We start from the raw sequence: 72,089 nt of genomic DNA, 5'->3' as shown, positions 1-72,089 counted from the left end.
TGCAACTAGGTGATCTAGAAGATTTTCTACAAAAGGCAAATTGTAAACCACTGAGCCCTGGAAGAACCTAGCCAGGATTACCCAACACCAGAAGTCAATCATCAGAACTGCCCCCAGGCAGACTAAAGCAGCTGTTACTCCTGTGGGTTAAGAGCAGACCAAAAGGCTTTTAAAAATGAGCAAAAATTCAAAAAGAACTCTCACCATAGACAGCTTTTGTGGAGAGAGAGAACAGACTTCAAATCCTGAAGTTTCTAAAGTAAATCAACTCAGATGAAGCCCCAAAGAGAGATAGGACCTGGTCCCCATTTCACAAGATTTTCTTAGAAGATTTCATAAACGATTTTAAAAGAGAGTTAGAAATAAAATGGGGAAAGGAAATAAGATCTTTGCAAGAAGGGATGGGAAAAGCATATAACTCCCTACAAAATAAATTTGATGAAATGGAAAAAGCATATAACTCTTTACAAAATAGATGTGACTCTTTAACATATTTAACATATATGGGACTACCTGCCATCTAGAGGAGGGAGTGAAGGGAAGGAGGGGAAAAGTTGGAACAGAAGTTTTTGCAAGATCAATGTTGAAAAATTACCCATGCATATGTTTTGTCAATAAAAAGCTATAATAAAAAATAGATATGAAAAGATACCTATTTGTTGAAAAAAAGAATTTGAGAAATGGAAAAACACTTCAACTGGTAAAATACAAAAGGAGCTTTAAAAAAAGGGTAACTAAAGAAAATAATACACTAGAACATTCAAATTGAACAAATGGAAGTGAAAGACTCGGTAAGATTTCAAGAAACAATCAAACAAAACCTTTTTTTTTTTAAATAGACGAAAATATTAAATACATTCCAGGAAAAACAACTGACCTGGAAAAATAGATCTAGGAAAAACAATCTAAGGATTATTGGACTTCTCGAAAACCATGATGAGAAAAAGAACCTAGACATTATCTTATAGGAAATCATAAAATAAAACTGCTCTGATGTCTTAGAATCAGAAGTTAAATAGCCAGTGAAAGAATTTACAGATCATCTCCTGAAAAAAAAAAATTAAAATTCCAAGGAATATCATGGCTAAATTTCAGAACTATCACACTAAGGAAAAGATATTGCAAGCAGTCAGAAAGAAATAATTTAAATACTGGGGAGCCACAACAGGATTACACCCAGAATCTAGCAGTTCCCACCTTAAAGGATCAAAGGGCATTGAATCTGATACTCTGAAATGCAAAGGAACTTGGATTATAGCCAAGAATAAACTATCCAACTAAAATGAGTATTACCTTTCAGGGAAGAAGATGGACATTCAATGATATGGGTGGGTTTCATCTATTTCTGATGAAAAGGCCAGAACTAAACAAAAAAATTGATCTCCAAACACAGAACTCAAAAAAATCATAAAAAGGTTAAAAGGGAAAAACTCTTCTGTTATGGATATACTTAGAGAATACAGGTATAATTTGATTTTATTATAATATGAAAAAGAAACTAGAGGTGGAGAGGGGATTGTACTGGGAAAAGAGGAAAAAGGAGGTAAAATAAAAGAAATAATATTCATCTACTCAGCGTGATGAAGAATCATTGCATCAGACATGTAATTAAGTCTAAAGCTCCCACTTGCCAAAATGATAGGTGTGTTTTATCACAAATGATAAATTTTAAAATTCATCCACTGGGGTTAAGCCAGGATGGTGGAGAACAGACACGACTCTCTGTGACCTCCTCTGATCTTCTGTCAAAACAACAGTAGATTAAGCCTCTGTCTAAACTAAGTTTTGGAGTCAAAGAACCAACAAATGTTGGGAATATAGCACATTCTCAGAAGAAAATACCTTGGAGGAACTTCAGAACAGGTCTGCTTCAAACAGTCAGGGGGATAACATATATTTTAACATATTTAACATGTATTGGTCTACCTGCCATCTGGGGAGGGGGTGGGAAAGAGGGGAAAATTGTAATAAAAGGTTTTGCAACTGTCAATGCTGAAAAATTACCCCATGCATATATCTTGTAAATAAAAAGCTATAATTAAAAAAAAAAGAATCATTGCATCAAACCAAATAATGAATATTCCAATGATCTCCAAATACTGGACTGGGGAGACACACCAAATAAGATGAAATTTAATGTGGCCAGAGTAAAAAGTCTTATACCTGAGTTCAAACATGAGCTTCCAAAATAAAGGATGGGAAAAATCTGGTTAGACAGCAATTCATCCAAAGAAGACTGATACCGTAGTTGCCAGTAAGTTCAACATGAGCCAATAATGCAATGTGGAAGCCATAAAAGGTAGTGTGAATTCAGGCTGCATTAGAAGAGATTTATGGTCCAGACCAAGGAAGACAATCAATAGTCGTGCTGTATTCTGCCCTGGTCAGATCACCCAAGGAATACCAGGTACAATTCTGGTTTTCATTTCCTAGAGAGATTGATATATGGGTAAGGTCATCAATGTCAAGGACAGCACAGACAGCAAAGGGCCTGAAGACCATGACTTTCTTTAAGGAAGAATCTGGGCTTAACTTTCCTAGGGAAAAAAAAGACTTGTGGATGCATGATAATTGTCTTCTAAAGTCTGGAGGATTATCATACAGAAACAAACTGAGACTGAAACCACATGGCTTCTAAAGGCAAAAGGAGGAGTAAAAGGTAGAGTCTGAAGAGAGGCAGATTGGTACCTAGTTAGCCAGAAAACCTGCTCAATCCCAACATGCAAGAGGCTGCCCTTGGTTGGTAGCAATGGGCTACCCTTCTCTACAAGTCTTCGGCAAAAGATTGAATGGGTGAGCACATGTTGGGACTGTTGCAGCTGAGATAATTATTTAGATGTGAGTTAGACTAAATGACCCCTCAGGTTTTTTCCAACACTAAGAGTCTATAATTATGTGATCTCTTCACACTCAGATACAGCTATGAGTGAGGTAGATAAAACACTAGATCTGTAGTCAAGAACTTACCTGAGTTAAGTTCCAAGTCAGGAACTAATTAGACTGTGAACTTTAGCATTTCACTTAATTTCCCTCTGCCTCAGTTTCTTCAACTGTAAAACAGGAATAAAAATAGCCTCTTCATCCCAAGAAGCAGAATTTTTAAAGCACTTAGCAAATTACCTGGCACAAGGTAAGCACTTAAGAAATGCTTGTTATCTTTCTTCTTTCCATTTCATTTCTAAATTTTATTACCCTATCACCCAAGAATGAATGATGAAACAGTTTAGGGAGGAAAATCCTGGAAATGCATATGATCTCAGCATAATAACTGCCTCAGTTTGTTACCAACAATAACAGGACTTAAATCCACTGGCATTTTTTACTCCACTATTAGCTATTCTCACTTTTAGTCAGTAGAAGCACGCTGTCAAAATTTTTTCTCCTCTTAATGCTTCTTCAATATCATGCAAGTTTCACATGAAAACAAAGTAGAAGGAGGAATATTGATCACACCCATAACTTTTGCCAGTCATCCACACTTGGGAGTCGGGCAAGTTTGCCAAAGTGAGTCCCCCTTCCTTAATTAAAATCTTTTATTAACTGCCAAGCTAATACCTTCCCCAAAGACAGACTTGAAAATTAGCCTATATCCATCAGCCCTAACAGCACACCAATTCAATATTACTCCAGATCATCGATCTTGTTAGATAGATAGCCTATGAGGGGGGCAACATGAATGTGCTCCTAGTGTGCAAATCACATCCTTGTCAATCCAATCATATTCTCAGTGCATTAGAGGATCGTGCTTTTTAAAGGAGCTCTGCCCACAGGAAAACCTGCTGTGAAGTTCTAATCTATCACTCATGCTCAGAGTCTTTATAATTGACCTCATCAACTGGAGAAAGGTGGACTTCCCTGCAGCAGCTTTGCCTATAATGAGATGCACTCACAGCCATGACACTGAATTTGTTCTAGATGGAAAGCACCTCAGAGGGCATTCCCTTGTAGTAAGTGGGCCCTTTAAGCCCAGAGAAGTTGAGTGATTGTTCAAGTTTACAAGGGGAGTAAGTGCAGAGCCAGAATTTCCTAGCAGCTCCTCTGACTCCAAATTCAGACCATGCTACTTCCACTCACAAAGAAAGAAAGACTTAAGTAGAAGTGATTTGTTTGAATATTCCTTCAAAATGGCTATTTCATAATGTGCCTATGGGAAGTACTGATAGCTGTCACTGCTAAATAAACAATGTGATTGTCCCACACCCTGCACAGTCAACAGTATCCCTTGACCAGGAAAAAGTTGAAAACAAACCAGATTAGCCATATATATCCTCCCTGGTGTTTTATCGCTATCATTGGACAATGCATGATTCCAGTGGATGACAGACTTTTGGTCACTCTCCTCCTTCCTTCTCTGTTCTCAAAAGGCATGACCTCAGATTTCCTGGGTACATGTTTCTTTTGTAATTTCCTTCTCCCATTTTATAAACATAATTGTAAGGATTTTCATTTATCACACTTTGTAAAATTGTAAAAATCCTTTCCTACTGACAACCCTGGGAGATAGAAAAGAAGTGCTAATGTGATAATACCCATTTTAAAATGGAGGGAAATGATGAACATGATCATTAAGATTTATATGTTTGAAGGTTTGGGAAGTATATTACAAATATGTTCTCATTTTCATCTTAGAAGCAGGTGATGATCCCTATTGCACAGATGAAGATAAAGTGGACATAGGTGAAATAGACATGTCCAGAATCAAACAGCTAATAAATATCTTTCTCTTGGACCAGTGCTCTATCCATTGTGCCACCAAGATGCTGTTTTAATGCTCAAATTGTGTTAAATGACACAGTAAAAAATACAGACTTAGTAAGCATCGTCACCAGAATTCAAATTGAATCCAGGTAACTCCAGAGCCAGAGCTGTCTTCTATGGCACACTGCCTCTCCATTTTCCATCCCTGTTTTCCATATGCATAATTTCCCAAACCTCAGATCATTATTTAATAAAATCATAGTTGGGTTAAAGTGAGTATGATATGATTCTAAAAAGCAAAACCAGGCAGGAAAAGGTGAAAAGAGTAATTATGTTATATGAGTGAGGTGCAAGAGCAAGAACTGACTCAGAGGAATTGGAAGAAGGAAGAGGAATGGTAATTTTGGAATTTTACTTACATTGAGAATGGATTAAAAAAGGAAGTACATATGTAGATGCCTATAAAAGTCTTCTAAATTTAGAAAAAAATAAGAGGGAAAGTAAATAGGATAAGGGTGTGTGGAAGGGCTCGTAGATTAATGGAAAGGGGACAAATTGTGTAGAATAATGGAAATAGAATAAAGAGGGAGGAATGGGGGGTAAGTTAAATAACAGCAAGACAAAGTAGTGGGTAGAAGTAAAGCAGAGGAGTCAGTAGAGATAAGAAATAATAGATACACACAAGCATAATAATGATGATGATGATTGGGAGAGAAATCAGAAAAAGGATAGTAATTCTTGATCTTAAAGTTAAAATTAAAATAGATTTAATCAAAAGAGAAAAATATGGAAACTACAATGAACATGTCATTCATATTAATCAATATTGTTTTAGGCTATTTAAAATAACCAAATAATACAAGGTTGAAATATTGTGTAGGAAATGATGAGTTGGTGAATTTAGAAAAATATGAACTTATGAAGATTGATGTTATCCAACTTCAGAGAAATAGGACAGACAAGCATTTGTTAAACAGGCCTTACAAAGGTGTACGTGAAAGTATATGTGAATGTATATATATATATACACATATACACAATATGATTGTAGACATCTATATATTTTATATATGTGTGTGTATAAGTATATATGTGTGAATATATAAATATATCTACATTTAGTTCTAGCCTTCTTGAAGGAAAGAGGGAAAGGGGAGTGAAGGAAGGGGGAGTGAAGGGAGGGGAAAAAATACATCAAAAAAAGTGCACAGCAGACAATAATAGAAAACCTACAAGGAAGCAAAAAAAAATATTAACAGTTGTGAATACAATGTGTAATATTTATCATATAGACCTTCTTGAAATGGAAATTTATTGTTTCATATTTTGAATCTTCTCTTACATTCTGCTGTTTGCATAGCAATGTTTCTTTTTTCCTTTTTCTGCATTTTTTCTTTTTTTCTATTTTGTTTCTTTTTTCTTTTTTCTATTTTGTATTTATGTTTTAAGGAAAAGAAATCATAGGCTAATATACTAGAAAAAGAACTGGGAGATCTACGTTAAGCTCTGTAAAAAATTAATTGTGCAATCTCAGACAAATCCCTTCCCCTGTCTAGCAACTCTTCTGTATCATAAAAGGATTTGACTAGATCATCTCCAAGGCCCTTAGCAGCCCTGAAATTCTATGGCTTTTTACTTAATTTCTGAAACAACTGCAATCATTTCCTATGAGTATTTATAATAATAAATAACAGCCATGATCTACAGCTAGAAAATCCTTACTTCACAATAACCATAAGAAGCTCAATTAAGTTAAATGCCACATGATGCTAGGATGGGAATCAGCCTTGAGTAATGGATGGCCTTGGCCATACCCAAAACATCTGGAAAGACAGTGGTTTAATCTGTATCTGAATACTTCCACAAAGTCCAAAGAACTTGATTTTAGAGCAGAAGGGAACTTCACAAAGTCACCTGGTTTAGTCTCTTGATATCCATAATCAGTTATATCTTATAAGAATATTTTATTAAAGAGCTCATTCTATAGAAATTCAGTAAAGACATTAAGCTTACACTGCAAATAGATTATGTGACCTCCAGTGGCTTGACCTCTCAGTTCTTTCCCAGGTCCTCAACACTGAACCTAGCTACATTCTCCTCCTTTCCCCTCTCTTAACTCCTTGGAAAACTAATGAACCTCTCTACTCTCCTCTTCCTTTGAGTCCCTTACCCCCTTATCCTACTGCTGATTTCACCTGTGAAGTCTCAACCTTGGATCTTTCCCACCATCCATGGTCTTCACTCCCATGTACTTGCTGCTAAACACGGCAAACCATATTGACTGAGTTCATTGCATATTTATGTTAAATGACCTCAACTGGACCCTCACTCCTGCAAGGCAATTCTTTTATGTCTCACCAATTAATTCACGATCCTACTCCCCACAGCAGCTCTTCACATCCTTCCTCAAATATTTCAGGGCTCTCTTCCTCCCCCTGCCTTCTCAGTTCAGAACCTTAATTCATATTTTATTGAAAAAATGAGGTCATTCACTCTTCTCCCCTCTCCTCTTCTGACATTACCCAGAAGCCATCTTCCACTATCCCCTTCTTCATCCCAGTCCCACATGAAAAAGGAAAGGAGGGTAGAGAAGGGAATAAGTATTTACATAGTACCTATCATGTTCCAGTCACTGTGCTATATACTCTTTGCAAATGTTTACTCATTTGATCTTTACAACAACTCTACAAAATAGCTGCTGTTGTTATCCCTATTTTTAGTTGAAACTGAGACAAACATGGGTCATACAGCTATTCAATGTCAAAAAACAGATATGACCTCAAATCTTCTTGACCCCAGGTCTAGTGCTCTATCCACTGAACTACCTAGTGACCTCAGATAGCTAGCTATTTGAAGAAGCAGCCTTTCTTCTTGCCAAAGCAAATCCTCTATATGTATCAGTCATCATGCTTCATCCTATCTTCTCCAGCAGATTGTTTCCTTTGTTGTCCTGGCTCCCTCATTTATCTTCAGTCTTTCCTTGTCCATTGACTGTGTACAATCAACTGCCTACAAACATTCCCATATCTCCACATACCCAAATAATCTCCAGTTCAGCCATCCATCCTCACTAGCTTTTTTTGATAACATTCTCTCCCTTTCTGGTTAAATCCCTTAAAATGCTTCCACTTCAATGGTGTAAATTATCTGCCATAAAAAGAGGCAAGAAAAAGCTTTTACAGGGAGGGGAAGAGGGGGAGGAGAGTGTGAGTAAGTGAACCTTACTATCATCAGAACGAATCAAAGAGAAAATAACATACACATTCAATGTGGGTATAGAAATCTATCTTACCCTTCAGGAAAAAAGGTGAGAATGGGATACAGGAAGGGAGAGGGTGATGAAAGAGAGATCATATTGGGGGAGGGAGGAGTCAGTAGCAAAATACTTTTGAGTATGGGCAGGGTAAATGGAGAGAGAGAACAGAATAAATGGGGGGGATACAGTTAGCAATCGTAATTACAAAAAGGATTTTGAAGCAAGTTTTTTTTAATAAGGCCTTTTTTCTCAAACTTAGTCAAATTTATTAAAATAAATAAGAGCCATGCCCCAATTAATAATTGATGAAAAGATACAATCTATGCTCCAAGAGCTATAAATTCATGCATATCCACTGACCTAACAATACCAGTATTAGGCATGAATACCAAAGTCATGTTGTGAAAGAAAACATAGATCGCCCACCCTATTAATAAAACCCTCAAGAAAAATAAAGAGGGACAGACAGAAAGAGAAAAACAGAGACAAAGAGAGGGTGTTTCAATCTCTATTCAAACACAATCAGTTTTACCTTTGGGTATGGACAGAATATTTCATCAGAAGTCTTTCAGAATGGTCATGGATCATTGTACTGCTAAGAATAGCAAAGTCATTTATAGCTGCTCATCCCAGAAGTACGTTTTACATTGCTTGAGTTCATGGAGGAATCTCTTGGTAAGAGAGCATCATGTTCATCATTCCCTATAGAACAATGATATTCCATGACAATTACATGCCATAACTTATTCATCTATTCCCCAATTGACGAATTTTCTCTATTCCCAATTAGTATTGCTACCTGTATTTCCTCATGCCTGGGCTATTGAAATAGCCTACTGGTTGGTCTCCCTAACACAAGACTTTTCCCTAATGCATTCTATCTACTATCTATCTGAGAAAGTGAACTTCAAAAGCATAGGTCTGTTACCCCTATTTTATAAATGCCAGTGACTTCTTGAATAAGATATCCTTATTCCAAGATCCCAAGATCTTTATTCCAAGAACTTTTACTTTCTGTGCATTATGTCTGGAATGCTCTCTCTCCTAATCTCCACTTCCTGGCTTCCCTAGCTTCTTCTGAGTCCCAGATAATATTCTACCTTGTACAGAAAGCCTTTCTAGATTCTCCTTTAATTCTAATGACTTCCTTATGTTGGTTATTTCAAATTTATTTTTTATATAACCTGTTTGTATATAATGTTTTATATTATCTTTTACTTTTCTTTGTGTCTTCAGTACTTAGCATAGTACTAGCACATATGAATGCTTAATAAATGTTTAGCAAATAGATGACTAATCTTCTTGTTCAAAGCCTTTCAATGGCTTCCTACTATCTTGAAAATAATATATACAAAGACCTACACCTAAGATTTAAAAATGCTACATTCTGGGATTCACCCTATCTTTCCAACCTTATTTCATATTACACACCTTTGAAAACTATATTTTCCAAAAAAAGCTGTTCCCTCAACTATTAAGTCTGCATCTCTATCTCTATATTTTGGACAAGTCCTAAATGAACCTTAGAATTCTTTCCCTCCAAATCTTCGCAACTCAGAATCTCTTTCTTTATTCAAAGTTTAACTGAGGCATTTCTTCTACTGTAAGGCTTTCCTTGAGATTACCTTCACCTTAGTTGTGAGTGCTCACTCCCTCCTTAAGTTTCTTTAAATTTAATCATTTGTCTTATATATTGTATCTCCCAGTAAAACATGAGTTCATTCGATTCAATATGTTCCAGTCACTGTGCTAGGTGCCAGGGTTAAGAACAGGACCTGTGATTTCATAGGGAACTCCTAAGTGAGCCAACTCCCTCAACCAATACAGGCAAGCACATTCTCTACACCTGGAGCATTGAGTGTAACTATGGTATAGATGGGATTTAGTCACAGATCTTCCTGTCTTCGATATACTCTCTATCCACCATGTCACACTGTCTCTTTGGGAATAGAGATACAAAAACTAAATAATGATAGTTAGGCATAATTGGCAAAACAAAATCATCTCTGCTCTCAGAAAAGCTTATATTCTAATGGGAGGATGGAAATGGAGAACAATATATATGCAGTAAGCTATATCTTTTCTTGTCTACCTAGCACCATGCAAATAAATAACAGGTATTCGATATTAGTTGAATTATATTCTGTATGAGAAAGTAGGGGTACTATAAAAATAGTTTTGATAGTGGCTCTGCCACTACCAGGGAGACCTTGGACAAGAATATTAATCAACAAGCATTTATTAAGCACTTTATGTTCAAAGCACTATGCTCTACTCTTGGAATAAAAATATAAAATAAAGCCGTCCAAGTTTTAGGGACTTACATTCTATTTTTATGAAGATACATACATATAATATGTACAAAATATATCCAAAATAACTTCAGAGGTGTGCACTAGCATCTGGGGAATCAGAAAAGGCCTTGTGTTGGAGGTGGGATTAAACTAACCTTTGAAGGAAGCTAAAGATTTTAACCTCAGTTTCCTGATCTGTATAATGAAGTGACTAAGATGTTAAAATGCCCATTAAAAGCAAAGTGTCAGCATAAGAAAGTTCACCAATAAATATTTATTAACAGTCCACAAGGACAGAGACCATTTCACTTTTGTCTTTGAGTAAGCTTAGTAAATTGGTGTTGACTCATTGTTTGCTTGTTTGTTTGATTGGTTGGTTGACTGACTGACCTTTAGGGTCCCCTGCGATTCTAAAAGCACTGGGTTCCATGGCAGAGGCTTTCAGTTAGAATCTAGACTATGTTACTTATTGATTTTTGACCTTGGGAAAACCATTCCATCTCTCTGTACCTCAGTTTCCTCATAGGTAACTTAAGTGGACTAGATTTTTAGGATTCCTTACAGTTCTACATTTATAATATTTATTTATATATATTATAATATTTATGTACAATATTTGAACTGAGGTAAAGGACAGGAGTGAGGCAAATCAAAGAGATAGTCATAGATCCAATGCAACTATTTCCCCTGAGGAGCTAACAGTTTGGGAGTAAAACTAGTAGAACAGAGCCTGGATACCTGTTTGCACAGTATTCTGGATCTGCCTTTGCTTCTCTCTGTTAGCTGGGGAAGATAGTTAATCAGCAACAGAAATGTGATTGTGCAACAAATTCGAAATTTACCTCTTCAAAACACACACACACACACACACACACACACACACACACACACACGCACTCACCCCAAACTTTACAGATTGTAGAAAGAGTTTAGGTGTCAGGAGCCTTGGGTTATAGTCTCACTTTTGGCTCCAATCAGTCGTGAGTCCTCTAGAACCTCAGTTTCCAAACATGAAGAATCAAGAATTTGGCCCAGATAGCCTCTCAAGTCCCCTCCAGTTTTAAAAAGGTACGGGAGACAATGAATCCCAATAGCAGGCTAGCAACGGAAAAGCCACAGAAATGCTTCCAAGGGGGAAATGAATGAGAGGACACAAGCTTCTTTGCCACCAGGGGCAGGCGAGGAGGACAGGGAGCCGGGACATTGAGGGGTCTAGCTTCTACCTTGAGCTGCCCAGACAGCAGAAAGAATCCTAAAACAATGTGGAAAGAAGGGGAGGCAGAAGGGGGAGCCTCAGCCGCCTCCCCCGGCTGCTCCCAGCCCGCTGGCCCGGAGCAGAAAAGAGCGGGGCGGGCGGGGAGCTCTCCCTGGTCCTGAAACGGGCTCCTCGCTTTGAGCGCGCAGGCCCAGGCAGGGGTTTCGATCGGCGGCACTTTCTCGCCACCTAGCGTAAGTCAGGGCGAGGGCGCCTCGGCTGCTGGCGTCCGTTAGTGCGGTGTACGGCTCCCTCTGGTGGAAGTCGAGCGTCACTGCTGCCACCGGTTCGTATTTGTTTAACTCGGGCGGGCCTTCCCCCGTTACCTAAATTTGTATTCCACCTTTCTCTTGGATTCTGGGATTCCGTGTTCTTGGAACTTTTTTAGTGACGTGTTAATGCCCCAGTGGTTACCAAATGAAGGCCTTGTTCTTTGTTCCTTATTGAAAATGATCATAAAAGTGATTCATTCCTCTCGGTACAAAAGTCTGCAGAGCGGGGTCTCTCATCCCGTCTCCTGGCTGACATCACCCCTCACTCACCTCCAGCTGAGGCAAAAAGACGCGAGAACCGGCTGGCGTTCCTGGCGCAGACAACAGCCAGATGGCCCAGGAGGTCGAGTGTCAGTGCAACGTGGCAACAAACAGTGTGGGGTGCAGAGTGGGTCTAGGGGAGGCCGGCACCTCTGGGGTGAGGTTTGTCCAGCCCTCTTCAGGGCAGCTTTCCCGCTTCGGGGTTCGCAGCAGAGGAGCTAACCCAGGCTGAGGGTATCCAAAGGGTCTCAAATCCATTAGGGAGTTGGGGGGTCTACCACAAGTGGGACCCACCCCACATACTTGGGTAGGGGTAGGACTCCCCCTAAAGACATACTGATATAGGAGCCCTTAGAGCTTGCTTAGACACTGAAGAGGTCAAGATCATCCTGCATCTTGGGCCATCACCAGTCACCTTGACTCTGTCCTGTCACTGCACAACGATGACTCTGGAAGAGAATAAAGCTGAGGATTTCATGCAGCTCTCTCTGGCTTAAATCCAATTTGAGTACAAATCAAAAGATATCCCCATAATGTTTTATCAATTCTCCCGATCTCAAATTCCTGTGACAATGAGCAAGGGATGAAGTAGTAGGTGCTGTTGTGTGTGAGCTGTCGTCACAACCCTGCCCACAGGCAGCCATGGTCAGTCATCTTCTCACTGGAAACATCAGTGGGATTCAGCAACCCCTGGATGGCTGAGCACCCTGTTAAGGATCTTACTTTTCACCTCTTGGTATAAGGAAGGGGCTAGAAAAGGTGCCCTAAAAATTGTCTGCTTACCCAACCTTGCCTGATTACTGCATCAGGCAGGGATCTCATCTTGTGGTCAAAGCACACACACACACGCGCACACACACACACACACACACACACACACACACACACACACTGTAAGGTGATTCCACTCACCATTGGCACATGAAATGTTTGCACACCATAGACAACATAAAATCCAACAGACCTGAAAGGTAAATAGCAGAGAAACAAAGCTGGCAAATGAAGGCTAGCTTATGAAGTCGGAGCTGGATACATATTTTTCTGGAGTGGTCACAGCAAAAAGGAGTGCCATGAAGCTGGTGTGGGTTTTGCAAGAAAAATGAATCAAGTCAAGAAGTTCATATGTTTACAAAAAAGAGCAAATGACAGGCTCGTGACAATGTGATTGCCGCTTGCAGGAAAATGTCACTCCACTATCATCAGTGGATATGATCCCACTGCAATGAACCTTCAAGAGGTCAAAGGAAAGTGGTATGAAGACCTGGAGACCCTTATTATCAATGAGCCAAGAGACAACAAGCTTATAATTCTGGGTGACTTTCATGCTAGCACAGGCTCAGACGACCAGAGATGGCAAGGAGTCGTTGAGAAGAATGGAGTTGGAAACAGCAGTAGCAATAGTCTACTGAAGACTTATGCATCTTATGACCTTAACACCAAAAGTGTCTTCTTTTTACCTAAACAAAATAAAACTTTATGGATGCAAACATTGGTATTTAATAGATGATGTGATTATAAGAAGAAACAGACAATGTATGATACAGAATGCTAAATGGATCATGGACATCCTCTCCAAGCTAAATATTCACATCCATCAAAAGTGGGAGCCCACAAAACAAAAAGGTTACCAGAAGAATTAATATGAGCAGATTAGAGTGTGCTTCTCTGAGAAAGAACAGTTTGGGTTAACTTAGAGGGAAAGTTGAACCAACACAGTTGGCAACAATGGAGCAGAAAAGGAGTAGACAGTTTTCAGAGATTTGGTGGACAGCACTGCATTTGCTCATCTGGACCAGACCACTCACAGACATCAAGATTGGGTTGATGAAATTCAGAAGCTGCTAAATAAAAAACAAGAACTCCACAGGGTGTCCCAGCATGATAGTTTATCCATCTCTAAGAAGGAAACATTTAATTGCATTAAAAGTAAAGTACAAATGAAGTTTAGAGAGATGCAGGTTTCTTGGCTCAGTAAGAAGGCAGATGAAATTCAATTTTATGCTGGAAGTAACAATCCAAATTCTCTTAAGATCCTTAGAAGATTATCTATGGGCAAAAGACCTATGGGGCATCTCACTTACTTAGTGTTGATAGTCACATTGATTAATGATAAGTGCATGATGCTAGAGAACATTTCCATAGTTTTCTCAACAGACCGCCATCAATCAATACTGAAACAACTGAGCATTTTACCATGGGCTGAAGTCAATCTCTCCCTAACTGAAGTCCCAACTGAAGAAGAGGTTTTAAATACCATTAGGTTCCTTTCATGGGGCAAAATTCTGGCGCTGATTTTATTCTAGCGGAGATTTACAAGATAGGGGACCCATTGCTCATAGAAAAACTGACTAAAATTCCCCACGTTATATGATAAAAACAGGCTATCCCCTAGGAATTCAAGGACATCTCCATTGTTCATCTCTATAAAAGCAAAGGGAACGGATTGTCCGGAGACAAACTCAGTGGAGTCTTAGTCACTGCTGGCAACATCTTGCTAGAATCTTCACCTAGAAGATGGGAGAATCAGTATGGCTTCAGAAGGGGCCGAGGAACAGTCTGTATATTGTTGGCTGCCCAACAATTCCAGGAAAAATGCCATGAGTAGAACAGATGTTTGTACATATGCTCAAGGCCATTGATACTGAGTCAGGAAGGTTTATGCAAAATTATGTCAAGATTCCGTTACCTGGAAAAGTTCATCAATATTGTGCATCAATTTTCTGACAGCATGTTTGCCTGAGATTTGGAAAATGGACAATGATCTGTCCTTTCCCAGTCACCAATGGGGGACTCACTCCCGTGCTTTTCAGCATGTGTGCCTAAGATTTGGAAAATGGACAATGATTTTATTTTTTAAGGGCAGCTACCACATTAATGGTAAATCCTTCATCTTGAAAAGGCAACAGGTCAAGAGTGCAGTGGAGGAGCTGGTGGTGCGGGATTCTTTGTTTGCAGATAATTGTGCACTTGATTCAGCTTCTGAAACTGAGATGCAACAAAGTATGGATCATTTCTCCGCAGCTTGTGCTAACTTTGGTTTAATAACTAACATAAAGAAAACACAGGAGCTCCATCAGCCAGCACCACACTATCCAGATGTAGAACCATCAATGACAGCAAATGCAGAAGTTTTGAATATTGTGGTTCAGTATATTTTGCAGGGATGCCCACATTGATAATAAAGTTGATGCACACATTGCCAGAGTAGCTCAGTGTTGGGGAGGCTCCGAAAGAAAGTGGAAGAGAGAAGAGGTCCTGGACTTATTGCCAAACTGAAGTTCTACAGAGCAATTGGTTGATAACATTGTTGTATGCCCATGAAACGTGAACAGTTTATCAGTGCCATGACAGGAAATGGAATCATTTCCTTTTGAATTGTGGCAAGAAGATTCTGAAGATCACCTGGCAAGATAAGATACCAGACACTGAGGTCCTTTTTTGAACTATATCACAATTCCTTCCACAGAGGCCACTGTCATTTATTAGCTGGGTGACCTTGAGGTTATGTGACAACCTCAATTAAGTGACTTTGTCCAAGAACTCATTTTCTTCACCTGTAAAATGAGGATGACCTGATAATCTTGATCTATGAGCCAAAGGAGATCATCAACTTTTCAGCAAGTTATATAGTCTTTTCCTGGGATGGAAAATGCTCTCTGCATCCAGAGAGAGAACTATGGAGATTGAATATGAGTCAAAGCACAGGATTTTCACCTTTTTTAAATTTTATTTTTTGTTTTTTCTTTCTTATGGCTTTTTTCCCATTTGGTCTGATTTTTCTTGCACAACATGACAAATGTGGAACTATGTTTTAAAGTATTACAGATGCTTAACATATCAGATTGCTTGCTGTTTGGGGAAGGGAGAGGTAAGGGAGGGAGAGAGAAAAAAATTGAAACATAAAATCTTACAAAAATGAAGGTTGGAAACTATCTTTACATGTATGAGGGAAATAAAATACTATTGGGGAAAAAAAGTTCTAGTCTTTGAAAGTATTCTGGCAGCACTGAGATCCAGTTACTTACCCATGGCTAGTACGTATTCCAGGTGGGGTTTGAAGCCAGACCAACCCTCTGTCCACCATGCCATGCTGCCACTTAAAATTATCTATGATCTGTTTGATATTACACTTCCCTTATTGATTTCCTGTAAGCAATTTTGAATCAACTCCCTGACTATGTTTTTTACAAGACTGGGACAGGAAGGACGTGACAACTCTCCTGAAAAGGAAGGGCTCTTCATTTAGCACTGAGGGCACCAGCTCCTTAGGCTGGCTTTTGAGGTTTTCCACAGTCTGGTTCAAACCTTTCTGTCCAACCTCAATTTATACAATTTCTCCTCAAACCCTACTTCTGGCCTCCATTTTCTGCCTACAATATTCTACAAAGATTCTCCTGGTATCATTTTTCTGCTATCTCCCAATTCCAGGTATTCACACGGGCCAGGCCGTGCTCCACACCCAGAATGGAGTCCTTCCTCTCCAGTCCTCAGAATTCATCTTTCAAGGCCCAGCTTGAGTTCCTCCAAGAAGCTGCCTTGAGCCCTTGGGCATAAATATGCTCTTCCTCCTCCCATCAGCCTGAGACTTTATTTAAATTTTCCTCTTTCCCACCTGTATGTCCTACTCTTCTCCTCCCCACGCCCTTGGTTGTAGGCTTCCTGAGGAAAAGGACTATTTGATTTTTCACCTCTGTAGAGCCAGGCTTAGATGCCTCCTCTGCTTGCTTGAAGGCCTGGCCAGACTATGTACTTAATGATTATCGATCTGATCAGCCAGGATTACTGAGTCCACATGACAAAGAATGCTGCCTACAACCTGGCTGAGAGATGATGGACTAATAGGCACAATGTTGGTTTTCAGTGGTGTCTGACTCTCGGTTTGGGCTTTTCTTGGCAAAGATACTAATGGGAATGACCATTTCCTTCTCCAACTCATCTGACAGATGAGGAAACTGAGGCAAAGAGGGCTAAGTGACTAACCCACGGTCACATAGCTAGGAAGTATCTGAGTCCAGATTTGAACTCAGAAAGATGAGTCCTCCTGACTCCAGGCCTGGCACTCTACCCACTGTGCCCTAAGGCAGAATGAGGCACACATTTTCTGGACACGTTCCCTGAGAGAATGTATTTTGCTTGACTATACACATTTATTATAAGAAATAAGAGAAAATGTATTTTTGTCCATCAAAAACATTACATTAATAAATTTGCTTTGTTGAACTTTTTGCTCCAGGTTTGGGCTCTTCCAGACCATCCCAGGGTACAAATGTTTTAGATGTGGGCATGGTGATGGATGGGCTGTCATCTGTCACTCAAGATCCCAACAAAGAGATGGATCACAGGGCAGTAAATGCTTTGGGCTACAGCAATTCTCAAAAACCAGGTCTGGGGGGACTCTAGGAGATGGCAGAATAGATCAGAAAATTCCAAGCTCTCCAGATTTCCCCCACAAATAAGATAAAACTGTGCCTCGGGGCAAATGTAGAACCATTAAAAACAAATAAAAACTTAGGTGTAATGGTGGTCCTCCTAGGACAAATGGAGAAGATCTGAAGAAAGAAACCTCCAGGCTAGTTCTGCAAGAAATAGCAAAACAGCAAGTCCTGAGGCTATATGGATTGGGAAATAACCTCAAATGGGCCCTAACCACCAGAAAGTACCAAGAAGCAGGGTCTGAGTCAAGGGACACTGAGGAAACCTCTGGAATACCAGGTCCAGCTGAGCTGCTGAGATTCAGTCCTGAAGGAATCAGCCTACAGAAGCAGTGGGGCAAGGATGCTGCTGGCAGTGGGCTTCTACAGGGCTCCAGGCCACAGGGGAGAAATGAAGGAGGAACTGAGGCCAGAGGGACCAAACCCCAGGACTACAAGTGATTACACTAATAAACTTCCCCCAATTTAAATATATATGTATAAGGAAGCAAAGGAGAAAGAACCCAACTCTAGAAAGTTACTATTGCAAAAGGGAAGATTGGGGTTCATCTTCAGAAGAAGATATGGAAGTGAGAAAAAATGTTTTCTACTCCAAACGCTAACCTGACCAAAAAGAATTCATAGAAAAACTCAAAAATCAAATGAAAAAGATTGAGGAAAAACTGGGTAAAGGGGAACAATCTAAGAAAAACAAAAAATCATGAAAAAAAAGTTGACCAACTAGAAAAGAAGATCCAGAATCTTGAAGAAGAAAACAACTACTTAAAAACTAGAATTGGGCAAGGGGAAGCCAGCAAAGTTATGAGATTAAAAAATAATAAAACAAAATATAAAGAATGAAAAAATAGAAGAGAATGTGAGACATCTAAGAAAAACAGCAAATCTAGAGGACAGATCAAGAGGAGAGAATATAAGAATAACTGGACTACCTAAAAGATATAATTAAAAACAGAATATTGATACAAAAATACAAGAATAATTTAACAAAAGCCTCCTGAAGTGTTAAAAACAAGAGGAGAAAGCAGAAAAAGTTCACCAATGACCTGAAAAATATCCTAAGAGGAAAACCTACAGGAACATCACTAACAAATTCTGAAACCCCCAGATACTACAAGCAACAAGGAAAAAAATCAATTCAAATAGGTTGAAGCCACAATTAGAATTACACAGGCCTCAGCAGCAGCTATATTAAAAGACTTCAAGTCCTGGAACACTATTTATCAAAGAACAAAAGAAGTAGGATTCTGCTTGAAAATACCATACCCAGAAAAGTTCAGCAAAATCCTGAATGAAAAGAAGTGGACATTGAACGAATTGCCAAACTTTCAGAGTTTTGCTGCAAAAAGACTTGAATTTTTTTTTTATTTCAGTAGTGCTTTTTTTTTCTAAATACATATAAAGATAGTTTTCAACATTTATTTCTGTAAGATTTTGAGTTCATATAGGCTCCCTTGAAATAGAAATTTCTTGTTTCATATTTTTAATCCTGTCCTATGTTCTTCTGTGCATATGGCATTTTTTTAAAGTTTTAAATAACCAATTTTTAAAGCCATCTTTGTAGTTATAAGCAATATACTATTGGCCTTATCTACAATAGATCTACAATTATATCTACAGTGGTAGAGAGAATGCTATTACTGATAAATCCCAGATCCTTGGAAAAAGCATCCTTCAAATGGAGTCCAGGGCCTGACACCTGGTGCTTATCAAGGAATTCAATTGTGAATTGAAAGGGTGCATTAACTACCTACTAGAGCAATTGAAAAGCCAAGTGGATGGAGGGAAGGATGCAGGACTTTGCAGATCTGCATTTGATTCTGACACATAATGGCTGTATGTCACTTAAAATCTCTAAGTGACTTTAAAGTCACTTAGCAAGTAAGTTGGAGAGAAGGCATCTCCCCAAACTCACTTGGGAGTTCCCAAATCAAAGAAATCAGAGCCAGTCCCAATCCCTATCCTACTGTGTGCTAGACGTTGCTGTTTTTGTCCCTCTTCTCAGAGGACCAGGACCTCAGGGAGGGGATACCAGGACATGCAAGTGAATCAGGTTGAAGTGAGGGAGGCTTGCAAGGTCACCTGCCTCACTTTCCCCTCCAGAGCCATCTGACTCCAGTGGCCAGAGATCAGGACGACTGGAGACGGCCCGGATGAATCAGACACTGTTAGAAGTGCTGAGGATACAAAGACCAAGATAAAAAAGGCCTTGTCCTCGAGGAACTTACATTCTGTTGGAAGGATACAGGATGTCCCCACATTGGCAAATATAAAGTATGTGCAAAGTAAATGCAACGTCATTTCAGAAATGCCCATAAGAGGGGGGGGGAGGAAGGAAAAGGATTGGAGGGGGAAGGAGCCATCCTGGAGGAAGGGACACACACTGAGCTTTGAAAAGGGCTGCAAGAGGCTGAGGGAAAGGAGAGGACGCCAGCCTGGGGGGCAAGTTCACCAAGGCCTGGAGCGGGAGATGAAGCAGCCTGTGTCTGTGCCTCAGAGCTGAGAGGTAATGGGAAAGCATTCGGTGAGAGGCTTGAAATGCCAAATGGAGTGACTAAAGTGTTCTTGGAGAGGCCAGAGGGAGGCCCTGAGCCCTGAGCAGGAGAGAGACCCGGTCAGAACGGCGCGTTAGGAATCTCATTTGGCAGCAACAAGGATGGAGTCGAGAACGAGGGGAATGGCAGCAGGGAGATTAATAGAGGCCGCCACAGTAGTCTCAGCAAGAAGTGGAAGGGGATGAATGAGGGGAGAGAAGAAAATGGAATCCTGTGGAGACAGAAGAGATACCACCCTATAGGAGGGATGAAGGGGAAAGCACAAGGGTCACTGCTAGGAGGAAACCCTGGCAAGCCAAAAAGGAGGAGAGTACATTTGAAAGTGATGGAGGAGGAGCATTTGGAGAAGGAAGGATAATAAGCACAAAGAAGCACAGCGATAGAAAGCAGGATTTGGAGTCAGGAAAGCTTGAAATCCTATTTCAGACCCCACTGATATTGGCAAGTCACTTACCCTCTCTTTGCCTCAGTTTCCTTATCTGTAAAATGGGATTTTAATAGGAAATTACTCATAGAGTTGTTGTGAGGATCAAATGAGATAATTGCAAAGAGTCTAGCAAAACTTAGAGTTCTAACTAGTCTTCTGTTATTTTATTTGAAAAACAGAATAAAAGAAAAACAGAAAAAGAATACGGAACAAAATAAAGCAAAACAAATAGAACACTGTCATGTGTCCAGCAGAACATCAGGGAAGATTCAAAATACATAACAACAAATTACCAGATCAAGAAAGTATATGTATGAGTAGAAGAAATTATATTCATGAATGCCCATTCTCATTTTACTTCCTTGTGGATTGTTCTTTTGTTTTGTGCTGATGCACACATTATTTACTTTATTCTTTCCTCCCTTTAATCCCCCCCACCACTTCCAAGCAAGTTGCAGTTTATGTATACATATGTAAATATACACATATCTATACCCCCACACATACACACACATCTTTCATATCCCTGCTGACTTTCATTAAATTTTGCTCCATAACTTGGCTTACTATTACTTACCCTCCTCCCACCTAGAATCTCTCCCTTGTCTTCTTCCCTCACCCTTTGTTTCCCCATTTGCTCAGCCTTTCCCCCCTTTTCTTTATAGATTTTGGAGAGTGTTATACCCTTCCTGGTATATATGTAGTGTTATCTATTAGACCCATTCTGATATGAGTAGATTTTCAAAACCAGAAGCCCTCCTCCTCCCTTTAAAGCCTCTATGTCTATTCTTCCCCTGCACCTCATTTGAATAACATGATTACTATTTTTGCCTTAATTCTGCCAATCTTTCTTTTGGGCTATTCTTTTGTTGATATAAATCTTAAACGTAGAGTACATACTTTCCATGTAAAAAAAATAAACAATTTGTACATATTTAAAAATTTTGTCCATGTTGAGTTCCTTGAAATTGATCTTTGATATTGAGTTTATTGATATTGATTGTTGATAATATGTTCTTGATAATTGATATTATATGTTAAATTTTCTGTTAAGTTTGGGTTTGGTTGAAAGTCCTGAAAATCTGCAAGTTCATTGAATGTCCACTTTTTCTTATTCAAAATTATAGCTAATTTTCCTGGATACAATATTTTTGACCACTGGCCTAATTCTTTTGGTTGTCGGTAACTATGCTTCCAGGACCTGTGGTCTCTTATTGTAGCTGCTGATAAGTCTTGTACAATTCTAATTATAGTTCAAGCATATTTGAATTGTTTTTTTTTCTTGTTTCTTGCACAATTTTCTCGTTGATCTGAAGGTTTCAAAATTTGGCAGTAATATGCCTGTGTGTTTTTTACAAAGGATCTCTTTGAAATGATAATCAGTGGATTTTTTTTTATTTCTACTTTCCCCTCATGCTCTATCACTATATCCTGTATTCTTGTGTCAAGATTCTCTTTTTGGTCATAACTTTCAGACAGTCCAATGATTCTTTTATTTTCTCTTCTTGATCTGTTCTCCAGATGTCATTTTTCTTATGTTTCACTTTCTGTTCTTTTTTCTCATTCTTTATAATGTTTTGTTATGTCTTGGTCTCTAATGATTTCACTGGCTTTCCCTTGTTCAATTCTAATTTTCAAAGAGTTATTTTCCTCTTTAAAATTCTGTATCTTCTTTTCCAATTGATTAACTTTTTTCAGAATTTTCTTGTTTTTCTTGGATTATTTTTAGTTTTTCCTCATTGTCTCTCATTTGATTTTTAAATTATTTTTTGAGTTTTATAAATTCTCTTTGGGCAGGAAACCATTTCATGTTACTCTTTTGAGTAGAAGCTTCTTTTTACTAAAAAGTGTTCTCCTCTGAAGATGAACCCCAGTCTTTGTTGTTCTCATAGCATGTTGCTATGGTGGAGTTTTTTCTTTCTTGGCTGGTTCATTTTTTTTTAATATGAGGTGTTAGTGCAAGCACCTCTAATCATGGAGGGGGGAGAAGATGGTGCCTCGAGCTTCCCTTCAGCTCTCCACTCTAATGAGAAACCCCAAACCAAGAGCTGCTCCCTCCTATAAGAGCCAGCAGCCAACAGCAACCCTGCCCTACTGTCTCTGTACTCCCAGTGTGCTGGTTCCTTCTCAGCAGCATAGCTGGGCCCGGCATTCCCAATCAGCCAAGATTCCCTCAGTCTTCCCGGACTCAGACCCGACTCCACGAACACTCCTGGAGGTGAAAGTTTCTGTGGTTCCGCTGAGGCCCCAACCATACCCAGATAGCCCAAGGGATCACTTACTTGGTGTTTCTGCAGAGCTACCCCAGAGGTGTTTGCACTTCACATGGGTTAATCCCCCGCCTGGAGTTTTTCTTTGGATCTTCTTGAGTTGTACCTGGAGAGCCTGTTCTGTCCCAAATCTTCTTGATTTCTCACCAGTCTATAGTCTCCCTGAAGTGCAAATTTGTTCTGTTTGTAGGGGGGAAATCGGGAGCTTGAAAGTTACCAACCTACTCAGCTATCTTCCCAGAATCCTCCCCCATGATAAATATTTTTTATTATTTTTCCTATTTTGGACATGCTGAGTTTGAGATAATTAAGGGATATCCAGTTGGAGAGATTCAGCAAACAATAAGAGATAAGGTCCAGTGTTCTGGGAATCATTTGTATAAAGATGTCAACTGGAATCAAGGAAGCAGGAGAGGAAGGAAGTATTTGCTTCTGGGGTATACCTATTTGTGGGGAAGAAGGCAAAGAGACTTAAGTGACCACAAAGTGTGTGTGTGCAGTCCTGGATCTCGCATTTGGATGTCCCGCCTTCCCACCAGTCCAGGTCTGTCTTACACTTGTTCATATTCCCTGAACTGTACGCTGGTATTTCCCAATGCTCCAGCAGGATACTCATGATTAACAGTCCTCGCCTCTCAAAAACAGTCTGCTTCCTCCTGCATCCATTCCACTCCTTCCTCCTTTTCTCCTTCCATTCCTCCTCCCTTCTCTTTGCTCTCCTTTCTCCTCCACTACGTCCTCCTCTTCCCTAAAGTCCCCCAAGCTCGGGCTCCCTCCTTATCCATAGATCCCAGCAGGCCCACTGGAGTGACAGGGGCCCAGCATTCAGATATTGGGCAGGTTTTGCTGCCTAGTGTGAACTGGGGAACACCAGGCGGATAGGGGAAGGCTCTGGCACTCCCTTCTAGCTTCTGTCAGTGACTCTGGTTCCTAGCACCTTGGACAGCGCCCTGGAAGCCAGGCTTAGCTGGAGATTGATCCTCCTCCCAAAATAAAGTGGTGAACTACTCACAGCAAAAAGCAAAAGCAGAGACAGCAAAGCTGAAAGGGAATCCTACACCTGGAGCCTGGAGACCTGACACCGCCTGGGTGACCCTTCCCCTCTCTGAGCTTCCCTTCCTCACCAACAATACAGGGAATGCCAGCAGGCAAAGGCTGCTAAGGGTTGTTGTGGGCAAAGGCAGCACCCAAGAAGTGGGCAAAGGACTAGACATGGGAGAGGAGCAGGGGGAGGGGACTCAGAACAATCCAGATTCGAATCCCACTTCCGACATCTACTGTGTGTTCATGAGCGAAGCACTTGGCCTAGGTCTCAGTTTCCCCCTTGGTAAAATAGCAATAACCTTCATTGCCTAGATCAAGGCTTCTTCAACTTTTTCCACTCCCAACTCCTTTTCACCTGAGCGATATCCACACGGCCTTTACATTTTGGCAATAAATCATAATTTCACAATCTCCACATTGTTATGAGACCCCATATGGGGTGGACCCACAGTTTAAGGAGCTCTGACCCAGATGCAAGGTGGGATGAGCTCATCAACCAATTAATAATCATTTATTAAGCACCAACTAAGGATCAGGCATTGAGGTATGACGAAAAATCAAACTATCCGTGCCTTCCAAGTGCCCGCATTTAACACGTATGATGGGTGTGAAGTGCTTTGTGAACTTTCAAATGTAAACCTCAGGGTTGCCGGAAGAAAAGCACTTTGTAAACCTGAAGTCCAATAGAAATCCGAGCTCTCTTATTGCCAAGAATCACCCCCCAACTCAGCCTGTGCAGGAAGGGAGGATTTCGCCGGGACTTGGGATTAAAGGTAAATCAGTTCAGTTTGCCTCCTCTTCTACCCTCTTTACCTGCACATAGGTATCCAGCATTCTCAACGGCCTTGAACTTCTTTCTGTTATGGGGGAGGGGAAGATTGGATCAATTAATCCACTGATAGAAAACAAGCCTTTGGCAAAAGAACGAAGTGTACATCATGACATACACGATTTTATACTAGTGAAATGTAGTATAATGGCTAGAGGGATGTGTGACCATGGATACATCACTTAACTACACAGTTAAGTGCCTCAGTTTCTTCATCTGTAAAAGGGGAACACATCCACTGTTGTGAGTTCAAATGTGGGGTTCTTGTTCTTCTATAAAATATTATAAAAGTTCTCTCTGGGTGCCTTCCCTGGAATCAGGATTTTGTCGGTCCCTGTTCGGCCTATCTCTCTGCTTGGTTCCAAGAGCTCTCTCCAAATGTCTTTAAATCCAAAGGTCTGGTCCTTCAGCCTCTGCCTCTGCTTTCTTCAGCCTCCAGCCAGCTCCAGTCTTCATGTCATTCCGGTGAAATCTCGACTTGTAGCGTCTTCCTCTGAAGAACTTCCTTGACTGGCCCACTGAAGCTCTATTTATGCTCCCAAAGAGCTTCAAAGGAGGTGTGAACTCATTGAACTCCAATGAGTAAAGGTGTGAACACAAGCCTTGTATTAATTAGTTCTGCTTAGTACCTTGTTTCAGGTTCTGCCCAAAACATCTTCTTGTAAGATTAGATCAACTCTAATTAGTTAGCAGTTACTAAGGATTCCAACATCTCCCCCTTTCTTTTGTTTTAAAACATAGGGGGTTTCTGAGGGGGTACACATAAATCCATCAATATGGGCCAGAACTTTGTAACAGATATACATGGTATACATAAATCCATCAATATGGGAGGCATTATACATAATTTACATAAGCACATAGCAATATAACACAGGCTAGTAGTAATGTAACAACATAAATCAACCTGAAAATTTACACATGTCCATAAGTCCTAAAAATAGTCCATAAGCAATCCATTGTCCATTAGTTCATGTGCCAGGAATCTAATAATTCCTGTAAGCTCTGAAGTACTGCAAAAAGTCTCATCAACAATTTTTCATCTCAGGGAACCCAATGATTCTTGCTGGTTTTTCAAGAACTAAAGCAGTTTCATCTTGTTTTAGGAAATCCAATGATTCCTGAAGATTTTAAAAGTCTTTTTAACAGTCTCCTTGTCAGCCATTTGATTCTTTCTCCATCTGTGGAAATATAAGCAGATCCTCTTCCCCAAGCAGTTAATCTAATTCCCTTCTATTTACCAAATTTGGGATTTCTCCTCATCATCTGGTAATTACATTGGAGTTGTTTGCATTGGATATTGTCTTGTTGTCTTAAAAGGCCTGTATTCTTCCCAACTGTAATCCTGATTGCTTTTCTGTTGGTTGATGACATCAGAGTTCTGAATTTCTAAAGTCTCTCTGGGTGTAACCTCAGCTGCTATCATGCCCCACCTGTCCTTTGATTGATACTTTGGAGCTGGGCCTTGCCTCTCCTTCCTCTGGGTCAACATACATTTAGAGGCCCAGTGAAAGCCTCGATTACATTTTGGACGTGGGGTTTTGGGTTTTCTCTCACCCTGTCTTCTCACTCTATCTCCATTTCTACATCGAGCTCTCAAATGTCCAATTTTTCCACATTGAAAACATCGACGAGTTTCTCTATAATTCCTTTGCCAAGAAGGACCTTGTCTTTCCATGTTCATCATAGTTAAGGATTCCAACAATCCACGATCAATATAACTACAGGGTTATTTTAAGTATCAAATGAGCTAAAAGGGCAAAGAAAGGGTTTTGCAAAGCTGAATTTCAACTGTTATCAACTATATCGGGTCTTCCTTTCAAAATATGTTTTACACATTGAATATTCATCGAGGTATATCCTTAACACAGCCCCAACTGATGAGCTTACAATGCTCTTGCTAACATAACTATGCCATGTGGCTTCATCTAACCTCTTCAGAGGGGAGAGAGGACAGGGAAAAAAGAATGAGGAAAAGGGACAAGAAAGATGGGGAAAGGAGGAGAGAGGGGGATGGGGAAAAGGGAAAAAGGAATGGGCAGAAGGGACAAGAAAGAGGGAGAAAGGAAGAGAGAGAGAGGTATGAAGAGAGGGAAGAAAGAAATGAGAAGGGACAAGAAAGAAGGAGAAAGGAGGAAAAAGGAGGAAGGGAGAGGGGACAGAGAAGAAAGGAGTGAGAAAGGACAAGAGAGACAGGGAAAGGAGGGAAGAGATGAAGGGGAGAAGGGAGAAGGGATGAGAAGGGGGAAGGAGGGGAGAGGGACACCCTGGGATGTCAGTGCAGTAGTCCGCCACACAGAGGCAGCCTCCACCCAAAGATGCCATGCTGGAATTGTCAGCAGCGCCTGCTGGTCCTGCCTCGGGGTTGTCCCCACTGGGTCCCCCCTCTTCTAAGGCCCTAATTCTCTGACCCAGTGCCGCACAAGTGCCACCCACTGAAATCGTCCAGGAACAACTGGGTTTCATCTTGAGCCCCCAGGTTAAAATTCAAGATGTCCCCATAAGGAAGAAGGGAAACAGCCACCTGGAGCACACAGCACTGCCCAGGTAGGAGCCCAGGCCTGTGCACCTGAACCAGTGCCGAGGACCCGCCATCTGCTTTTTGGCCAGCCAGAGTCAAGGGGAGCCAGCCTGCGGCAGCAGTGCAACAAAACGAAAATTTGAAGGATATTCTTGTCATACCATGCTTTTTTTTTGTTTTCTGCTTTGTTTTGTTTCGGTTTTTTGTTTTGGTTTTGGTTTCAAAACCCAGAGTCACACAGCTAAGACTGGATTTGAACTCAGGTCCTCCTGACTTCAGGGCTGGTGCTCTATCCACTCATGCCATGCTTTAAAAACAACAACAACAAAAAACTGGATTTCTTAAAAATAGGGCGGCGGGTTGGAATGAGTGGTTTCTAGGTCCCCTCGGCCTCTCGATGCCTTGATCATAGGTAAAATGACTTCCAGCTAATGGTGGAGCTGGAGCCCAAGTCCCTGGGGCAGAGAACCTTTCTCCTGTCACCCACACCATATATGAATGGGAGGGGGATTCCACTTCTTATTCCAAAGAAAGCCTGGCCTGAGCAGTTCTGATCGAGATCACCTCTCCCAAGAATCTTGAGTGAGTCTTGCCTTTCTGCGCTTCGGATGCCCCTGGATTAATTCCTTAATGTTCCTAACAAGCGTTGCACCTTCCAGGACTGCGGTATTATAAGTACGGGAGAGGGGGGGCAGTCCCCTAAGCGCTCTAATATCTCTATTGAAATCCATAGTTTCCAAGTTGAACAATCACTCTTCATACGTGGCACTTATCTATGAAATGACATGTTTCGTTGAATTGAATAATTCCTTCAATTTACTAGATGCATCAAAAAGCTATTTCAACACACATGCATTCGCAGAAATAAACACTTGAAATCTGGGCAGAGAAAACCAATTTATCCACACAGCAGAATCAAGTCATTTCTATTTGGAAATCAAATGGTTTGTGCCGAATTTTGATAACAAGAACCGGTTATCAAATTTAAGGAAACTGATTTTAATTAAAAAATTAAAACAGGAATTAGATTTCATATTTAAATGGTGGCTTAATTAAGCTTTTCAACTCTAATTTGACCATAGGGATAGTACTTTTTGGATAATCTTCTCTAATGAGGTAGGTAACGATTAAGAGAGATAAGTGCCTGGAATAGATTGTAATTCACTTTTAGAGATTAATTAAAACTTGTTTTCATGATGAAGACATGGTTTTCTTTAACAAGGAGCCTCATTAAAACTAGATTTTCTAATTACAAAAACACACCTAATACCTTAAAAATTTATGTCAATTCCAATGCCACTTGGATAGAACAAGCGGCCAATTGGGGGAGTGGCCGACGTGTGAGAGCTCTTTTTGTTCTTCCTTCTTTGGCAAACCCATCCTGGAGGTGGATGTGCCCCCAAACGGCTTCCCTGGCTGGGGAGCACTGACTAAGGCCGGCTGGGATCAGGAGAGAGGGAAAGCACTCAAGAAGATGGACTTGAAGCTCAAACACAAGGCCCAACGAGTCTCTCAAACCTGGCCACTGATTCGGTTCCTAACTGCACGGGTCGCCCAGCTACGGTCTGCCAAGCTTTTAGACCTGGACGTCAAGACTCCAACAGACCAACAAGTCACAAGATAGGGTGGAACCCTGAACTCCTGAGTTTTAGCCGAAGCTTTGTCATCTGTACTTATTATATACTCTTTCCTCTTCCACTAAATCCTCTTAAATTGAGATGTTGGGGCAGGGCCAGAAATTGGGGTCCAGAGCACCAAGTTCGGGGGCTCTGCCTCCTGCCAACCTCCACAGGGGCTTAAGCTTCTGGAAATGGATGATAAAATGTAATGAAAGAGCCCTGCCCCCAACTCAGAACACACACAGGTACTGCGTGACTGCATTTTCTGACCCGTTATCTGGGGACAAGTAAAGCCCTTTAAGTGGCTGCCAAGCCAGAACAGACACGAGGCTCATTCCCTTTCCTCTCGGTTGAACACGAAGCCCATGAGCACACGGCCTCCTTGGAACAGCTGTCTGGGACTGGGCCTGCCTCCTCCTCCCGGTGTGGGGCCTGGTGAAACCTTCAAAGCTTGGAAGAGACCCTGGAGGTCCGACGGCCAAGCTCAGGAAGGCGCTGCCCCTAAACCTGCTTGGTCCTGCTCAGCAATGGGCGGACCAAGCGGCTGAGACTCCGTGTCCCACCAATAAGGGAGCTCGTTCCATCAGCCATCAGCTAATGGCTGCAGCGAACAAGCCAGTAGTAAGTCCGCCTTTCTAAAAGCTAACAGGTTTAATTGCTTATGGATGATACTGAGAAGATCCAGGTTGGTAAGTGATTCTGCTGGCTGGCCAATGGCATTGAGGGCCTGGTGACCGACACTGGGGGATGCAGCAGAACTTGGCCCCACTCAGGCCCCTCAGCAGCCAGGGCTCCCCGTTCGCTCCCAGGAGCAGCCTCCAACGGCCGACGGCCACTCTTGCCCTGAAAATGCCCCTTAGTTAACAGGATTACAGACCTAGGAGGGGATGGGCACAAGGACTCTAACAAGGAGCCAGAGCAGAAGTCAGAGCCCAGCCAGAGCTGGGGTGACCTGGACACCCCAGCAACTGCTCAGCAGCCTCTGCTCCAAGACCCCCAACACAAGGCCCCCTCCCAATAAAGCCCATCTACTTTAGAGCCTTCCGGACAAAATGTGAACCTCGTGAAAAGTCTGAGAAAGGGTGACTAATCCCGGCACAGTCCGAGTCCAGGGCGATGAGAAGGTCTGAACAGTTAAACCCGGGAGGTGTCCAAGGAAGTTAAATAGGTCATGAGGCCAAAAGTAAGTTACATTGGAAAGGAAAAAGGCTGCTGGCCGTGCAACAAGTTCGGGAAGCTTCCAAGTCTCATTGTTGTGAGTACCCAGAGGTCCTCTCCATTTTATTTCTGGGCAATCAGGGGTAAGTGCCGTGTCCAGTCACGCAGTGGTGGAGCCACATTTGAACTCAGGCCCTCTTGACCCCTGAGCTAGGGCTCTACCTACCGTGCAGCTGCCGAGCTCCTTCCGAATGGAGTCATTTTAGGCGATTAATGTGATCTGGAATCTGGAAGGAGGGAGCGGCCATTTCTCTGGCAGCTCCTGGGCAGGCCGGGTGCCCTTATCCTCCCATTTGTTCCCGACCTTTTCACACTTCAAACACTCCCAGTTCCTAAGGCAGAATCCCAGACTACAAACCACAAAAGCCCCTCGGGAACTGGAAGCTGGAGGCCTCAGCCGGAAGCACAGGCCCTCCCAGGCGCTTGTGGGGTAGCTGGGACTCCTCCCAGGAGACCAGGCGGCAGACAGGACCAGGGAGATCTCCTTTCCAGCTCGGAGATGGCCATTTTTCTATTTCCTCTGCCCTCTAACAAAGCCCATTACCCCCAAGCCGGACTGTAAGGTCCATGCTGGCTGCTGTGCCCGCAAATAAACACTATCCAATCTCGTCAGAGATTATTAGGGATCAGAAATTAGAGACCATCAGGTCTCCTCTCTCCATCCCAGGTCCGGAACCTTCTCATCTGAGGTTCTCCCTCTGCAAGAAGATACCGACCATGTGTAAAGCCAGGATTAGAAGCAGCCTAAGAAAGAAAAACACTTCTCCTTCAGGGATGTTTATGAAGCCCCTGCATTTCCCGGCATTTCCTGGCAGGCCGGAGGCGAGGGACAGGCCCTTGGGGGCCGCCCAGTCTGTAGCCTCATTGTCACCAATGTCACAATTGTGTACGAGGGGAGCCACAGTCTGATGTGCCCCCTGCTGGTGAGACTGCACTGACAGCACCAGAGGGAGCCCTGGAAGCCACAGGCTGGGAACGCGGAGAAGCTGGAGCGCATCCAAGAGAGGGCCAAGGTCTCGGGGGCGCAGCAGGAATTAGAGACAGACTTTCCAGGAACTGGCAAGGAGTCACTGCAGGTTTCCTGTTAAGCTCCATTTGGAGCAGTACGGGCGGTTCTGGTCACCGGTCTGGGGAGATGCGGTCAGCAGGATCCCATCTGAAGGAGCCGCGGTGAGAGGCAAGCTCGTGCCCCCGAGGAGCGGCCCAAGGCCCGGGGAACGCGGAAGAGGGTGTGTCCTGCTGGGGCCCAGAGGGCAGGACTAGGAGCCAGAGGCGGGGATGCTGCCCGTGAGAAAAGGCCAGGCAGGAAGGGCAGGATGGCAGTGACCACCCAAAGGGCCGCCATGGCCAAAAACCCAGAGAAGTCAATTCCCGAAGCAGTGGGTGCAGGAACCGAGAGGAACTCAAACCCAGCAGCCGACTCCCAGACGCCGACTCCCAGACTCCGACCACCAGACTCCGACCCCCAGAGCAAAGATTCACGAGCCAAGAAAAGCTGCCGGCGAGCCTGCAGAGGCGGCGACAACGGGGTTAGACTGGAATCTCGCCTCACATCCCACAGTAAGCTTCCAGGGGACACAGGGCTGGGATAGGAAAGATCCCGTCACAAACGAATCCCAAGATCCCTTTCACAACCACAGAGAAAGGAAGGGCAATTCTCATGCACAGGTAAATCTCAAAGGAAAAGAAGTTATCAACAGTCATGTGAGTACACACCTGTCAGATTGGCTAGAATGACAGGGAAAAATAATGCAGAACGCTGGAGGGGATGTGGGAAAACAGGGACACTGATACATTGTTGGTGGAATTGTGAACACATCCAGCCATTCTGGAGAGCAGATTGGAACTATGCCCAAAAAGTTATCAAACTGTGCATATCCTTTGATCCAGCAGTGTTTCTACTGGGCTTATACCCCAAAGAGATACTAAAGAAGGGAAAGGGACCTGTATGGGCCAAAATGTTTGTGGCAGCCCTGTTTATACTGGCGAGAAACTGGAAACTGAGTGGATGCCCATCCATTGGAGAATGGCTGGGTAAATTGTGGTATATGAATGTTATGGAATATTATTGTTCTGTAAGAAATGACCAGCAGGATGATTGCAGAGAGGCCTGGAGAGACTGACAGGAACTGATGCTGAGGAAAATGGGCAGGGCCAGGAGATCATTATATACCTCAACAACAAGACTATATGATGATCAGTTCTGATGGACCTGGCCATCTTCAGTAATGAAATGAACTGAATCAGTTCCAGTGGAGCAGGAATGAACTGAACCAGCTACACCCAGCGAAAGAACTCTGGGAGGTGACTAGGAACCATTCCGTAGAATTCCCAATCCCTCTATTTTTGTCCGCCTGCATTTTTGATTTCCTTCACAGGTTAACTGTACCTTGTGATTTTTCTTATGCAGCAAAATAACTGTTTGGCCATGTATACTTATATTGTATTTAAAATACACTTTAACATATTTAACATGTATTGGTCAACCTGACATCTGGGGGAAGCAATCGAGGGAAGGAGGGGAAAAATTGGAACAAAAGGTTTGGCAATTGTCAATGCTGTAAAATTACCAATGCATATAACCTGTAAATAAAAAGCTATTAAAAAAAAATCAAACACTCCAAAGCACAACTTTATGGTTCTGCTTCCCACCAATCGCATTAACAAAGATGGACAAAAATGGGAAACAACAATGTTTGAGGGTCTTTGAGAAAGATGAGGACGTTAATGTCCTGCTGAGGGAATGGTGGATTGGTCCGGTCATCCTGAGAAAGTAACGCAGAACTCTGCCCGCAGTGCCCCAACTGCATGTGACCCCAAAGCCAGTGACGGCACTACAAGGCACATCCCACCAAAGAAAGCAAAACAGCAGAGACAGCACAGGTGCATTGGAGCACCCTGGCCCTCAGTTTCTTCCTTTGGGAACTGAAGGGATTGGATTGGATAGATTCTAGATCTAAATCCATAATCCTGCTACCCACACATACCAAAACACTCATAGCAGCACCTTGTTTTCTCCAAAGAACAGAATATTAAAGGGGGACTGGAGGATGCTGACTGAATAAGTAACGGTACAGGGTATTCCCCCCATACCTTCCCTTCTACTGTAGAGGGTATCCCTAACCTCTCATCAGGCTCACACCACAGGAGTCATCCTGGGACTCGTCTCATCCCCCCACTCTCCACGCCAATTTTACCCCTGCAACGCCTCCCAAATTATCCCCCTACTCTCCTCATCACTTCATACCTGGCCTATTGCAGTGGCGCAGGTGGGTCCGCCGTTCTCAGGTCGCTGCCCGCTCCAGACCATCTGCCACTCAACCACCAAGTGACTTTCCGACAGCGCAGCTCTCACCATGTTGTCACTTCTCTCAATAACTGCAGGGCTCCCTCTCACCTCCAGGATCCCACACAAAATGCTGCTTGGCTCAAAGCCCTCTGTCACCTGGCCCCGTCCCTTCCACACTCCCACCTTCCTCCTCCAAACATCCTCTTCACTCCAACGACCCTCGCCTCCGTGCTGCTCCATGAACACTCCCTCTCTCATTTCCCCGTATTTTCTCTGGCTGTCCTCCATACCTGAAAGAGTCTTTCCTTGCTGACCTCTCTGGCTTCAAGTTCCCACTAAATCCCACTTCCTCCAGGAAGCCTTTCCCAACCCCTCTCAATTCCCTTAATTCTCTATCTTGTGTATAGTTGAGGTTTTTTTGTCTGTGCTTGTTTCCTTTTTTCCGCCTGGCTAAATTGCAGCCAGACTCTTTTCTCTTCTTGTATCCCCAGCACTTAACACAGTGCCCGACACACAGAAGGCACTTACGCATCTCACAGCACCATAGAAACGATGAAAGGAATGGATTTAAATAAATATGAGAAAACTCCTATGATCTGAAACAGAATAAAGCAAGTAGGACCAAGAGAATAACTTAATGGATGAGGCCGTAGAGAAACAACTCAGAAGGCTTTAGGGTTATCAATAGAATGACCCACCAGAGAAAGGACGAGAGGCGCAGAATCAGATCTTCTTGGACACGATGTTTGAATTTGCTTTGCTTGATTATACTTGTTAAAAAGGGAATGTTTCCTTTTTTAAACAATAATTATTAAACATTGATTTTAAATAATAAACATATAATAAATAATTTTTAAAAATAGGACTAGTGAAGGGCAAAGACAGGAGGGTCAAGGGCAGAAATGTCAAAAAAGATTGTTTTTAAAATAAAGTTGAGGGGAAGAGAGACAAGTGGGGTGGCTTAGAAATTAAATATGTATTTCTGCTCTCTCTGTATGTAAACTATATATACATATATGTATATATTTATATATACACAAATAATAATAATAGCAGCTAGCACCTATTATGTGCTAATATATTGTATTATATACACTATATACTCTGCTAAGCACTCTGCTAAGCACTTGACAAGACTGTCCTCCACCTTTTTCCTGTTTTTTCTATATAAAAATGTTCACATTTCTTATCAAGTTCAGAAAAAATATCTTTAAAAAACTGACAATTGCACTAAGTGCAAGTTTTACAGATTATACTTCTTTCTGTGCCTATTTATTTTATAGCAGAAACCAGAAAGTGGAATATTTACAGTAACCAGAATGTTGAGCCCGTGGCACCCGGGCAACTTCATGGTTGAGCTGTTCAAACCTCCCACCAATCAGGACCCATCTAATAGCAGGGCTCCGCTCTCTGAGCAGGGTCCTTCCGACCATGGCTAAGCTTGCCTAGCCCCATGATCCTCTCCGAATCCATGATCTCGGCTATAAAACGAGCCCGGTTAGTCTTTCTACTACCTACCTACTGCCCAGGCTCACTAAAATCGGCCTATCTCAAGTGAAGGCTTCCCTCCTGGTCCCCAGCGATGTCACCCACCCTTGTATTCTCCCACCCACTGCAGACTAACAGATAAGAGGCCCCAGCTCCCCACGGGCCCTTTCCAGTGGCAATGACATGGTTGTCTCGCGTGGGGCAGCGTTCTGGGAGCCACTGAGAGGACGATGAAGGAGGTCAAAGACAAGACGTTCTCCTCGAGTTCTCTCCATGGCTTTTCCGTGAACACGTGTAGGTCTGAGAGCCACAACCTCCATGTGCCCTTCTAGGGGAGTAACATATCCTGCCGATTTCCATCAATGGAAAACCTTTCCTCCCCTGGGAGAGCCTCCATCAGTGAAATCATAGGACAAATCTCCATTCCCCACTGTGGGCCAATCAATAGTACAGCGAGTACTTCCTCTGGGTCTCTCTCCCGAGAGTCTCCATTACATACTGCCTCGGTTGTTTCCTTCATACCCACCACCCCATTACGTGGCAAATACAGGGGCAGCTGGAGGGCGCACTGGATAGAGCACGAGCCCCCAAATCAGGAGGACCTGAGTTCAAAACTGGTCTCAAGACACTTAACACTTCCTGGCTGTGTGACCCTGGGCGAGTCACTTAATCCCAATTGCTCAGCCAAAAAAAAAAAAAAAAAAGGCAAATACAAGGTCACTCCCCACCCTGTGCCTCATACGTTAGGTGACCAACGAATGTTTGTTTAATTTAACTGCTTTAACTGTCACGTCATTTAAAAAATCAGTTTAAATAAGGCACATGGAGGTTCCTCGATCCCATCACAACATCAGAGACTTTCTGCCAGAAAATGACAATTCGCCAGAAAATCCCTTCCCTTTGATTCGGGGAGAAGCCTTTGATTTCTGGAACTTCTGTTATGACTTAAAATCCTTCAAGAGTCCTTTTCAGAATCCTCTCTTCACTGACATTCAGAAACTGGAAGAGGGCTCAGTGTGGCCAACACTAATCTATTTGAATAAATAATCCCGAAGCAGAAAGGCCAAGGTAATAATTCTGAGTCCTCGCGAGCGGCCTCATCCCACCATCCTGGAGGTGGGATCTCCGGGGAGCCGGCCCCTCACTCCTTGCACAGCGGAAATCAAATAGAGCAGGTGCCCATTTCTGATTTGCTTTCTGGGCCAGCCCGAGTCTACTTTACATTTGAATCGCTTCCTTCCTCTTGCTCTATTTTCTCCTATTTTTTAACAGCACGCTAAGCTTGGGGGATTAAAAGAAGAGGCCAAAAGCCCCCCTTCCACGAGCTCCAGCTCCGGGAGGCAGACAAGGAGGGGGTTCGGGAGGGCACCGAGGGGGCGGGAGCCTCCTGGCAAGGCCTCCTACAGGGCAGGTTTGAGCTGGGTCTTGAAGGTGGTCAGACAAATAGCTGGGGATGGCTCTCCCACTCGAGACCTCGGAACAGCCAGCACAAATACAGCACTTGAGACGACCGGACCGCAGGGAAAGGGAAAGACTGAACACGCGAATGCCAGCCGACACCTTAGACCCAGGAGCAACAGTGAGCCAGTGGTGCTTAGGGAGGGCAGAGGTGAGGAGGATCGGGGAAATGAGCTAGAAAGCTTCCGAAGGAGCCGAGAGGTGATGACAGGCTGACTCAGAGAGGGGATCTGTGGGGAGAAGGGGATTGTGGGAGGGGCACAAGTGGGCAAGCAAGGCTGACCCTTACACTGAGAATCTAAGTGACTCTTGAGGGCGTGAAGAAAGGAGAGGGCTGGGAAAAGGAGGAATTGTTTGGGATTTCTGCTGATGCACAGACCAGGGCTCAGGGGGCTGCCGCTGCATGGTGGGAACTGACCGCAGGAAGATCCAGGACAGGGCCTGAGGGTCACGGATGGCTAGTGGGTGGGACCTGGGGAGTCAAAGAGAGGAAGCAGGAGAGAGCAGTGTCCCCTAACCCAGAGAGGAAGGATAGCCGAGAGAAGGCGATGAGCACAACCAAACGCAGGCAATCAGTCTAAAGGATCCGGCCTGAGAAGGGATGGTCCAACTTGGAAATTCAGAGATCACTGCTCGCCCAGTGCACAAGTCAAAGAACCAACAATTCTCAGAAAGAACTGCAAACTGAACAAAAGTAGGAAATTCCGCTCACAAAACGACTATGACAAGCCCAAACGGCCCTCGCACCTTACCTAAAAACCGCCAAAGACAGGATCCACGTCTGGGGTGGAGAGAGGCGCCCAGGTGCAATGGTGCTTTGGCTGGGAATCGATGGGAAAAGCAGACTGCAATTAGGCAAATCAAGGGACTCAAAGGCTCCTTGGACCAGAGATCACAAGCAGGCTTAAACCCCGAGAAGGCCCCAAGGCTCCATACACTCCAAAACACGCACAGCGGCGCTTCTGGTGACAGCAAAGCACCTGGGACCAAACAGAGCCCACCTGCTCCCCAGTGGCTAAGCAAGGGGGCACACGGAGACGAAGGAAACACCGGAGAAACAGGAGCAGCGGGGCAGAGCCAAGAGACGCAGAGACCACAATCAAGAGACAAACCAAGGCGACTGCAAGGGAATGTGACCCAAATCCCCGGGAAGACGCCCCACACGGCCCGGCCTGGGGGGTGGGCGCTGAGGAGGGAGGATTTCTGGACTTTTTAGATCAATGGATCAGTTACACTTACCTTCTCTTTTCTTTATGGGATAACTTTCAGGGAAAGCGCCAGAAGAAAATGAGATGTTCAGAAAGACAATAAAACTTAATTTTTTTTCAAAAGGTCATTGGTTGGTAACTTTGGAAAGTAGTTTCAGTTGAAAGCCTGAAAACCAGAGGAGAGAAAGCTGGGGAGCTGAAGTGGAGGCACCAAGTGCAGACCGCTTTCTGGGGGACAGAAGCCCAAGGAGAAGTGCTAGCAGGGGTGTTGTGACCGAGTGACGGGCTTCTGAAGGACGGAGAAACTCAAGAAAGGAGTGGGCTTCAGGGAAGGAGCCGGCAGATAGCGCCGACCAGAGGTTAGAGGTTAGAGTCGAGAGGAAGTGGGACCGGGGGGGCCCCAGAAACCAGGGGGAAGGAGGGTGCGTGGGGGAGAGCAGAGCGCGCTCTCACTGAACAGTCTCCACTTTTTAGGGAGGTAGGAGATTTTCACTGAGGGGAAGGGACATTTAGAACAGTCATTGTGGAGAGCATTTTAGAGGGAGAATCAATTAGAGGGAGAAAATGTCTGCCTCTCAGCAGTGAGGGTGCAGCTGAGTGACGCACGTCAGCGCCCTGACGCCATAAAAGCCCAGTCACCCAATGCTTCTCTAAATCCGAGTCAGCCAGGGCAGCTCTGAGCTTGCGGGCTCCATCCTAACCTACCCGAGACCAAGCTCTTCTTCTAAGACTGGGAATAAGGCCCTTCCTCCCACCCGCTCTCAGGGCTGGGCCCTCAAGGGTGACAGAAGCACTGCTACAGCTGCCATCTCCCAGTGATGAAGGCCCCACCTGGGTCTCATCGACATCACCTCAAGACCTGAGCTAGGATCCAAAGAAAGCTGGGGAAATTCTCACAGCTCAGAAGACTTTAACGCGCATTTGCAAAGCTGGAGTTGGGTCTTTTAATCTGAAAACACTGTAATACTTGTCGAATCCATCCCCTAGGATTTTTCCTGGTATCCCAAACCCGGGCAGTGCTTCTGCCACTGCTGGAAAGAGCTGTCTCTGCCATCCCGCCTGTCCCAAGTACACACATTTCCACAATTTTCCCAGCACTGTGAAGAGATCCAACAGCCAGTGAGGGGAGCCATTGGCTTGGTGTATGAATCATGGAGACTAACGTCAAGTGGATTACGCTGCCTACCTAATTATATAGCTACTAATGATTATATGCTACACTTTCTAATTGGTATGAGCCATCCATATAGAATGTCAAGAGGGCCTTAATTGGCTTAATTACAATGAGTTATGCATATAGCATCGGCTTTAAGGAAAAAAAAGAGAGAAAACTTTTTTAATGCATTCGTTTTTAATTGAATTTTGAGATGTTGCGAGCATCCTATGGTAGGGGACAATGGGAACGTGTACATTGAGCGTGACCTTGGGCAGGAAGGACAGACGCAGGTGACTGACAGGGGAAGAAGCCCTTGGCTCCTCCTCACTCCCCAGGACTGACTCATGACTTGTTCCACGCTCGGGAAATGCTTTGGGCAGCACTTTGCAGGCCTGCAGCACCTTAAGTTTCTCCTCTCAGGATAGGCAACAATTCGCCATTTTCTTTCAGTTCCTGTAAAGACAAAAGTAAAAAAATAAAAACCCTCTAAGTGAGGAGCTTCGTTTCCATTTACACACCAAAGACCTGCAAGAAAGGGCCAAAGGCCTAGAAAGTGAATTTGAGCAGTCGCTTTCATTTAAACACACAAGCACCCGAGAAGGACGAGCCAAAATGGGAAAATTAAAAGGAGAAATGATTCAAGAGCAATTTACTGGATTATTTAGAATTAATCAATAGAGCAATTCTATCAAACGAGAGTCTATGCACAACCCCTCCTCTAAGGAGTGACTGGACAGAGGCAGAAGCCAAAGCGGCCCAGGAGAAGGAGCGATCGCTTCCCATCGTGAGCCAGCTCATCCTCAGGCACCTGCGGCCGCGCCGGTCCCTCTCACTGGTGGACGGCCAGGAACAACACGTGGGGGATGATCCTGCTGAGCCAAATGACTCGACTACCAAACAGTGACTGGGTACATGCTCCCCAGGGGGAGGGGCTTCTCCCTGATCACCACAGCCACGTCAGGGGAGTAAGGACTCCTCTCAGGGAGGTTTTATGACAGGACCAGGACGCACAGCAGAAGAAGGTCTGAGGCAGAACCTGAGCTCCAACTGTATGCAAAGGGCAGCGAGGGGACATCACACAGCACTGGGCCTAAAGTCAGAACACCTGAGTTCAAATCCAGCCTCAGACACATGGCTGTACGATCGTGGGCAAGTCCTTTCCTCCCGTTTGCTTCAGATCCCTCCTCTGTAAAATCAGCCAGAGAAGGAAATGTCCGGCCCCTCCAGGATCTTTGCCAAGAAAACCCCAGATGGGGTCACAAAGAGTCGGACACAAGTGAAAACAACAACAATGCAGAGAAAAGCAGATTGTTGGAGGGACCATTTGCTTCTACACAAGTGGGTCCCTAAGAACGGTCCTGCCCCATCAGGCAAGTGACAGAGCGCCAAGAGAGATGCCCACTCCCCCTTCTGGGCTCTGCCTTCAAAGGGCCGCCCTGCATTTCCTGCCCCTCAAACCTCGCCAGGCCGGCCTGCCGGGCCAGGCTAGAGATCCTATGGAAGGGCGCCCTTTTGGAGCGGTAATTGGGAGTGTCCCCTCCCACAGGTGGTCACCCCAGAGGCCCTGGGGACGGGGCACAGACTGCGCCACTGCTTGGTTTTGCTGAATCTTCCTTTGCTTTCACCTTGTAAAAAGTGGGAATGGACATCCCAGGGTAGCCTGATTTCACATCAAGGTGAATCAAGCGGCCTTGGTCTACACAGTCAAAAGCCCTGCAGCACTTCTTTGGCCAAAATTTCCATTTTGCCTACAACGAGCACCAGGGAACCTTGGGCCTGACATACAGAACACCAAAAGGGTACTCACTCATCTTAGAGGGAAGAGGAGTGTGGGCCTTTATAAGCCAGCACCCACTACAAAAGGGTCTGGATTAATGAGAGGCCAACTAGCCAAGGACCCCGGGGGTGACAGCTGCCAAAAAGTCCGGCTCTCCCCTTTGCCAGATCCTAAGCAAGCTATTCTCCTCATGGCCTGAGAGACCACATACACCCATTCCTTTTCTTAAAACGGACAACAGGTTCCTTTGACGAATTAAAACACAACCTCCCCCCAACTTAAAAAAAAAAATCAATCACATTAGGCTTGCTGAAAATAGGAAAATGCATTCATTGCCAGAAATGAACCCAAATGTCAGGATATGAATTATTGCACCCCCACCAAACCAAGTGAAAATGTTAACAGAAAATCCAGCAAATCTTTTCAAATCACATCTAGATAATAGCATGTGACCAGGAAAAATGGCTAATCCCTGGGAGGTGACAGAAAAGAAGTTACTGTATGTACAACTTATTTTTAGAATTAAATGAGCTGTATTGATTGGATCTTCCCAGGAGTTCCCCTGGCTGAGGCACAGGCCATCAAACATTCCGACAAGACCGGGCTCCAGAGGATTTGGGGTGGAGGAGACTAGGCTTCTCTGTGACAAAAATCAAAAACCACGGTAACAAATGCAGATCTATTTCTGTTGCTTCGGGGCTTGTTCAAAATACTACTACATTAAACCTTCCACTTTTCAAGAATGAGGCTGTTTGCAGGGGGGGAAATGTCTCCCTGCCTTCTTTGAGAAGAACAATGTCAACTCTCAAACTGAGCAGCAAAGAAACCCATAAAAACGTACCTACAGGGGAAAGCGGGCTGTGTCGTCAAAGGAACCGACTCCAGGATTAAAGAGAGACACACGGAGCTCGTGGTGACCTCCAAAAGTGCTTATGCTGAGAATAAGTAATATACTATCAATTACCGAAATACGGGTATGCTTCGGGAATGGAGACACTCCAGCAAAGTCACCCAATAAATTTCTTATACGGGGAATATTACTTTCCGTCGCCTGACACGGTAAAATTTGCTGCATACCCAGAGGAAAAGGTCCCTGGAGGCGGGACGGCAGAGCGGGCTGGGGGCCTCCCAACCCTCAGAAATTCGGGGGTTCAAGTAGCTGCTCCGATATATGCATTAGCCACATGAAAAGGGACAGTTGTTCTGTGCCCCCCAAACCAACATGTCCACCAGTTTTGCTTCTCTGTTACAAAGAAGAGCTGTTTGGAGAGGGGAGGGGGATACTGGGACAAGTTCTGCCAAATATTTTTTTTTAAATCATCAATAAAGCCCTGAATTTCTGTAAGATACTCCAAAGATTCAATTGGAATCTTGGTGATCTGAGGTGGGAAGGACTCCTTAGTCCTCTATTTAATAGTATAAAAGGAGCCTGAATAAAACCAACGTTCATCCTTTTAGTCCTTCAAAGCCAAGAATCATTATTATAAAGACAGTGAGTTAAGTAGCATTTCTTCCTTGGAGGGTACACAGTAAACAGCTCCCTTACCTTAACTATATCCAATCCTCCAACAAGCTCACCTTTCACGTACAACTGGGGGTACGTTGGCCAGTTGGAGTACGCTTTTAGTCCTTGCCGCACCTGAGGAAACAAAAGGACGATGTCTTTCAAACTAGACTCTCAGATGAGGAAGACCAAAACAAAGAACAGACACAATCAGCAAGAAGCGAGACTTACTTCTTCATCCTCCAAGATATCAAACGTCTCAAAATCAATACTACAAGAAATGAGAAAGTTTTTCAGAATTACACAACTGGTTTATACAAATGCCAAACCCCACCCCCCCCACCAAAACCAATCTCTTCTATACCCTTTATGTGGCTCGAGCCATCCTCGGGTAGCTATGGAAACGAAAACTGGCAAGGCGAAGACTTAACCAAGTGTGCCATCCCTTCAGGTCAACTCTAAGGCCATCGAGCCCATGATTCCATCCAAGGCCCAAAGGCGTCAGCACAGGCCTGGCCGGTCACAACCTTGTTACAACGGTGACCGCCTCCATCCCCTGGAGACCAGCCTGGGGTCAAGGGGCAAACTGCCAGCCCACTGTTCATCCTCTGTGAGGGCAGAGAGGGCTGTAAGAGCCAGGGAGTGCCCAGGGTCAAGAGATGCTGGCTCCGACACGACAGCCTCAGCTTCAGCTCCGACACAACGAGCCAAACCCCAGAGACCCCAGCTACTGCCAAAGCGTCATGAGGCAAGCTCTTCCCAAGCTCCCAGAGCCACTGCAGCCACTGTGGGGAGATCTGGGGCAGCGCCAGGGAAGGAGCAATCGAGCTCCCATCATCATCCGGACCAGAGGACGGCTCAGAGAGAAGGCGGGCCCCAAGGCTAAGCAACGCTGGACAGTTCAAACGTGGGCCACATGGTGTCTCTCAATCCCCCTGGGACTGGGACCTGTAAGGGCAGGACTTTGTGTCGGGCTGACAGTCCCAGTCACATACATACATGTTTTCTCTTCACTGATTTTAGAAGGACAGACTGGCTGCCAGTCCATAGTGTAAAAGCAATCCAATAACCATGATTGATGTCAGTCAGCTGCTGGGCTCAGAATTAGTTCCTAGAGTCAGTATTAGGGCCTTTGCCTGAGGTCCAGAGCTCTGACCAGAGATCAGCCACTTTTATCTTTCCCTTGGGGACGATGGGGGGAGGAGAAATGAGAAGGTAAGTGATTAAAAAAATATGAAAAAGCCTTTCTCCCCGGAGGCATCCCCAGAGTACAACTACCAAGCCTCACTTTAGGAACCTTAAATACCAAACTCAGGACATTTTCATTCACACCCAGAGGGAGCTCAAGGTAAAACTAGCCTGGGTCCAAAATCTATGGTTGCTTCAGCTTTCCCTTCTGGAAAGGAGGGAACTGCCCTGCCCCATGATAAGTAACCATGATCCCCTAAAACAACCTCTCAGACAGACATCAGCATGAGCCACGAGCACACACAGGGAGGAAAAGAGTTGTTTTGTCCAAGCCTGTTCTTAAATCCTAACTTGTTCTGAGCTAGGTCAAGCTGCCTCCGGAGCACAGAGGGAATTCCCTTTGCCTACGATTTTCACAGGGATGCTTGAGAGGTAGCAATGGCAGTCAAAATATGGATTCTACCTCCTCAAGGAGAAAGGGAGTGGCTAGAAAGACTATCTGGAAGGGCACAAAGGACACAGCGCTGAGCTTCGAGTATTTCAGATTCTCTAGTGGAGGGCAGTTGGCTGGCAGACTGTGTTTACAGGAAAACAGAGAGACTGGGGAAAAATGGCCAATGATTATTTTGCCAGGATGTTTGTCAATACTCTCACCGCCGAGGAAATTGCCTGTTGCCCGTGCTGGAAAACCTGCTCAAACTGTGCCACGGAACCTGAGGTGCTCAGGATTTCCAGAAGCAAATAGCAACACATGGGCTACTCATTCTTCCATCAGAGAGAAAAAACAATGGCAACCCACATTTCACAAAAGCATCTTTTCCTGTCGGTGGGAACTGCATCATCTTCCACCCCACTGACTGGCCAACGACTGTTTCCCTAGCTGCCACCATTACATCTGACAAGGAAGAGAAAGCTTTCCTTTAAAAGGCTGTTGCAGAGTAGGAGAAATAGCCACCAAGTGTGGTTAAGAAAAGTCTAACTTTAAGATGGGCATTTGTCTTACACCAAAGCACAGCCCAACCTGTAATTGTACGTGCCATTTACTTACCCAGTACTGTTAAGTATTTCTAGAATTTGCTTGCTGAATCCACATTTTGCCATCTAAATAAAACAAGATTTATGTTTAGGCTTTGAAAGTGAGTGGAGTCATCCTTCTCACCCTTTCCACAAATCCTGAGCTTTTCTATTCACACCAAACTCCCTCCCTCAATCCAGTTCTACTCCCCAGGGAAGCATCCCAGGGTCACGGGGGATCACGGACGATTGCCGTCCACTTCGTTACTTCTTTTTGTCCCTCCACCCTAGGAAGATGTGTTCCAATATAAACTTCTTGCTGATAATCAAACCAATTCTCAGTAAAAACTGAAGTCCCAGCATGCCTGCTACTCTTCTATTGTTCAAAATAACTAATTTTACTTTACTTAAATCCATGAGGAAAAGAGTATTTTTTGGATTCCCAGCGGGCCTTGTTACTACTCTTTCCCTGTTCTCATTGGAGAAGGCGACAAACCCTGAGACAAGGGCAGTCTCCTTCAGAGGCACCGCCAGCAGGACCCTGACAAAGGCACTCCGAGTCCACCTCTGGCTTTCCTGAGGGGTATCGGGGACATGCCATTGCACGCTCTGCCTACTTCATGGGATTACTCTGAAGATTAAAGGAAGTACGAGGAAAGGACTCTGGAAAACCATCATTTTGACTAGTTTTTGGAGCTCCCCCCAATTCTAAAGGATAACAGGCATTTCCAAGTGCTCTCCTACTCGGTCTAAAATAAAAGCATCTCATCAGGCACAGAGGGAACTAGGGATCCCCAAAGCCATCTCCCATGGCCTGGGCTGTCAGGACTAGTGGCCCCGAGATTACAACTAGGAACGAACTCTGGAAATGGCATGTTTGTTGCTTCTGACTATCTAAGCCCAAAGAGTCTACTCTAAAAACCATGGGCAGCAAGAGCCACCTTAAAATGTAGTTTAGCAGCCAGGACGTGATGACTGGAGAGCCCGTACTGCCTTCATCACAGTGACCAACTTGACAGATAAAAGTCTGGCACTGAGCGGAGAGGCTCCCCTGGAGCTGGTGATGATCGGGTAGCGCCCGACGCAGTGGGCCTGGTTTGATCTATAGAAGCACCAATTAAGGGAGGGAGAGCTTCCTGATACCCCCCAGCTTCATTAGCTAAAGTAAGAAAAGACGACTAACTGTCCCCTTGCCGCAGATGGTAACATCCAAAGAAATTACCCATAAAACCATTTCTGAGTCCTTACCTGTTTGCTTCCTTTCATAAACAGCATCACAGAAGCTTTATTTGTCAGTACTTTGAGCCTATGGAGAGAAGGAGGACATAAAGGGCTCAGCTCAATCATGAAACACAGCGCAGGCTCCCCTTCATCAGGAACATGTGCATTGGAGGAACGGCGAGATGAGAGCTCACATTAAACAAGTAAATGCATTTATATTTGCTTTTATTTCATTCCTTCCCTAAGCCACTATAAAGCACAAGATTGCTTATAAAGCCACGAATGTGCCTTAAAGTGGCAATTTAAGCCCTCAGGCTCCTCATGCTAAAAAGCAGCAGCCAATTCTGCACGGGACCCAGAGTCTGAATGAGCACTGTCTGTCCAGAATGGCTCGGGGCCACCGAGCCAGGCCACTGCCTCTCCACACATCCATTCAGCTGCCCTGCTCCACCTGGAAGCCATCCAGAGGGAAGCTGCTGACACTGGCTGAAAGATGCAACACAGAAAAGCATCCCACCCAGGTGCCGATTCATGGGGAGGATGTTCCGAGACTGCCTGCGGCATCAGATCCAGGGAAAGGGCCAGGCTAACTCTGCCATCACCATTCAGACCACAGAAGACAGGCCAGAGTGGAGACTGCCTTCAGCTCTTATCAGTCAACCTTTATAAACCACATTATGTGCCCATTTTAGTTCTAACAGTAGTAGAAAAAGGATTAAGTGCATGTCTGTTGGAGAAAGGTTAAATTCCTTGAATAGATGACAGGGAAAACTACAGTTACTGCCTCACTCATACCAAGGGTATTAGCAGGAATATGGCAAAAATCCCCAAGAAAAAGGGCCCAGAGTCTTCCAGAGAGATCACTAAGTAAGTGCACCTAGGAAAGCGCTCACGCTTCAGGACCCAACTGCAGAGTCCACCTCTTCCTATCCTAACATATCCACCCATCTCCACAGTCCTCGTTCAGTTAGAAAGAGCAAATGACAAAAAGCTCCATGTGCTGACAAGAAGCAAGAACTGGCACCAAACAACCATTTTAAAGCCCAAAAAAGCACTCGTTGGCTTGGGCTGTGTCCTTTGGTGGGATGACCTCAACAAGCCCCACAAGGCATCCATCCTGCCTTGGTGACAACCTGGATCAAAGAGGCTTGGATTGCACTTGTGTCCTCTCAATACAGAGTGGCTGAAAGAAGGGCTGATCAGCCCTGGGCCTAATTCACTGAGAATTCACTTGGAGAAACTTGCCTTCTTTGATGGTGTCCAGTAACTGAAGGGCATGTGGGCAGATCTGTATTTTTAATTCACTTCAGGAGATAAAATAGAACCTGCTTTGCCCGCCCAACTGCTGACCTTACTCATGAAGGATGTGGCACCTGATGTATTGAAGCATTTTAAAATAAATTAAACTTTGTTTCTAAATTAAATTATGCTCAAGTAAGGGGAGGGGAAAAGGAAGGGGAACGATCTCCAATCTCCTCCCTACCATGTCTCAAGCCTCAGAACACCATCGATTCAAAGCAGAGAAAAACTCTTGTCTCCATAAAGCAAACCCCGTGTTAAAGGAACATGGGTTCCTAAAGGAGGAACTTAAAAAGGCAACTGGAAAAGAGAATAAAAATATAGAAGCTTTGCAAATCAGAGAGACAATGTTTCATCTTGACCCTGTCCTAGGCTCCTGGCAGGCCTGTGGGAGACACACACAGAAATGGCACGAATTAGGAAAAGTGGCCACAACAGGCCAACTGAGGTAAATGGGTCCTGCTTCTCAAACAGAGAAAATTCCACGTGAACTTCCAAGAAGAGAACCGCACTATACATCGAAAGGGAATCCTTCAGCCCATCTCTAAAATGATTCGGAAATCAGATCTGCCTTGGCTCAGGAATTTGTCATTTTTCCTGCTAGTTCAAAGGCACACACATGATACAAGACAAGTGCGGTGAACATAGTAAATGACCCCCAAACAGGAACAGTGCAGCAGAGAGCGGGACAAAATTTAAAGCTTAAAAGGAAAAATACATAACAAAGTACCTGCCTTACCTTTCCTCTAGTTTGGGTGCTTTGGGGCAAATTGTATCAAGTTCATTGGATGCTTCCAGCTCCTACAAGAGACAGAAAGGCAGTTAAAATAAACATGCCATCAGGAAGGAGGACCTGGCATTTAGCTCCTCCCCCACTTTCTCATCGACCGTCAAGTCACTCCAAGTTTAAATACTGCCCATAAGTAACCCCTCATGCCCTTATTATCCTCAGGCCACGTGAGAAATAATCTCATTCTAGCACGCAGACATTGATTGTCACTGAGGAGAAGACACAGGGAACAAGCTCTCCCTCCCTTGCAAGAGAGGAGCAGGACACGGAGTGTGGCCACAGCATGCCCCAGCCCCAGGGTCTAGGGCACGCCTCTCTGGAGAAATAGCCCTATGTCTAGGGGGGCTCGATTTTAAAAGGCACCCACAAAGCACCTTTTTTGAAAAAGAAATCCTGCAAAGCTCGAAGAACAAGAAGCCGATCTCTCAGGTTCCCACCTTAACGATATCGAGTCCTCCTATCAGCTCTCCAGACACATATAACTGAGGATAAGTGGGCCAATTGGAGTACGCTTTGAGTCCTTGGCGCACGTCTTCATCCGAAAAGATATCGAAACTGCTAAACTGAATATTATGCTTGTTAAGAATTTCCACCATCTGCTTGCTGAAGCCTGTATGCAGGGAGAGAAAAAAAAAAAAGCTTCCCTGAGATAAATTACAAATGTCTTAGTCATTTCATTTGTCTGCCACTTTTTAATGGTGAGATGATTAGGCCGCCTGATCAACTGGAAAAAGACCCAATAACGGCCCTACCGCAGGCGGGAAGACCATCTTCGTACCTGACCCCCAACAATGAATCCTCTCTAAAAGCTCAGAGAAGGGCATCTTCCTTCCAACTACAAGGGCACTGGAAGTGAGGGGTCAGACTATCACAGAGATTCAGGAGGTCTTGGTCTTTTCCAATAACCCCAGAGGATCCCCTCTATGGATCCACCTGGAAACATGGCAGCCTACCACGGAACCTCCTTCTGTCCTACAATGCTAATCCCCGTCCCAACTCTTCAACTCCCAACTGCAGGGAGGAGGGAAAGGCGTCTGTTCTTCTAACCCAGAACAATTCCAGAAACTTCCACTCTGAGATTCCACCCTTTGCAGCTCACTGCAAGCCGGCGCTGGCGGTCGACGGCGCCCCCTCCCTCTTCACGTCATAACAACCTGATGGGTTCGTTTTTAAAACTACTTACGCTCCCCAAAGTACGTAATGTGATTTTTTACTGCACTTTGGTGACAATTTTTTATTATGTACTCTGATTTTATGATGCTTTTGTGACACATTTTGTTATATACTTTTCTGACATTACTTCCTTATTATAACATTAGTACTAAACAATAATAAGAGTGTGTGAACACTCGTCTTTTATAAGCCTATTAGTCTCGTCTAAAAAAAAGGCCATTTGTCTCTCCATGAGAATTCTAGGATGATTTCCCCCAACAGTGTGTATCTCCCTGACTTTAAGAACTAGATTCGAACGTAAAACAGTAATAGTTACACCTTCCCTTTTTCCCTTCAAACTCTGGTAGGGACTTACTAGAAAGGAAACGCCACCTTGAACCCAAAGAGCCTCTAGATCTGGCAAGAGCCGGCGCTCCCCAAGTCGACGCTGAAGTCCAAGGCAAGAATCGCCCGGACTGATTTCTGGGAAAGAGAGATCTCTGGCACGGTCTCCCTGATCTGCAGTTTCCTGGGAGGCGAAGCCCCAATATTTATTTGTACAGCATCCGAGTCGCTTTCCCTCTAACCGCAATGTGAAGTTCACGTTCAGCCTGGAGTAAAGTACTGCTTCTGAAATTCCTCACTCATCGGGGAGTTCATTAGTAAACAGCTAACGGCTGATTGCTGATGGTTATTCTGTTGCCAATACAGTAACTCATTTCTACTGTAACAGGCTGAGAAAAAGCTTTATTTTTGCTGTAGGCAATTACATGTAGTCTGGAAGATTGATTGGGAGGGTTTCATTTTTAAGGGTTAAAGTAGCAGCCTGGAAATGTTATGCTTAGGGATAAAATGAGAAGGAGGCTTTATTCCTCTACCAAAAGACTTATGTAGACACTGGAAAAAAAAGCCCTCGCCTACAATCGGAATAATTACAGCTGGAAACACCGTGTTTTAACTGTGCATCCACAGACTCAATATTCAATTTAATTCATGACAGATGACATAAATAAACCAAAGCAAACTCAAGTTTAATCCTTAACAAAGACCCAAAACGGCTCGGCTCAGAAGGCGGCTGTCCAGAGGAAGGAAAGCTCAGATCTGGAGGCAGTTTGTCCCGGGCAGGTCCTCGGGCACAGGGGAAGCGCATCTCAGCTCACATCCCGGCCGAGGGCTCTCTTTCCAAGAGGAAGCCAGACAATGTGGGCGCTTCAACAACCAGAGGCTCTGAAGAAGGGGTGCTCACTAACACCATGTTCTTTCCTGCCATCTTCTCGTGTACAAGCCGGCTTCCCTCGTTGCCTTCAGGAGGACGGGGTTTTTGCATGATGGCCAAGGTCCTTCCCAAGTCGTCACTTCAGCAGCACCAACATGACAACAGCCAGGATCAGCCCCTCCTTACCCCTCCCCCAGAATATTGACCCTTCCCAATCTGTGCTCTCCCCAAAGCAGAGGTTTAACAACACTCTTCCTCCTCAGACTCAATGGCTCCCTAGTGCCTGCACGATCTGGCCCCGGTCTATCACGCCAGCTGATCGCACATCACCTCCCTCACTCTCCGGCCCAACACAACAAACAGTTTCCTGCCGCTGAGCTTTCCACAAGTTGGCTCTCCTTGAGTCAGGTCGGGGATGCCTTCTAACTAAGGCTGATAATCCCAGTTTGGGGGATTGTTCCTCCTGCCCTCCTCCCCAATTACTTTTTATTCATCTCATATTCACTTATTTAGGAATACAAATAACCAAAAGTTGTTCCCAAGAGGGCAAAAGTTATTATTCCCTTCTCTACTCTGTGAGCCCAGCTCACGGGAGGCACTCGGCACAGAAACCACTGTACGAGGCTCAAAAGCTTCACGGAAGCATTCGACTGGACCAGGCGCTGGGCTGAGGGCGGGGGGACATGAAGAGAAAGGACAGACACAGCTGCCCAGGGGGCCCCCTCCTGACGGGGAGGTTTCAGAGGCAGGTATGGGGAAGAGGTCCGCAGGAGGGCTGTGGCAAAGCAAAGCATTTGGGGAGAGCTTATCTTTAACAAGAAAAGCAGAGATGGGAGGCAGAGCTTAGATGGACTCTACACTGACTTGGCTTACCCAAAACCTGCTTCTCAAAAGATCTCTCACTCAGTCAGCTTTTTTTTTTGCCTTTTTTGTAGAAAGTAAAATGCAAAGGGAGAGGAAATCCCCCATAATGCATCATTAAAAGCCCAGTGAGGTTGCCAGAAGACAATCAACCACACTAATTAAAGGTGTCCTCCGGTGAAATGACCATCCCAATAAAGTCTACACCGAGGCACTGGAGCAGCAGAGACTCTGACCCTTAGAAAACCTCTCTGGATGGCTGCAGCAGCAGCAGGGAGCAGGGGAAGGGAGGGAACGAAGGCCCCCAACTGCCAAGAGTTTGCCAAAGGACAAGACTCGGAGCGAGACGTCATGCTGGGATCTGAATCCAGACCCGGTGACTTCAAAATCTGGGGCCTATGTCACCTGTCTGTGGCAATGCTGTAAGCACGGAAGCAAGTGATCACAAAGAAACAGCCCTACTGTCTGGGGAAATCTCCAAAAAGGGGAGCAACCTGAAAAGAAACTGAGTGATGAAAGGGAACGGCCATCAATGCGCCAGCGTCTGCCACGCTGCCCACGGGCTCTGTCTCTTAGGAAGTTAGAGTCACCCCAGGGAGGAGCAAGCACGGCCGCCCCCGTTTCTGCTCTGTCTCGAGAATGATCTCTGGGACTCAAGGAACCACCTCAAAAATACCACGACAGACAGGATGGGGATTTTCCATTTGGAATCCTTGGCCAAATTTGTCTGAAGTTCTCATTAGACCTGCACAGATTTTAGGGCTGAGGACCAGCGCGTGCATGTTCCCCCCCTCAGCAGGGCACTGTCCCCCCCCTCCTAAAAGGCCAGGACTGGCCGAGAGCCTTCTGAGCCCCCGGCCTCCTCAGAGTCCGTGAAGCTTCTCCTTCCTTCACAGCCTAATGGAGGGTCTAAAGGCTACAAGCATCTGCAGGTCTGAAGGCCCTGTGAACAGCCTCTCTATACATACCCATGTGCACCCCACACCGTGTCCACCCAAAGTTCGTTCAAGCTTGGCTTCCAGTTGACAAAGGCTACACCTCCACATCCAACTCCTTTGTTTTCATGTGAAGCAAACCGAGGCAGAGAAGCTCCATGATTTGCCCCAATCTCCATTACTAGTCAGTATTTGGTCAGGCTCAAACCCAGGTCCCCTGAATGTTCACTCTGCCTCCACCTGCTCCCAGAGAACTTCAGAAAAGAACGTCGCCCTTCGCCTTTACCTTCACCACGTCTCCAGGCTTCGCTTCCAAGTACAACACAAAGCCAACGGTACAAAGCCTTGTGCCCGCTCTAGCAGTGATGGCCCCAGGAGCATCATTCACACTCCGCCCTGGGGGGAGAGGGAGACGGGAAGACCCTGGCAGACACACTAACGCGTGCACACAGACACTTCTTAGATGAGAGGAACTGTGGCCGCTGCGTTGCTACTGGAACGTCCCAGCTAGGCCCTGAAGCCATCAGCTCTCACCGATGAGCAGAGCACAGTAGAAACCAAGCCCCTCTGGGACTGGCACTTGAACCCTAAGACGATTTCTAGCAATACCAAGGAAATCAGAGCCAAATATATGTGGGGTCACCTTGAAGGCCCCCTGAGCAGCCCCGCATCGCCATTGACCCGGCACCTGCTGTCACAGATTCCATCAGACATAGTTCAGAAACAATGATCCTCAGGGCAGACAGGACGGGTCACCAAGACCCATGAGCTGGAGGGGCACCCCCAATACAGTATGTAAGCTCTGTAGCTCCTCAAGAGAGTCAAGAAGGAAGACAAGAGGGGGCCAAGAGAGACCACCAGGAGCCACGCCCTCCACCCATCAATCATGTCTACACTGACCTTCCCCCATGGAGCCCCGCGAGCTCTCTCACCAGGCTCTGGCTGCGGTTCTGGGGGAGGAGCCCCCCCCCTTGGCAGTTGCCCTTTGGCCCTGGCCCCCTGAGAAGATGCTCACCACAGCGAGGTTCTTGTGGAGACCCTTTCATGAAGAGCATGCACGGGGCGGCGTTGGTCAGCTTCTTCAGCCGAAGATTGAGGTCCTCCTTCGTGCGTTCACTGGAGGCCCGGGGAAGAGCACTGCTGGTGACGTGGCGCTCCACCTTCCTGGTCAGCTCAGGGGCGTGGGCGCCATCTAACCGATCCACTTTCTGCGCGTTCTGAAACCCAGAAGGAAGCAATGGCAGAGGAATATGTTCAGTCTGCCACAAAGGCACCCCACCCCCAGCCCCAGGAACAAAACGGGGGCGAGGGCTCAGCGGAAGGAAAGGAAGAGGATCTCTTCGCCAAAAGGGCTAGGGATGACTCCCACACGGAGGGGAAGATGGTTCCCCTCCATATAAAAGCCCACCAGAATGGTGGCTAACCCTAGAGGCCACAAAATCCCAGCTCCTCCAGACCGGGCGGCCAGGCACAAAGCCAGAATTCCAAGAGTTGCAGCCCCTGGATTCCTGGCCACAAGGGTCCTAGCAGAACAAGGACAAGGCCATGGCCCCAAACCACGCCCCCCCGCTCCCAAGCTCAGGACCAGAGGGATGGGGGAGCCTCCCACAAAGGGGCCCCAGCAGCTCTTGTTCAGGAGCAACCCCGGCCAGCCACGGTGGGGAGCTGGCTGAGTCCACTACCAAGAGACAAGGCCCCTGATCCCAAGGAACATGAAGCCAAATGGACAAAGGGGTCTCAGGCTCTCGTTCCTCTTCATCAGGGAGGAGTACCAGAAGCCCAAGGAGTGGGGAGGCCGGCTTGTATCCTCAAACCTCAGTGCCCCACAGCCAAGCCAAGGAAGATGGCGGTTAGGGCTCGAGCTCGGGGTTCAGGGTGAAGAGAAGGGGAAAGGAAAGGTTGGTCTACTCAACAGAGCTCTCCTGGCTGTCTTTAGGCTTACCTTAAAGAACAGGAAGGTCGGGACAGAACTAATTTCATATTTCTCAGACACTTCAGGAACAGCTTCCGCTTCCAACTTGAAAAGAAGAAAAAACAGGAGGGTTTGTATCTCAATCTCACATGTAATGTCCTTTGAAGAATTTTATGTTTTAAAAGAGTTTGGTGCAAAAGTTTACGACACATTTACATTTAAATGAGACTCACTCGAAGGCGCGTGCACAGTGTCAAAACAGGTTCAGAGGGTTTTATTTTGTTGCACATTTCAGAAGATGCCTGGAGGCTTTTGGTGCACTAGTGACCTAGTAAATTTTCAATCATATGCAGCTCCTACTATATTGAAATCCATAAATCACTGACCCCAGTTATGTCATGATTACAGTGCTTATTTTCTGCCCACAGCAATTCTTCCTGTTTGCTCTATTGACTAATTCCGAGAGGCAGTACATCATGACTGACAGCTGCGGCCTTCTGCAAATTATGAAGCAAAAGGAGTATTTCTCCAATAAACTATTGATGTCTGATACATTTTACTTTTAACTCCTGCAAGACTGCTGGACAGCGAGCAGGAAACTTGCTAGGAAATCTGTCTAGGAGTCCATTCACACATTTAAATGTGGACTCAAAGAAAAAACAAAATGGCAGCATCATGATGGATAATTTCATTGAGGCCTCTGAACTATAATGCAATGCAATATCTGAAACGTGGCTGGGAAAACATATTTAGTACTAGAATTTCGAAATTAGAAATTAGAATTCAACTATAGTAAACTACTTTCTGTGGAGGTTTATCAATGGTATGCTTTGAGACAAATTCAAGTACATTATATTTTCCCTCAAAGGACTGCCAATTTAATATAAACTTTTTGAAACCAATAAGAGCCTGCATTAACATTATACCTGCAGGAAATAAAATTTATTGATAAATTATATTGTTAAAAGTTTTTTTTTTAAATATACACTTTTTTCCCCCAAGAATCTGACATTTCCAGGGGACTGAAAATACTATTTTTAGCTAAATCTTTGATTATATTTCTTTTAATGAACCTTGACTATATAATAGAGAAAGAAGAGTAATTTATCTTTTGTTTGTCTCTTTCACCTTGCACACTCCTGGGTTTTCTGACTCTTCTCTGCTTATTGTCTATTTGAGAGGCATTTTTGAATCAAGATTTGCTAACCCCTTCTCTGTGCAGCTTCATACTTCTAATAATCAAAATCCCAATATGAAAATTCTATCAACTTGACACCGCCGATTCAAGTTGACTAATTACTGGAACTCTAAAAGGAGAGACTGCAGAAGCGCTAAGGACGGCAAAAATGGCTGTTCCCAAAGAACTTGTGCTTAGGGAAATTTAGACAACCTTCCCTTGCTTTTGCCTACTTTAGGAGAACAAAGAGTGGCTTCTACAGTGTGAGTTCTTCCTCTACACTGCCATTTTTCCTCCATCCTTTTCATGGAAACTGAAAAGAATGACAAGATGCCACCCAAATGGGATCCTCCAGCAAAGAGGCGACCCCAGCTCCTTGATAAACAATCATCACACTCAGTTAAAAGTTACGAGTGATTTACAATGAAGAGGCCTTTCTTCACCTGAAAAGACAGTCTCTGATCCAGTCCAAAATTTCAATTGGCACAACTATTAGAGAGACTGCAGGAAAACAGACACGGCTTCGCTGTTGGTGATGTGGATTAGTGCCGTTGAGTCTGCAAAAAAGGCTGGAACTCTGCCCCCAAAACTACTGAAATGTATATATCTCTTGAACCAGCAATACCACTACTGGTGTATACACCAATGGACCCATACAACGGTTCCCCCTCCCCCTCCAAAAAAAAAATTATAGCAGTTTGGTTTTTGTTTTTCCTAACAGAGAAAACAGAAACCAAGAAAGTATTCAAGCAGACGGTGAATAAGATAATGAACTTATAGAACGTACATACAACAGAATATGATAAACCACAAAATAAAAATGGGATGATTTAAGAGAAATTTGGACTTGTATGAACTAATGCAAAGTGAAACAAGCAAAGCCAGGAAAAACAAAGAGACAGTACTAACATCATGAACAACAATCAACTTTGAAATATTTAAAGAAGCATAATCAATGCAAGTTCTAACCATCCTAGTCCAGAGGCCTGATGGTCAGGCACATGATCTCCTACTTTGGCTCCACGTACAGAAAGAGAAAGACATTTTTGGACCTGGCAAAGGTTTCAATCTGTTTTGCTCGACAATGTCCATTTGCTACAAGGACTATGGTTTTCTCTTTTTACTGAGAGGCCTCAGGGAAGAAGGGTGCTAACAACAGGATAAAGACAAGAGTGAGGCGAGTGCAAGGGATAATGTTGTAAAAAATTGCCCTGGCATGGATTCTGTCAATACAAAGATATTATTAAATAAAATAAAATTAAAAAAAAAAAAAGACAAAAGTGAGTGAAGAAGCACTTTTTAAAATGCAGAGACACAAGAACTGAAGGAAGCTTAAAAGGAAGAGATGAGGAGAAAAACTTTGAAAGCAACTGGCTGTTATTTATTCCAAGCTTTTTTACTAAACAGTGTTGCCTTTCCCCTATCATCTCTTTGTGTCCCTCTCTTTGGTTTTCTCTAAATTCAGAATTTAAGAATCACTCTCAGCACACTGAGACACCCAAATGGTGTGGTGGATGAAGCTGTGGATGGAGTCAGGAGAGCCTGAATTCAAATGTGGCAAGGACCCTGGGCAGGAGCCTTCCCCTCTCCGACTCAGTTTTCTCTCAGTCTCATTCTCCTAAGGTCCCTTAGCAACGAATCTATAATTTCCAGACATGAGGAAGGTCACATCCAAATAAAGATTCATATTTCAGAGCAGGTACCAATAAACTGATTAGCTTCCAAGTGCTTTTTATGGCAGGAGGAACAGACCAAGTCAAACATATCCTCATGTGTTCATGACAAAGTGATTCACGCAAATTCCGATCAGGCACTAAAGCCAGCAGGGAGAGACTGCCCTACGGTTACACCGGTGCCTAACTTTATGCCTCCATGGCCTAGAAACCCACTGGGGGGCCACAAAGACCGACCCTGAGACTCTTTCAAAGAGCTTTAAACATTGTATCTTGATCGACTTGCTGAGTTTCCAATGTAACCTAATTTCTGTACCCTCTTTGTTCCACCGTTTCCTTGGAAAGCTTGCTAGGTTAAATAATGAAGAGTGATCCCTCAGACACTAATAAAATATAAAGAATCAAGGCTTTAGCACAAATTACAATCCACTAATTTTCTATTGCTGAAATAATCCCCCTTCAAGAGAGTACCTTTATTTGGGAATCATTGCATTATCATGGAGATTTCATCTCTAACTTTCTACATATTAGACTTCGTTCATTTTCATTTTTCTTGATTTATTTTCCTTTGTATTGTTTCTATATTATAAATAGTGGAAGCCAAAATAAAGTTTTTAATATAGTCACACAGTCAAAAAACAATCTGCCTAAAAATAGAAAAGAAAAAGAAAAGCAATGAGGAAATGCCCCCAATTCACTTCACCTTAAGAAGGTGACATTCTGCAGCAAGAAGCTTCCTCTGCATCCCCTTAGAATGCGGCAAACGTGTCCAAAAAGAAACATTTAAAAATAAAATCAATGATGTTAGGGAAGAGAAGCATTGCTTTCAATACCCAGGTTACCAAAATTCACGCAAGCCCCATTAAAACACCAAGGGTATCTACTAATCAATAATTACAAATACTTTTGCCTGGTTCATAAATTGTAAAAAAAAAAAGGTATAATTTTTCCAATGAACTAAACCTGAACTGTACTAAATAGACATTTGTTTAGAATCACTTTTGCCAAAACATTTCCTTATTTAACAAGGTTTCGATAATGAAAACCCCTTCAAAAATAATTTTAACTCCAAGAAAGCTTTAGGTCACCTATCACAATTACTTTCTTACTGTCATTGTTTAAAAAATAAAATAAAATTCTATTGTGGTATGTAAACAAAAATTATATACGAAAACCTAAAGCCAGAAACTAAATAAAAACAAAACTAGACATAAAATAGCCTGTTATAAAGCTAGAATGAGACATGATAGTGGCTTACTTCTATATGAAACATGTGATGAGTTTTTAAGTCTCTTCTTTATGACCTTCTGCTTTCTCCAAGAGGACCTATCCAAGAGGGGTTTCCCAGAACCCCACCCTAAGACGGAGCCTGGGACACTATGTCTTCTATATGTCTCTACAACTGTCTCCTAAATGACAGACATCCAGATGGTTCACAAACATAACCCATCAAGAAAAAGGCCAGCGGTACCTCCCAAAGAGAAGATTTTTGCAGAAAGTCAAGATTTCTATTTCATACTAGAAGCCACAAAGGGAACTAAGGGGATGCTCACTTCTAGCTAATCCTTTCCTCTCCCACTTCTGTGTTGGCCCAGCAGCAGAAGCAATGCAGCCATCCTGCAAAGGTAGGGATCTGTTTAAAAGAAAAGGACCACAGAAGCACCAGTGCTCTTTGCACAAGCTCCTTTATGAAGATGGAGTCAGAAAGCGTGTGAGGGGAACGAAGCAGCAGCTAGTGGGGCATTCTCAAGGAGCAAAAAGCAAAGGCTTTCCCCTCCATACTCTTACTCCTCCTCCCCAGATTCCGTTAGCATCTGCAGAAAACCAAGCCCTCCTCTCCACCTTGCCTAATGCCTGGAATGGCCCTTTGAACACCCTCAGCTCCCAAGGCACTGGCCAGCTGTCTGCTTCCGTGGCCCAATGGCAAGTCAAAGCAAAGAACTCATCATCCCCCACAAGGGCTCTGCTTCTATGGCCCCCAATTCTCAAGTTCCTCACAGATCTCATCTTCCAAATTTAATCCTCTGTCCACTGCCTTCATTCCACCTTACCCAACTGCTTCTCCCAGCCAGCCCCTGACTCCATCCTCCTTTTCTTCTATTCGTCTAGACAACATCATAAGCAACAGAGGACTGAGGGACACCTGTTCAATTATAAATCAGTACATCGGGGTTAAGACCCAGTTTTGACATTCACAAGCTGAGTGGCCACAAACAAGCCTCTTGCAACCTCAAAATGCAGGCTCTCAGAGATGTGGGGCTCAAAGAAGGGGCTCCACAAGCTTGGGAGTCTCGAGTCCATGTCCTCTGCCCATCTTTGGCCCGGCCGGCCTTGCAGTGCCACTATTCCCTATCTCCAAGCTGCTGAACGGTGGAGGAGGGAGTCCTGCACCACAAAGGCAAGCTCTCTCCTTGGCAGAAGCGCCTGCTCCGCTCCTGCCTCCTCCCTAAGGACCAACTCCCATCCTCTCTCACCTCCTATGCAATGGGAAGATCAAGAGCATCTCTGGGGCTGCTCATCCATTTCTCATCTCTTCTCCCCTCCTCCACCCTGGTAGCCTTCCACCTCACCAGGCTCACTTCTACCTGGCCTATTTCCTCTGAGGACTCGCCAACCATTACTCCCCCATTTACCATCTCTCCCTTCTCCTTCCGCTCCGAGGCCTACAAACACACGCAAATCCACTTTCCGTTAAAAACAAAAAACCCACCTCGACTTGGCCATAACAAACCACATCTGCTCTAGAGGAAAGGACACCAGACTTGGAACTGGACAAACGGGGGGTTCAGATTTCATTTCAAACACAGCAAAACTACTTCAACTAATATTCTGTCTCAGTCTTCCCTAAAATAAATTGAGGATAAAAGAATCTGCAATACCCACCTCACAGAGCTGGTGAAAGGACATGCTCGGTCAATGTCTAGGTTTTTGCCAACATGCAAATACTGCACCCCAGCTCGTTATCACTCACAGCCCTCGCCCCATACCCGGCCCCAGGTTACGGCCAACCACAAGAAAGAGCGGGGTCTAGTCACTGACTCCACTTCCTCATTGCCCACTCCTTTTTAGGTCCCTGCTCTCAAGTTTCTGGGGACAGCTGGGTGGTGCAGTGGATAGAGCAGGAGGACCCAAGTCCAAATCCGACCTCAGACACATGGGACCCTATTTTTTAATTTCCTCACCTGTAAAATGAACTGGAAGATATGGCGAATCCTTGTCTGTTAAGGACCATGCCTAAGTGCAAGAACCCTCAGAGCTGTGAATCACAACACACTTGAAGGAAAGGCAAAATAGCCCTTATTCCACAGATGTTGCTTGTGAATTGGGAATGAAATAAATGGGAGGCGGAAGGGAAGAGGAAAGAGGTCAGAGACCGCCCCTGCCTCTCAGTCTCCTTGCATCGTTATCATCCTCTCACAAGAAGGAAAATGTTCTGCTGGGCAGGTAAGTCACCTGCAGCCACTGGCTCCCGGGATCACCTCTCCACTCTCTGTGCGAAGAAAACCCCAAATGAGGGAAGAAGAGTCAAATGGGAATAAAATGACTTAATGGTTCAGGTTTCTGCTCCGCCAGTTATACTAAAACTGTTCTTCTGAAGTTCCCAGTGCAGAGTCCTCTGGTCTTCCTGCCATCTCTCCACCTCTCGGTGCTCAGGCTCATGGCTAGATCCTGCATTCTCCCCCTTCAAAGGATCCCAGAGATGAAGGGAGCTCAGGGCATTTGGGCCAGCTCAACTCGCAAGCAGGATCCCTTCTGCCTCCCCTGCACACATGCTGTCAGCCTTCTGGGGCAGTGCAGGCCATTTCTCAGTTTTAAATGGTCTCCCCCAACAGCCGGTCTCAATTGACCCCTCTGCAACTTCCTCCTCTGGCTCCTGGTTCAGCTAACCAGAAGGGAACCAAACCAGAAAAGTGCCTCCTGGAGCAGAGCCCATTGTCTCCCTTTCCCTGCAGCTGCAGTCCTCTGTGCTAATAGCTGCCTGCTGACCCACCATCTGCTCTGGGGCAGACCCCACAAGGCCAGTTCCTCCCATGGGCTGCCCAAGACCTGTTCACATGGGGAGGCCAGAACATCCCATCGTGCAGGGAGGGGCTGCAGAGGCCAGGTGACCCCCACAGCCTGACTCAGGAAGAGGATTTCTTAAACGCAAGAGTCAAGCTTCCCCCTCGATCTCCACCATGTTGCCTCCCCTGCCTGACCTGACCTCGTGGCCACTCCCCTCGAGGTCTCCCTCGTGCTCCACCTCTGGCGTTCTCAGTTACTGGAGCCGAGGCCAAACCGAACAGCTCTGACACTGACCCGAGGGCGCTGACATCCAGCCCATCTCTCCATTTTCTTTACCATCTCAGCAGAAAAACCGGCTGGATGTCCTGTAAAAACCTAGGGAAACTGCGCCCAAACATACCCGGCATGGAGAACAAAAATGACACTCTTGTGGCTTTTAGAGAACAACACTTTGGCTCCCTTACTCCCCGAATCAGTTCAAGGTTTGACGAGGAACCGAAAGCAAACTGGCCAGTTCCGGTTGGTGGAGCCAACTGGAAATTTTTGAAATTAGATTTTTTTAAAAGGTCAGACAGAATGGGTCCTGACAACCCTGGAGCAGTTCCCCTCACACACAAGAGCACTGCTTCACACGCTTCTGCCTGAGGTTCCCCTGCCAGGTGCAGTCCCGGCCCCCTCTCCCCACCTTCTCCCGGGCTAGCCTCACTCCTCCCAGAAGCACGAGCCTCCTCAGACTGGAAAACCTGTCAGCCCAGTCGCGAGCTCCCTCAGGAGCTCCAGGGCCACTTGGCTCATGTGCTGCTGAACAACTTGAACCACATGCTGGCAGCTCTCAACGAGTCCAAAATAAAGTCCCGGCAGTACCTCCCCCCCATGTAACCCCACCTTCTAAGGTCCCTTTTCCCCAGGGAGGCCCCACCATCCTTAGCCACCCAGCAAACACCCAGTGGGGATCCCAGCTGGAACCGAGCCCTGTTACAGCTGCCTCTGTATCACCTCTTGGGGAACATACTGTCTGTAAGGACCAGATTGAGGTTTTATGCCACAAGGAGGATTAGCCTCGTGCTGGCTGGAGCCAGGGCACAGGGCTGGGGCACAAGTCACAGGGAAAGCCCCCAGAGTGCACAGGGCAGCGGGCTGCCTTGAAGAGTGGAGGAAAGCAGCTCAGGAGGACTCAGTTACCAGGCCTGTGCTGCTTTCCAGGAGGGCCTTCTGACCCACAAAGTCTGTCCTTGCTTCCCTGCCCTTGAGCACAGGCCCTGCAGACACAGAGGGCAGCTACTGCTTCTCGGCAGATCTCGTCTACCATCCTGTACAGCTGGCATCCTGCCTTCATCTCTCCCCTCTTGAGCCTGACCCTTCCCTTTATCAAAAGAGCCCTCCTAAGAAAAAGATCTGAAGCCACTTTTTCATGACTATAGATAGCTTTAATTTCTCCGTCTGGAAACTGCTTGTTCATATCCTATGGCTCACAACAGTACAGAATGACTGAGGTCAGGAGCCACTTCATTTTGATCTTGATCCCTCCGGCACCTGGCACAGCATAGGGCACCTAAAAGGCGCCTCTCAATGTTTGTTGTACTGAACTCGGAGAGGAGATGCGGCCCAAGTCAGGTGTGTCGGAGTCCCGGAGGCACTTTTCTCTACCGTTCGGTACGTGCTCCGCAAGCAGAACCAGTAGGTAAAACATCATCCTGGGTCCCTTGGAGTGTCTGTAGCTATGCTACCCATGAGCCAGGGACAGCTATAAGAACCGAGCTCAACGCGAGAGGTTCCATTCATCCGGCTGTGTATCTGCAGACAAGTCCAACTCTCTCCCTGAACGTGTCTCTCCAAAATCAAGGGACAAAACTCTCCGGAAAGCCTGTGGCAGTCCCAGCATTACCCCTGAAACAGTGCTGGCTGTAATTTATTGGGTCACAGCTTTGAATGTGAGAGACAACAGCTCTCTTCACTGGGGCCAACATGTAGTTGTTTTATGCCTGATCACTGTAGGCCATTTTCTTGCTACGTTGATGCAGTAACAGGACAGGCTCAAATCCATTTTACCAACATATCCTTCACTCCTTTTCTATTTTAATATAGACACTGCCAGCCAGGATGAGAGCCACACAGAGCTATTCCATACAAAACATTTTTCCCAAAACTTGTAATATTATAAATCACTTAAAAAAAAAAGATTATATTCTATAAGAAACAATCAACAGGATGATTTCAGAAAAGTTTGGAGAGACTTACATGAACTGATGCTAAGTGTAGTGATAGAACCAAGAGAACACTGTGTGTAACAACAAGATTATGTGATGATCAATTCTGATGGACGTGGCTTCTTTGAACAATGAGGTGATTGGTCAATTCCAATAGACTTGTGATGGAGAGAGCGATCTACAACTAGAGAGAGGGCTATCGGGGCAGAATGTGAATTACAACATGGTATTCTCACCTTTTTTGTTGTTTGCTGGGGTTTTTCCCCTTGTTTTTTCTTGTGCAGCATGATAAATATGGAAATATGTTTAGAAGAATTATACACGTTTAACCTGTACTGAATTACTTGCTATCAAGGGGAGGGGAATGGGGGGGGGGGGGGGGGAGGGGGGAGGAAAGGAAGGGAGAAAATTTGGAACATGAGGTTTTACAAGAGTGAATGTTGAACACTATCTTTATGTGTATTTTGAAAATCAAAAGCTATTACTAAAAAAAAGACTATAAATCGCTTAGATGAAAAACAGTCACTTAAGACTATATCTAAAGCCAACATCACTATGGTCCTTATTCCTATGGAGAGCCAAAAGGCACTTCCTCAATATCCCTTGAACTCTGTGCTACTATAAAACAACTAAGACAGCTAAAGACAAAAAGCCAATTCCCGTCCCTCTGAGAATCTTCTGGCTACCACAATCAAAACTGAGGTCAAAGTCCAGGATCACTAAGACCCATGGGGCCTAAAACCTCAGGACGACTTTTCTGAACAAGTAAAATCTGGGAGTATCATTTTCTCTCCTAAAACAACCAGCTTCTTACTATGGGGAACTTAAACTGGAGGAGAGGAAAAGAAAAAGGGAAGAGAAAAAAGATGTCTCTCCCTCTCTATCCCTGGGGGAACTAAACCAAAAAAAGTACCACAAAAGTTTAAAAAAAAAAAAAAAAACATAGTATCCATGAAACCAGATCCTAAACTAAACCTGGCATAAATCTCTCATATGCAACCAGAACTACTGCAATGGCCCCTTATAATTTCTTCTCCACTGACCTGGTCCCCACATCCTCATCAGAAAAATCTGCTCACATCTCCCAAATAGGCAAGGAAGTGAGCACACACACAACCACGAGCCCCCATCTGCGCCTCAGTCGCCCCGACACTCCCGTTGAGTGACATCTCCATGAAGCCACTGAGACAGCCATGAAGACAAAGGCTCTCTAGGTCACCACATACCAGCCACAGGTTAGTCCAGGTCACTTCTGAGCAAATGAGCAGAACACAAGCAGACCCACTATGTGCCCCTTTGGCTACATCCAGTCTAGTGGTCTCGGGTCAGTAATTGTCCTTCTCCTTCCCTTCCGGTTCAGAACTCTGCTGAGCAGATGTGCAAAATGAAGCTACTGACTTCAGACACAGTGGACTTTCATCCTTGACTCCATGTCCGGGCCCTAGTCCAAATCATGCTTTTCCTGTCCAGAAGAGGGATTTCACTCTAAAGAGAAGTCACCTGCTGCCAAGACCATCAGCCTGTGCTCTGCAACCCCAAGCCTTCCAAAGCTGCTCCCAAGTCAAGAGACATGAATGCCATCTGGCCAGTTCTGTGGCTCTCTCTCGACTGTCTGAAGATTTCTCTAGCTCAGCCCTGTGAAAGCTGCGTCCTGGCGAAAAGCAAATCAATACTTATTTTAAGGGCTGATCTGGCTCTTGGGATTCCATCTTCTCTCTTCTGAAACGCCTAATTTCAGTTATCAGCAGAACAAGCCGCAGGCAGAGATGCTCCACATCCTGGAAAGAACGCTGCACCTGATCTTCCTATCCACCCATGGACATCGCATCGCAGGGACACACCTGGAGCCAGCCCTGATGATTCAGCTGGCATGTGGCTGCCTAAAGTATCCAACTTCGAGGCCTTTCTTTTAACGACAATGGCTCTAAACGGATGCCCTTTTTCCCAATGACATTCATGACCCTTGGGACATAGGATGCTGTGATATCCTCAGAGGAGAAAGAACCATGACCATCAGTGGGAAGGGCCTTGCAACTAATCTTCTGATGGCCATTCTCTTGCTGTAACATATTCTTCCACCCTTCTGATCCAGGTTTGGATCCTCTTCTGCTCTTCAATGCAGGAAGACCCATTCTAATGTCAGGGCAATGAGACTGACCCTTGCCCTTCACTGAGTTTCCCAGGTGCCAATCATTTTACTTACATTTTCTCTATTGATTTTTGCAGCCATCTTCATGAGGAGTTAGGAGAAAGACGATTAACGTTTTACGAATGAGAAAATTCAGGACATGCTGGAGGGTGAAACTCTTGCTTTGGGGTTCCAAACAAATAACAAAACATATTATAAAGAATGAAAAAATAGAACAGAGTATGAAACATCTCATAAGAAAAATGACAGATGTGAAGATCAGATCAAGAAAACAGAAGCATTGGACTGTCTGAAAGCTGTGACCTAAAAAAAAGAACCTTGACCCAAAAGAGCAAGAAATGATCCCAGAAAATTGTCCTGGAGTGATTGAACATGAGGAGAAAGTAGACATGGAAAAAAATTCACCAATCACCACCTCAACTAGAAGATAGGAAAATCATTGCCAAATTTCAAAACCACCAGATCAAAGAAAAATTTGCAAGAAAAAAGACAAAAGCAATTCAAATATTCTGAAGCTACAATTAGAATTGTACAAGATTTATCAGTAGCCACAATAAAAGATCATAATACCTGACAATCAAAAGAACTAGGCATGCAGCCAAAAATACCATATCCAACAAAATTATCTGTAATGAGAAAATTCAGGGTCCAGTTTGGAGTTTTACCCAAACTCACCCAGTTTGGAGCAGAGTAGATTAAGGTCCATTTAACTTTGCCATGTTGCCATTCACAAGGACTGAAGAAAATGTCAGGCCTTTTGTGCCAGCCTAGGATTCATTTATTTATTTAAACTTGAAATGTAGATGTTTATTTTTTTATTAAGAATACCAAATAGTGACCAAAATCATTCAAATATTTTAAGAATTTAAAAGTATTTTAGTAGTAAAAAATGAAGTATTTCAGAGTATTTGATAATAGATGTGTCTGAGAAAGGTGCTATGGTGAAGTCAGTAGGCAAAGCCATGAACACCCAAATAAGCTTTAGCAAGAGTCATACGTCTTCCCTGGACCTCAGTTACCACATCACGAAAGGATGCAAAGTGGCTTGTTTGTCACCTCATTTCAGCATCTTGCTTTTCTGTAGCTTAGGCCAGAGCATTACAAGCAGGTATAAATGCAACTGCAGTCAAAGCAAAAAGAAATAAAATGAAAGGGATGGACTAGATAATCTCTAAGGTCCTTTCCAGCTCAATGACTCTTCTTTCTTTCTTTTTTTTTGCTTGAGGCAATTGGGGTTAAGTGATATACTCGTATTAAGGTTCTGAGGCCAGATTTGAACTCAGGTTTTCCTGACTTCAGGGCTGGTGCTCTACTCACTACGCCACCTTGCTGCCCCTCAATGACCCTTCTGAGGTGTTTTGTAAGCATCTGAATGAAAGGTGCTCTCATCTCATTTCCCATTAATCCTCCAAAAGGAGCAGAGGATATGGTCTAATTAAAATAAAATTTATCTTTTCAAAATCCAAGCATATTAGGTATCTATCAACTGAGGAATAGCAGTGAGCAAACTTTAGATTCCCTCCCGATTTATATGTAGATTGCTGTAAGAAATATATCTCTATATAGCAATCTACGTGTAAATTGCTATAAGAAATGACAAGCAGGATTTCAGGAAAACCAGAAGAACACTGTACACATAATAGCGAGGTTGTAACGATGATCAACTATGTAAAACTTAGCTCTTCTCAGCAACACAATGATCTAAGACGATTCTAAAGGCTCCATGATGAAAAGTGCCTTCCTATGGACTGAGTGCAGACTGAAACATTCTTTTTTAACCTTTTCTTTTGCAGCATGGCTCATTTCTATATTACATGGAAATATGTTTTACACGAGCTAACTCATGTAACTGATACCAAATTCCTTGTCTTCTCAAGAAGAGAGAAAGATCAGGAGAAACAGGGAATTTGGAACTCAACATTTTAACAATGAATTTTTAAACTAAATTTTACATGTAATTAAGGAAATATTTCACAGGATAAACATATATTGAAAAAAAATCAAACCACATACAGCAAAATATATTGTTAATTATTTAAAATACTACCTTATCATTTATTACAAAATGAAATCACTTAAAAGTCCACCAAAAAACTTTCAGAATAAAAATAAAAAATAGGAGCGCCTAATCCAAAGCCGGGTTCAAACCTGGCTCTGTTACTAAGTGACGTCCGATGAGTCACACAACATGCGCTGGCCTCAGTCTTCCTATGTAAGAGAAGGCTGGACGAGGGTCCCGGATGATTCTAAGGCAATATTTATGAATGTGTGACCGTAGTACTGCCAATGAAGCTATCACTGCCCTTCCCAAAAGATCACATGAAGCTCAGAAGGAATGTAATTTTGACTCATGCATGATATGAGCTAGATCCCAGAATCCCTCTGAATCCCAGAAAGTCTCAAAAAGAGAGAATTGTTTTCAAATGACCTGCAGTAGCTAAAATGTTAACTTTGCTTATACAGCCCCTCAATCTAAGAAATGCAGATTCTCCCTCAAACACACTACCTTCCATTTGTTCACTGCCCCAGAACATCTCAGATCAAACACAACCTCCGTTACCTAATGCCACAAAGGCTACAATTTGTCCTTGAGAACTCCCGACGAAAAAAATAAATAAATAATAAGGCAAATGGAGAATTTCAGGAAAGTCCTGAATCATGAAAGGATTTCCCAATCCACTCTAGGTGTCTTCACTCAAGTCACGGCAGACCAAGCCAGGCCCCAACTACTGCCAGGTTCCTTATCGGGAGCTCAGGTGACAGAAATGAAAAGGAAGCCTTCACAAAGCCCTAAAGCACCTCAACAGCTTCAAATCTTACAGCTAAGGTGAGCCAGCATTGAGCAGGTAATTCTGTCTTCACTCTAAATAAATCATGGGGCAAGCAGCCAGTTACTTAAACCAGTAACATGATTCCCGTCAAAACTGACTTCGAACAATTACCTCTATCTTGATTAATCCCAGGATTGAAACAATTAATCATTAATCTCACTTGTAATCATTATCTTTTAGCACAAGCTAAACAAGCGGTTATAATGTTACACCTTCTAGTATTATATCAGGCACTGTCGAGTTACAGTCTAAAGTCACATTAGCTCTTTTATTACTGTTTTCCATATTCCTATCAAAACTTTTAAAAGCTCACAGCTCTAAAACTGGGTTGTCAAATGTAGATCTGTATCAGCTGCAGAGTTCAGTTTATTCTTTAGAAAGCAAAAAAATGCCTATAAAAAAAATGCATGCATGTTGTATATAATTCATAGATTGGCTGTTTCTATGTACAAAATGGAAATCAGATAGGTGAGTGTGTTCATACACACAGTGTGTGTGTGAGTGTGTGTAAGTGTGAACAAACATTAACTTTGTGCCAGACTCTGTGCTAAACACTGGGTTTACAAAAAGTGGCAAAAACAGTCTTGCCCCCAAGGAGTTTACAATCTAATAGGGGAGACAATAAGCAAATAAAGCAAGGTCTACATTGGATAAATGAGTGAGAATTAATGGAGGGAAAGTACCAGAATTAAGAAGGATTAAGGGAGGCTTCCGGCAGAAGGTAGGCTCTTAGCTGGGATTTAAAGGAAGGCGGAGAGTGCAATCAAAGAGAAAGAGCATTCCAGGCAGTTGGGGAATAAAGTGTAAGAAGCTTGGAAAGGGAAAGGGGGAAAGGCTATGAAGGTCTTTTATACCAGAGGGGAGGAGAGAGAGGTAGGTTAGTGTCTATGTGGGGAGTTGTGGGGGGTAGAGGGAAGGAGTATGGAGTGAGGTGTACATGAACTCTATAGATGAAAAAAGCTAAAATTGTCTAATCCTTCCCACTCTATTTGGAATCCACTGAATCCCTGAACCAAACGTTGACTGCTCTCTCCTTGGGCTGCATCTGTCACCCACTAAAAATTCACTTCCAAGACCCTCAAAATGGGGAGCGGGATCTCCAAGTGGCTTCAACCAGTAGCAACGACACTAACAATTATACTTTTTTTTTTTCTATAAAGCCAAATCTTTGAGGGAAAATGAATTAAGAGTTACAACTCTCCCAAAGGCAGCACACCTTCACAAATGCCACTTGTGGATTCTCCTTGGCCAATTCCGCCATGACGTCATTCATCTGTGCGCACTGGGGAGCCCATGGGGCCCAGAAGTGGATGACAACCAGGGACCTGCAAACCAAAATAGAGATTTTTTAAAATATGCATTAAAATAGTTTTTAAAGATAGACTTCTCCAAATGCAGAAGCGTCAGTCCACGAGCATTTGTTAAGCCCATGCTGACCCCTGGAAACAAAAAGACAAAAGCCATTCTCAGTAAAACTTGGAGGGGGAAGGGGAAGGTGGAGGGTGACAGGGTTAGGGGGAAGGGGGAGGAAGAGAACAGGCAAACAGTTCTGTGCTGAAGAGCTCGTTTAGGACAAGTCCCAAGAAAATCTTCAAGAAGCCCTGGGGCAGGAAGGTGGTTCATGAAAGGCTTCTTGTGGAAAGTGGGGTTTAACACCCATTTGATGGGAGCCAGGGAGGCCAGGAAGCCAAGGGAGAAGATTTGGAAGGGGAGGCAGCCAGACAAGAGATCAAGTCTCTGGTTCCAAAAGGCCAATGTCACTGGAAGGCAGAGTAAGGGTCTATCTGGCCAAGATCTTCAGTCGGGAGGGAGGAGACTCGGGAAGGATTATCCAAACCCTGGGGCATCACTGAGAAGCCCCACCCTCCAAAAGACACCTGAAGGTCAGAGTCCCCAATGCTGCTTTTGGGAAGGAAAAGGGGACCCGACTGCCTGTGCTGGGAGAGGACTCCCACCAGGCAGACCCTGGGAGGCTGAGACAGTGGTTCCGGGGGAAACATTGTGACAGACATTCGCCACAATTGAGAAACTGTTTCCAAAAGAAGCCCCAAACTCTAAATCCTGCCCACCACCTCTCCCAGCTTCAAGACAAACCTAGGAACAAAGCCAGTCTCCAGCATTCCCCCTGAAGAGGGCCCCCAAAAAGGGGGTGAAGGATCCTTTCCACTGAGCCCAACTCCAAAAGGGAGTGGGGAGCTGCTGCTGGCACCCACGGGGTTCCATCACTTTGTCACCGGCCTCAGTTTCCTCACTTAAAAAAGAGGGGATTGGACAAGATGGCTTCTAAAGCCCTTCAAGTTTTCAAACTGAGGCAAGAAGCAATTCAGGGGGCTGTGTTTAAAGCGATTCGGAAGTCGGTAATGATAATTGGGAATGGTTTCCGTTCAGACTCTGGGTACGGGAAAATTCACACCGCTGGAGCCCCTTGGTCCCCAAAGTGGCGATGCAGCCGCTGATAGTCCTGGAGACATGCAAGCAGCTCTCTCAGCCCTCGACCTCTCAGCAAAGGTCACCGGCTGGAAAACCTCCATGGAAAAGCCTGGATTCACATGGAAGTTTAAGGCAAAAAGGAAGGCGACAACGAAGGATTTTCCCAAGGCATCAGATGCCATCTCCTCTCCAAAGAGGCATAAGGGCACCTGTTCCCCTGCCAAGAGCCCCGCGCTCCAATCCACTAGCCTCAGTGGTTCAGGGAGGAGCAAAAAACGCCCAGATGAGTCCGGCCGGCACCACTCCAGAACTACCACTCTCAGCAGCGCTCATTGGGGACACTGCCCCGGCACAGCCACACTGTGAAGCAGCGCCCAAAGAGCAGAGCATCCCGGCACCCCGAGGGGTCAGCAAGGCCCCCGGCAGCTCCCAAAGGGCAGAGCATCCCGGCACCCCGAGGGGTCCGCAAGGTCACAAATAGCTCCCAAAGGGCCCCCCCAGGGGTCCGCAAGGCCCCCGGCAGCTCCCGAAGGGCAGAGCATCCAGGACCCCTGGGAGGGAGCTAGGGGGTCCCAGAAGCTGGGCCAAGTGGACGCTGGCTGAGCCTCCTGACCTTCAGGGGGACAGGGCGAACCATGCCCACAGCTCTTGCTAGGCGCTCCTCAGCTCCCCAGAGCTCCTGAAGCCATCACCGGCTTCTGCCCTCCTCGGAGACCTGGGGTACCTCCCCCCCATTAGCTCAGGGCAGCGTGGGAGCAGGTGCCACCTGATGCCCACACAGGCGGGGGCACTGAGGGGGCCAGGGAGTCTCTGGAAGTTCCCCCGACACGTGGGGAAGGGGAGGGCAGAATGGAGGAGAGCCCCTGGACAAAAACGAGGAGGTCTCCGCCCTGCCTCTCAGACACTTTGCTGACCCCTCCCCCACCCAGAGCCAGACACTAGGGGGCCGCGGGGGGGGGGGGGGGGCTATGTGCCCTGGTGCCCCCCGTTTTCCAGAGCCCCAAATCCCTGGGTCCCCACACGGGGGCTCCAGCCTCAGTTTCCTCCTCTGTAAAATGAGGGGACGGATGCCCCACCCCAACTTCTTCAGAGAAGAATTCTGCTCCCCCTCTCTAAGTCAGACCTATCCCAGCTAACCGGCCTCATTTAACCGCTTCCCCCCAACAGCTCGGCCGAGAAAGGAGAGGCGGGAGCTGCCGCGGGACCCCAGGCCTGAGCATCTGGCTCCCTCAGGAGGTAGTGAGCTGCCCGTCCTCGCATCCTTCGCTCAGGGCCAGGGTGACCGATCGTACCTCCACCGGGGGTTCTATCTTTAACACCCGCCCCCCTTCCCCCGCGGGCATAGAGGCCTGAAGGAGGAGGGGCCGGGGCCTCAGGAAGTAGTGAGCTCCCCGGCATGGGCAGGCTTCGGCCGGGCCTGGATGACCGCACGCTGGGGACGCATTCTGAAGGCCCGGGCCTCGGGTGACCTGCCCCGGACTTTCGGGTTCTCGGAGCCCCCCGCCCCGTCCCGGCCGCCAGCTCCTCGTGGCCTCAGTTTCCCCCTCTGTGGAATGGGGCCCCGGCCGGCTGCCCGTACCTGGCCCGGAGACGCAGCAGCTCATCGAACTGCTCGCGGGACGTGACCTCCAGCAAAGCTCCGGGCTGGACCCCGGCTTCGGGTCCCGGCCCGGGCCCTGCCCCGACCCCCGCCGCCACCTCGGCTCCCGCCGCCGCCGCCCCGGACGCCATGCTGCCCACCGCCCGCGCGCCCCAACACCGCCGCCGTCAGGCAGGAGCAATAGAGCGCAGTCCACGGCTCCGCCTCCGACCAGGAGGCCGCGACGAGCGCCGAGCGCCGAGATACGACTGCGCAAGCGGGAAAGCAGGCTCGCGAAGCGCGAGAGCGCTGAAGCTGACAACCCGAGAGACCACGCCCCCCCCAGCCCCAGCCGACGCTGGTATTGGATAAGCTAGAGGTAGACAGATAAGGTTCCGCCTCTTCCGTCTTTAAGACCCGCACAGTCCTCCAGCTCCAGGATAGGCCGTGATTGGGTCTCCGAGGTGGAACCAGAGGAAGGAAAAGAAGGTAGATCAAGAGGTCGAGAGAGGCCACGCCCCCTCCCCTCCATTCCATCTACAGGCTCCAGATGAGGCTGTGATTGGACCACCTAGAGGCAAAAGGGGAGGAGTTTGCCTCGTCCGACACTGGAAGGGATATA

The 72,089-nt window shown here is 45.0% G+C and overlaps 1 protein-coding gene across 1 annotated transcript; it reads right to left on the bottom strand.

The window, feature by feature from the left end:
• Positions 1–38,723: 38,723 nt before the first annotated feature.
• On the bottom strand, positions 38,724–71,634 carry GLRX3 (glutaredoxin 3). The gene is made up of 11 exons (XM_051982731.1): positions 71,468–71,634; positions 68,675–68,783; positions 53,447–53,521; positions 52,520–52,721; positions 47,778–47,950; positions 47,290–47,351; positions 45,279–45,336; positions 44,065–44,117; positions 42,060–42,099; positions 41,871–41,963; positions 38,724–39,000 (listed from the first exon to the last, which is right to left on the bottom strand). The coding sequence occupies exons 1-11, from the start codon at positions 71,617–71,619 to the stop codon at positions 38,950–38,952; spliced, it is 1,068 nt and encodes a 355-aa protein (XP_051838691.1). The 5' UTR covers positions 71,620–71,634; the 3' UTR covers positions 38,724–38,949.
• Between the last annotated feature and the right edge of the window lie 455 nt (positions 71,635–72,089).

This window comes from Antechinus flavipes, chromosome 2, assembly GCF_016432865.1.
Source record: "Antechinus flavipes isolate AdamAnt ecotype Samford, QLD, Australia chromosome 2, AdamAnt_v2, whole genome shotgun sequence".
Taxonomy (NCBI): Eukaryota; Metazoa; Chordata; class Mammalia; order Dasyuromorphia; family Dasyuridae; genus Antechinus; species Antechinus flavipes.
This window is presented reverse-complemented; position numbering and strand designations above follow the sequence as displayed.

Coding starts and splice junctions, on each gene's coding strand:
- GLRX3 (XM_051982731.1), bottom strand. CDS start 71,619: ATGGCGTCCGGGGCGGCGGCGGCGGGAGCCGAGGTGGCGGCGGGGGTC. Junction 53,522..68,674: donor CACAAGTGGCATTTGTGAAG/GTGTGCTGCCTT, acceptor CTTCTTTTCAAG/TTGGAAGCGGAAGCTGTTCC. Junction 45,337..47,289: donor GCACCCAAACTAGAGGAAAG/GTAAGGCAGGTA, acceptor TTCTCTCCATAG/GCTCAAAGTACTGACAAATA.